This window comes from Abrus precatorius, unplaced genomic scaffold (genome assembly GCF_003935025.1).
Source record: "Abrus precatorius isolate BTA unplaced genomic scaffold, Abrus_2018 Scaffold8, whole genome shotgun sequence".
NCBI classification, from domain to species: Eukaryota; Viridiplantae; Streptophyta; class Magnoliopsida; order Fabales; family Fabaceae; genus Abrus; species Abrus precatorius.
In genome coordinates, this window is record NW_020874428.1 from 21,414,537 (window position 1) to 21,483,578 (window position 69,042).

The following is a 69,042-nucleotide window of genomic DNA, read 5'->3' on the forward strand; positions in this document are numbered from 1 at the left end:
CTGACACAAATCCATAACTGCCAAAATGACTGCTTAAAGACACAAATACTACAGAAACACTAGTAATTCAGATCCATAACTGCTTAAATAACTGCCAAAGGACACAAATACTGCACAAACACTAATAATTCAGGCCTACTGAGTCTTTGTCTGCTTATTCCTTCTCACATAAACTTTCCAAGTTTAAGGTCTATCAGATCATTCTTATCCTGACTTCACAAAACTGACACTATATATCAAAATACCCAATGGCAGTCTTGCTTGATTGTGGACTGGGACATATAGCATCTTTTCACACCTATCTATGAATTTATCAATTAACTGGGAAATTCCCAACGAGTTGACTCTTCTAAAACTATATCAAAAATTACAGAGAAAGCTTCTCCTTTATGGCTCTCTCTTCATTCCATAAGAACTATTATATATTAAAATGGATACTATTACTAGTAGATAGTAAACAATGACAAGCCATGTATCCCCTACACAGAATACTACAGTAAGCATCAATGACAGATAATTTTGTTCCTTACAGAACCAAGGTGAAACCAAATACATCAACCTATTATAAAGAGTATTACACACACTTTAAGGTAACCTTTTCCATTTTCAACAACAAAAAGAAACCATGTAAAACACAATTGTAATAACCAATGTAGCAAACCTGCAAAGACCTTTTTGCTGCCTGAGAAACTTCAGAAACTGGATCAAATTGAGCAAACCACCATGGTCCCATCAAAGCCTTCAGATGTGGAGCTAAATCTCTCCTGAAAAGGGTGTGGAAAGTCAAGTCAGCTATCTCGCACTGTGTAAATTAAGTTCGCTCCAAGCCTCCAACAGTTCTAGACTTCACAGAGGGATCATGGATTGGACCAATTACACAAGTAGATAACTCTAATCCTAATTCAAGATAATTCTGATGCTATTAACGAGTTGAAATGCAGTTTATAGCAGACCAGTACACAATACACCTATTAACAAAAATGTATAATGGATAAACTAAAACGTTCCCACCTAGTGGGAACCAGTGGGCTTTTCTCATTGTTATTAGGCAGCCTAAAATCTCAACTTTTTCAGAAAGATGCTTTGATTCTCAATAAGCTAATGATGCAAGTAACTAAGCCATAACCAATCAGAAAATAGAAATGGAAGAATTAAAACTAGTATGAATAGAGAGCATGCTACAACAGAGAACCAAATCCCCAAGCAGTTAAGGCATGATCTGCTGTTGTCAAATAGCCTGCATAAATGCTACTCAGAAAATTAAGCAACATATTTTCAAATTTCCATTTTCAAATACTCTTAAGTTATACAGTTGAAAAATCAAGAAAGAATCATGCATAAATGTCCCTCAGAAAAGTTCTAACCCAACAGAAGTAACAAGAGCAGTCATTGTATCATGAGTGGCCCGCCTAACCTCCCTATTGTAGTCCAGCAACAGCCTTTTATATTCAAATGCCTACACAAGAACAAAAGCATAATAAATAAGTATCTTCAAAGCTTGAACTAATGCATTAATAAAATTAAGGATCACATATCCACCAGATGACAAAGATGTATGATGATCACAAAATAAATGGAAGTCTAACATCCACTGCAATGTCTAACTTTATATACATACTTAAACTAGATGTCTATTTATGTTTCACATGGTAGAGTATTGAGATAATTAGTGTGTCAAGTCAGCTAGCTATAATCTCTAGAAGCTTCTGCCAGTTAATCTGTTACAGTTGATTAGCCCAACTGAAATCAATTTGTTACAATTGTAAAGCCTTCTCTGAAAGCTAGAACTCTGTCTGATGTATCTCAATTTTCAGATTTTTTAATGTGAACAATAGCATACAGAATCAGATTAACATCTCTCGAGTACATTGTCCTACTACACCCACTTCAATATGTTCAAAGAAAAGTGACACAAGCAAACATACACATCTTATCACTGAGTCCTGTATTCCTGTCTCTTTTCTCAGTTCCACTTCCATAACAGTTTTCAACAAATGGTAACCATGATTTATGCAATAAAAATCTGACAATTATTTACAAACTAATAAACCATTAGACAGGCATTGGGAATTCTTTTCTTCTGAAAGGAAAAAAGTCACTATTAAAAAGAACAATTTGTAACCATTTAACATAGATGTTCATCATCATATAAAAGGTAAGAGACCTGATACAAGGAATGCCGAGACAAACAATTAAATATCCATACCCATTGGGGAACAATTAGAACAATTTCTTTTGCCGACTTCTGTTGAACCAGCATAGACAAAGCTGCCAATGCCTTAAGCTGTTTAAGAAAATAATACAAAGGACAAATAAAAGGCCAATGAGATTATGATGTATAAAAATTAGATTTATCACCATCCAAAATTATTGGGTAAGACTAATTCATTACATCCCAATTAGACATATTTCAACTATGGATGACAAAACACAAGTAGATACAATAAATGAATGTAGTCGTCATGATGGTCACAGTCAACAACATACAATATAAGGAGAAAGAAACCAATCAAAGATTCACAAGCACCATGATGCCCTAGTTATCATTTTATACATATGAAATGAATGCGAAAAAATATTTCTTAAAAGTTCTTAAATCACAGAAAATAGATGAAACATTAATTTAACTATACAGTATACACATTGATACAGATAGAAAATGTTATCTAATCAACCTCTAAGTTAACTACAATAGTTATCATAATAAATGTCTAAAAACTTCAACCAATCTTTATCCCAAAAAATTGTCATCATGACCTCATCAACAAACAGGCCAACAATAACACATTGCAATTGCAGCAGAGAGAAATTATAAGTTGGAAAGAAAACACCACTTCACACTCACAAAAAAGAAGTTAGCCATTGCCAAGCACAATGATAGTCAACCTCGTGCATTCACATAAAAACTAAACAAGTAAACATAAAATAAAGGATCAAAAAGGGGGATTTGGCTCCTCAAAAGTAGGAGTTTTACTTTAGCAAGTAAAATAAGGAGTTATAACCATTGATTAAAAAATCAACAGTTGAGATAATGACTAAATACATGCACATGGATAGTGAATTTCATAGTTGTTTAAATCTCAATCATTAATTTTTCAATCAATGGTTATAACTCCTACTGCAGTGGAGTCAAATCCTCCTTCCTGACCCTCCTTTTATGTAAACTGAGAAAACAAATGGGGTGAATTAGAACTTAATGGGCACCCAAGCAAATAAAGTATGAAGAAAGGGATTTAGTTCCCCTAAAGTAAGGAGACGTGTAAAGTGCAAAAGTGAGGACTTATCCACCATTGATTTGAAGTTGGTTATGTTTATAAAATACTTGAATTCAAATAAATGGTTTATGGCCGGGCCCCTCAATTTCTCACTTTACACATCTCATCACTTTAGAAGAGCTAAATCCTCAAGAAAGACCCCTATTCAACACAATGGCACTACAGTTTGGGCAAAGGTGAAAAATTGAACAGCCATTAACTGACTTCCAACCTATTAGATTATGTCCAAATATTCACTTCAGCATCAACAGATAAGGAAATCAATGATAGAACAGGTGCATGAGCATAACTAAACAAACTGTGAAAAGGAGAACAGCAATGCCAATCCCACCCACTGGACAATTAGACAGACAGATGCTATGCACCATCCATTGTGCACCCATGTCAATGATGTTCAGCATTCCATATTAAATGCAAAGCACTAAGAGAAAACTACCATTATCATTAAATATAGCTTCACACAAACTCAGCAAACTTCATGTTCTAACAGCAAGTGGCACCATCATGTTTCCAAATATAACAAGTCAACAACCAAGCCTTATCCCACTACTTGAGGTTGGCAACATGGATCACACAGTGCCATTAAGCTCAGTCAATAACAAAATAATAAAAAATGATATGTTTCTCTATTTACACTTCGCGCATGCTTGCATTGAATATTCGTCATCTACAATTGGCTAATTGATAAAGGTGCAAATCCAAAAACATGGAGAGGAATCGGTCAACACACATCAAAATAGGCATACAGAATACTATAACGAGTTGCATTTGATCATGTCAGACATTCTAATGAACTAGTACAGAAGCTAATCCAAAAATTACCTTAGTGGTAGGATCCTTCCTGCCTAACCTCTTTAAGTGCACCGCAATCTCACTATCAACATCCTGCGTACCCAATAAATATGAGACGAAATAACGACATTATGTCAATGCATGAATACATTGATCAGAAAGTGACACTGACATTCTAGCCAGCTCCAATAACTCAATTGGAAGCAACAAATAAAGCCTCTTAGCATAAAACCCCAAAAGAAACAAAAAATATTGAAGGAACTCAAACTCAGTTTATTAACCAATCTTGTACGTTAATTAGGAACACAAAATATGAGTTAACTAAAATTATAATAAAAAAAATTGAGCAAAAGCTAGATAAAAAGAAAAAACAACATACGGCAAAGGAGAGAGAATCTTCGGACGAAGGAGGAGGATCGAGACGCGAACTGCCGACAAAGCCACCGAACCCGACGGCGGCGGCGGAGCCGGAGGGCAAGAGTGAGGCGGCCAGGCTGCAAGGAAGAAAAATGGATGAGATGATGATGATGATAGTGGTATGGATTGTGAAATTAGGGATTGATGTAAACCTGCTACTTGAAGGACGTGATTTGCTTCTCGCACCTTCTCCTTTCTGCCTTCCCATTCTCTCACTCGTATTGCTTTTCAATTCAATTCAATGCATAGAGGAACAGAGAATCCTTTCTATGGTATGAAGCGGTGCTTGTGCTAGGGAAACAAGCAAAGGCCAAATAAATGTATGAATACAGTCCCCAGTCTTATTTCTTTGTCAATTCAACTCCCCTTGCCTTCTACCCAATTCAGAAAAAGAAACAATGCCCAGTAATGTCAAGACGAGTTTACAATTCGCTGTTGGGCGGCTAATTACTGTTGCACATAGCATAAGTGTTACTGTGTTAGCCTCTTTTTTTTACATCTTCTTTTCAACTAAACCTTAATTATTGTGTATAATGATTTTTTATTTCTCACTTAAAAAAACATAACTAAAAATTGTCCCTAATAATTGTACACAAAATATTTTGTTAAGACTTTAATGATTTATTTAAATGATACAAAAATAGAAAAAGATATAAATAATAATTTTTTATGTACTTAATAAGAAAATAAAAAAAAAGATGAAATTTAAAAGTATGAATTCAATTGTTTTCTTCTCTTATCTTCTTTCTAATTTAAGTTTTAAAAAAATTACCACCATTTTCTTTGCCCTCAACCAAAATACAAGGTAAGAGGAAAAAATGGTGTTAAATTACAAGATAAGAAGAAAACTTTTTTATCTTCAGAAAGAAATATCTGTAAGACTTATATTTACTTTACTTAAAATGAATGAATGGAGACTCAAAATTACAATCCATCCTACATAAGACTATGTCTTATTCACTTAAGTAATTTTTTTTAGATAAATATTAGACATGACAAAATTTATTGTTTTTAATTAATTTAAAAGTATTATTAAATTTAAATTAAAATAGTCATCGTTAAAAGTAATTAACGATGTTTGCTTAGCATACAATGAAAAAAAATATCTATACTAAAAATATTCATCACATGAAAGATTAATGAACTCATTTTGTATTAAACATTTTCATATTTAATATAAAAATCATATTTTTTTTTGTGTTAAACCATTTATATCAGCAATGTCTAACAATTATCCTTTTTTTTGGGCTGCAGAACAATAAAGGACAACAATTGGCAAAGATAAATACACCCCATAACGTAAGCTAAACAGTGAAACTAAAGTTAGGGGAACAAGATTCCCATAGCTTCTCAATTTGGTATCATTTCCTGCTCCTTCCTATGCTAACCAATCTGCGCATTGATTGGATTCACGAAAGAAATGTTCTTCTATAGTAACATTCCAATCTCTCCTCGGCAGCAATTAGATGTGGTTGACAATAGCAGCATAATGATGGTGTCTTTCCACGCCTCAAGCAGTTTGAAGACCACTAAGGATGACCCAAGAGCTCTTTGCCTTGAGAACAGGGGAATTATCTTTTCATATACAGTGAATTATTAAAATGATTTTTTTATGCATATATATATATATATATATATATATATATATATCTTTTTCTTAAATCAAGATTGAACTTTTCTTTTATTAAATTTTAATGACCATAGACGCCTTACATTTTATATTCTCCCACGTTTGTTAATGTTGGGAGTTGAGCTTTAGAAGAAAATATATATGAAGAGAAATATGTTGTTTTAAAATTTACAAAGAGTTGGATCGTCCAACACTAGCCAGCAATGCAAATTATTAGAGCTACGTTGGGCAACAAATCCTCAATTACGTTTGCTACTTTGCTTCGAATTAAGTGTGTTGACTTCAATTTTGACTTGCAATTCATTGATCAGCAGTTCCTTGATTCTGCGAACCAAACTCTTGCTAGAATTCAAACGCCGAAAATCACCCTTAATTGCTTGAAGTGTGAAAAACCACACAAAGACAAGAGTTAAAGTATAGCTCAGCCGTGCAATGTCCAAAGTTCTAGGCTATATTAAGGCTGTCTAAAGCACAACAAAACTCGGTTGTTTTTTCCTAGTTTTTTGCTGGTCAAAGGCCACACGGCAGTCTCTTAAAGTGTAAATAGTAGTTTCCACACGTTGGTACAGAAATAGTGGTGACAAAAAGGATCTACAAGCCCCAATTGATACTAGTGTCTCAGCTTGTTTGTTAATGCTGGTTGATGCTCTGGTTATCAAATGCTGGTAGAGCATTACGAGCACCTTAAACAAACATACCCAGAAAACTACTTTGCCATAAAGGGATACATCTTCAATTGTAAGTTAATATTAAATAACTAAGAGGATATTTACTTGACCTTTGAGAATGAAGATCCGAAGATGAATCCAATATCAGTAATAAATTAAATAAATTGGCATAGATTTCACTTTCAGCCGCAATGCTTCTTCTAGGGAACAATGTCTCATTTCCTTCCTATTGGTCATCCATTACAACGAGTCAATCAGTGTTAAAGCATAAATTTGTGTGTGAGACAGAGAAAGATCACACATCAAGACTTTTTCTCTTCCAGCTTAAGTTACATATTCATATAACTCATTAAAAAAGAATTGCAATTGCATGCCGTCTGTTAATGACATTATTTTCTCCCATTCAAAAATATTACAAACAAAGCCACAATAAGAGCATGGTCAATAGTCCCAGGGAAAATTGTTAGGCGAAATTTACCCCTACTGACATATATTTGGTGAAGCTTGTACATCAGGCTAGTCTGCACAAAAATATGTTAGTCAGAAACAGTGTTTTTGATCCGCCAGACTGTAATGCACTTTCTAAATTGTAAATTGCAATGCTTCATGTATTCTTATAATGTTCGAGATGTAATCATAATATTAAACACTCAATCGTCACAATGTATAAATCTCGGCTTTAGCTTACATGTACTAGTAAAACAAGATATAGTAAAATTCCAAGAATAAATTATAATAACTATGAATGAAAAATGTGTAAGTCATTTAAATAAAGCTAAGAATTGGATACCTGTGCCACCAAGTCAGCGTCTTTATAGATTGAACATGATTTCTGGAAAGGGGAACCCTTCACTTTCAAGTCACAACCTTCATGGGTGGAATTCTCGCCATCGAAATATACCTCTAATTCAACTTTAGTAAGCGTTTTGAGGGTCCTTTGCACTCTAAACACCAACTCCTTGTTCCCATCGTTGACCCCCTTATAACATTTCCAACACCCATTCTAAACCAAAATTATAAAAAAATTAAAATTATTTTATTTTTTAATTTAGAGAAATAAGGAAAAGGAGAGAGACTAACTTGGTGACGGTAGATTGAGAAGATGGTATTGCCTGCGGCATCGAGCAAGAGTTTCTTGTCCTTTGGAGGGGGCGATGAGTTGGGATTGGGTGGGTGGCGGTTCACCCTGAAGACTATGTTACCGGATGCATCGGCGAACGCCAGAACGCCACCAAGAACTCCGGCATGTTTTTTGGAACCGAACAGATCAATTGGGATGTGCCAATTCCCAGACCCTGGATACGACGACTCCGAGTTTTCCAATTCCATGTATGTTTTCTTTACTACTTCTCTCTCTGCCACCCACCCAACGCTACCACCACATCATTATTAAAAATATAAAACAAGGTTTTAAGGGATTAATAATTATTATTTTTGTATTTATTTCCCTCCACTGTAAAGATTAAAGAATAATTCCACATCTGTCATGAAAAACATTCCAATTCCCTTATTCTTTATTTTTATAAATCTCCTTAATTATTAAATTAAAAATATTATATATTTTTAACAAAGAAGGTAAAGGTTGTGGACAATGAGATACCCTATACGCTGGCAAGACTTGGTCATACATATTACAACATATAAATTTATTGTACTTCGAAATTTCTCATACGATTCATTGAACCGGCCAAGTCATTCATATGGATGTGGGGGTAAACGTATTTTACTTATTTGTAATTTTATATTATGTGAGTTCTTGAATATAAAAGTCAAACCAGTTGAAATCAGCAATCGTTACTGATATAGACCAGCTTGAGAAATTCGAAAAGTTAAAGCAACTTAATTTAATATTTATGTTTAAATTAAATCAAACTAATGAAATTTATTTACCCTTTTTTCGAGATATCAAAAACTTTTGATAGAGATTTTTCATTATTTTTCAGAATATTAAATTTTTATGTTTATTATGAATATGTTAAAAGTATTATTAAGATACTAGTATTCTCAATTATTTTTTAATTAAGTTTTCTAATAAAATAATTCATATAAAAGGGGTAAGAATTTAATATTCTCATGAAAATAAAAAAATTATAATAAAAATATAATCATACTTCTTAATATTTGTAAATATAAACATAATTTATATTATCTTTTGTTTAACTCAAAGTTTTCTTGTTATTTCATCATATGGTAATTTTTCATATGAAAGAAAATGAAATGAAGAAGAGAAAAAATGAATCGAGGAGAAAGAAGAAAGAATAGGTTCGGACAAATCAATTAATCCAATTACATTTACAAACCTCCAATCTTTGGCAACGGAGAATGAAACTTTTTACAAAAAGAATAATAATAATAAATTAAAAAATCGATGTCAAAATGGAATTGATAGGATGGAAATAAGTAAAAAAAAACTGTCCACCTTCACTGCTACAAAGCACAAACCATTACTTTGTAGTTTCTTGAGCATATACAATCGAGAGATGGCAAACGATGAATGAAAAATTCAACAAAAAATATATTAAAACTGGATAAAATAAAGCAAAATAATAGAAATCACATAAATTTTAACGTTATATCATAAGATTGAAAGAATGAAATCTAAAGGAAAAAAAAAAGGTAATTGATATACGATGATACACGATAAACCTATAATAGGGAGAATTTGAACTGACTTTTTGTAGTTGTTAAAGGTTTTTAATATTCATTTTTGCTGGAGAGAAGTGAAAGTCCTTTCTTTAGTTTTGAACTTTTATTACAAGGATTAATTTAAAAGCTTTATTTTGGGAATCAAAATATAATATATATTATTTATAAAGTCAGCAATAAAAAATATAATGTATAAAGACTTTAAAAAATAGGATTGTAATAATTTATGATAGATTATAAATAATAATTTATTTAAATTTAAACAATATTATAGTAACCAAATATAATAATGAGAAGATTATATTCGTGAGTTAAGTGTAAAATATTTTATTTTTTTAATATGATAAGGATTAGTTTAATTTTTTTATATAAGTACTAGAACGAAAAAAGATTAAAAATGTAACATCTTAAATTTTCAATCTTAAACTACTCAATTTATTTGTACAAAATCAGGATAAAATGAGAATTTTTGTAAATGACAGGCGATATAAATACAAGTAAATTAAAATCTTTTTATAAATAAAATTATTTACCAAGTTTGTCAGCACGATGATATTAAATAAGGCAAATTGTAAATTTAAATATTATGGAATATCAAAAATATTTACAAAATATGATACTAAACTTGCATTTATATGTAATGTGTATAATAATTTACAAACTGTTCATCAAAATATATAAGACTTAAAATAATAATTACATAATTAAAGTAAGCTAAGTCCCTGAGTAGTAATGACTCAAAGCCAAAATACTAAGGACGAGGCACTAATCATCCCCATGCTATCTCTCAATCTCCACTAGATCCTCATCATTTTCAAGATAGAGATTGCTAGAGTCAGTCGTGACCTCAACACTTGGGATCTACTCAAAAGCAACTCGAGTCGGTCCTCCAAGATGATCGTGGTCATGGTAAGTACATAAGTAAATCAGAGCTGCTGAAGTCCTAACCGCACTTCTATAAATGTATATACACAAGGTATGGTGGATTCTATTATTTACAGGAAAGCCTTAGGGAATACTATAATACAATTCTATTCCAAAATATAAATATAGGTTTGTACATTATCATAGTCTATAACTAACTTAAATTAGCAAGTTCTCTAATACTCATTAAATATATAGTTAAGTCTACACTGTATAAAGCTATCTATCAATCTAATATTTTTCCTAGGGTGTCTTCATTCTGATTTCCTAAAAATTTTAGTAAGGATGAGCGTTTATTCTACCATTTACAAGTTATGTTACAGAAAATCATATTCATATCATAAAAGAAAACATAATTATTCCACAACCAATTTACAGAACAACAATAATTATATTGTTACGACACACAAATTTGTCATATATCATCTAATTTCTCCCTTCAAACGCACACTCCCAGTGCACTATGATCATAAAAATATGATGCCTCCAACATTTCTCGAGGTCTTACTCAACTAGGTAAATAGTCACCGGTTAACCCATACATATGGATACAATGTATACAATAATGGTCCCTTAGCAAATGTATGGTCAAGAGTCTAGTCATAAAACGAGTGTGAGGTCATGTGATGCATTTGCTCTAAAAAAGAGTGTGTACACATAAGCGAATGTCGCTCACCACCTTAAGTTTCCCCGAGGTTTTCCATCGTCTCCAAACTTTATACTCCCAATGTATCTCTGTAACTATTCACACTAGATTCATTCCATATTTAGCACTTATACTCATATTAAGAATCTTTTCATTCTTCAATCATAAGATCGTGCTTAGTAAAGCACTTTCAGACTAAGTCCACATCATTCATATCATTTCAATATAGTTCCAATCATTAAGTCATTCAAATTAATATCATTAACCCATTATCATAATCACAAATTTCTCATATACATATTTCGACATATAGTCCATACATTCCAAATCAACAAGTACAACATCATGCTTTCTTAAAACTTCTCATTTTGTATTTCATGTAAACATTCAAGCCAAATAATCAAACACACATATCATCAATTTTTCTCGCAAGTGCTATTACTCTAACATACATTCTCATACACTAATTACATAATAATGATCCCATGAGCATAAAATATATACTTTAATAAATGATAAAATAAAGCTCTCTTTACCTCTAGATGAGTATTCAGAGAGAGATTGATAAAGGTTCTTGCTCGACAACGAAAATTTTCCTGGTTATTAAGCGATATCCTTGAGAAATGAAAAACAAGAGAAACGAACGAAGAAAACCAAATTAAATCTAGGGAAATTTACTTGGAGTCATTTAGATTTGAAGTCTAAGTTGTGATTTGAGAAGTGATTGAAGTTTAAAAAAGTTTTATCTAAGGGAAAAAAATGAGAGTTTAGAGAAAATGAAAAGGGAACATAAGGTTTGGAGTAAAAATAAATTTTTTATGTTAAAAATCTCTTAAATATCCTTTAGTCTCATGAGCTCTCACTTGAGATGTGATTCTTGCCTCTTGCTTGGGCGATAATACTAGACAGTAGCTACCCCAAGCATTTTCTGATATTCTTTCTTGAGCAAGGTCATGCTCGCCTGAGTAAGACAACATAAAGAAAGTTGGACATTTTTCTTGTGAGTCCTCACCTGAGCGACTCAACTCACTTGAGTGAGATCTCTACTCGTTTGAGCGAGATCACTCTTACCTGGATAAGGTGACGGTTGGGCTGAGTTTATCTCATTCTTGCTTAAGCAAGATTGCCTTAAAAACATGTGGTTCTAGGCGTTTTGTCTCACTTGAACGAGATTTGTCTCGCTTAAGCGAGATCTATCTTGCCTGAACAAGACTCCCTGCACCATAACTCTAATAAAATACTCATTCATTCAATTCAAAACATAATCCAATATCACCCAATATTAAGACAATTATCAAATAATAAATAATTAAAAAGAGGGTGTTAAAAAAATTATATAAATATGAAAAAAATTATATATATATCATTATAATTTTATATACTAATAGATATTATTTAAAAATTATTATTTATTTTAAAAATTTATTTACAATTTTTATATGAATTAAATTAAAAAATAAAAAATAAAAAGAAATTATTTTTTGTATATAGTATTTGAAAACAATATATATATATATATGGTATTTTGAATATTATGTATGAATATATATTAAATAACAATTAAATAAGTATTAAGAATTTATATATAATTTGAACTATTGACTTTTTTTTATTAAGTATCAATATTTTATTAAAGATAAAATTAAAGTAAAAAGGGTACTATAACCAATTACATCTTTAAATAAAATTAACAATACATATCAAGGGATCATTGATCTAATTTATATACACAATTGAGCCTACTAAAGGTCCTGCTGTAAGCCACTTTCAAGAATGAATGATATTTAATATAATCAAATATTTTACTAACATTTAGTACACTATTATTGAAAAAAATATTAATCTTCTGAAGTCAAATTATCTATACTACTACAAACCACACTATTAATTTTATAAAAGTATTGTAATGCGAAAAAAAAGTACAATACTTCCTAATATTTGATATCACAAAATTCATAACTTTATAATATAAAAGATTTTAATAATAAAATATTAATTTTATTCAAATAATATGTTATGTATTAAATATATTTCAAATATAAAAGATGTTGTACATAAGACATTAAAATGAAAATTATTAATAAAAAATAACATTTTAATGATACTAAATTCATTTTATTCAAATAATATATTCTGTATTAAATATATTTCAAATATAAAAACAGAAAAATTAGAAGTTATTATATACCTTTTTAACAAATTTTCGTATAAGATAAAAAATCTTTATATATACTTTTTTTATTCTACTTATCTAAATAAATAGAAAACAATAGACTTTGGAGATGGACACAATACACATGGTGGTGGGGCGCACGTACGTCCTCAGAATTTGAATATAATTTGGCTTTTTCTCTCGTTTACCTGGAACAACTATGTAAAGTCTTGCTTTGTTTTTTATTTTTTATTTATTTTTTTTGGGTAAAGAGGATATTTGCTTTGTTTGCACACGTATGTTTTGATTTACAAATATTTTTTTTTAAAAAATGCTTTAAGATTTGTATTACTAATTTTAAAAATTAATTCATTTAATAGTAATTTTTGTTAAATTTTTAACCTAGCTTAACTTTAATTTTTTCGTAATAAATTAAAAGGTTATTCAAAAATTAGTTTCTCTTAATAGATAACATCATATTGAGTAAAAAATGTTTTTACCGTAACTCAAATTCAAAATTACAAATTAAATTAAAATAATCTTTTGCCAGTTAATCTACTTACGATCTTAAAATGTTATATATAAAAGTAGGTATGGCTCTACGTGTTATCTTTCCACATGGGATACAACTACCCTCAAACGCAAAGACAGGCTAGCAAGCACTGTAAAATAATTATAATTATATAAAGAAGATAAGTAATATTTTCTTACAACCTCATTTGTGACTAGGAAATTCTATTCATGCAGCACTTTTTTTCACAGCAATGTTTATAATTAGGTGAGAAATAAAAAATAAAATAAAGAAATACATGGAATAGTATGAAGAATGTAATCGAGAAAAGGAAGTCATAAAATAATATTTTTAAAAAAAAATTATATAAGAATATGTGGTTTTATATATCCACATGCAGCCCGACTATTTAGGGTAATCTAGCTGGAAAGGTAGTAACAAAAGACTTAATCTAAAACTCAAGGAAAGAGGTTTTTTTAATATGGAAAAAAATGCTAAATAATAAAGTATGTAATTTTAGAAAAAAAAAACATGAGAATATATAAAAATACAAAAAAAATGATTGGTAATTTTGATTAAAAAATTATAATTTTTTAAAAATCTTTTTCAATATTTAATATTTTTTATAATTTTCTGTTGATCTATATTTCAACGCTGCATCTTGACAATTTTTGAAACCTAGTGTATGCAAAACTAACTACAAAGTTCTATATTCTTGTATATTGTTTTATTAAACTCATTTAAAATAACTTATTTATAAATTTTCTTATTTTAAAGAATTATGAAAATGGTTTATAAATTTTTAATTTATCATAAAAATTATAAGTAAATTTATAACATGAAATATTATTTTAAAATGATTAAATTAATATTGAATCAAACAATATTTCTGAATGCATTTACCTGACAAAAATGTGAACATGTTTATGAAATAGTACATGATCCGCTGCAACAAACAATAATTTACGCTCGTGGTTCCACACAGTCTGGAAATCAGAGAAACAATGTACTTGTCATATAAACTCAATATGGTTCACAAAACCTATGCAAACTATCAAAAGTAAAATATATTAGCTTAGCTTAATTATAATTTTTTAATTTGATATAAGAATTATATTAGTTTTTTAAGTTAACTAAGTTTTTTAATTTTATAAATTTATTTTCATTGTCAAATTTATTCTATCTAAAATACTTAAATTTTTAATTTTTACTCAAAATTTTAATAAATTAAATTAATTAAGTTATCTCAAACCTTTTTTTCCCCTCAAAACACACTCATTTAAATATTAAATTTCAGTTAACATCCGAGAATTTTAAAATTTTCTTCTTCGACTTATTGTCTAACGTTTTAAAAACTCATCAAATCGTGTCAAAATTTTACACAATTTTATACTTTTGAATATTTAAAACTGTTTTATATCACAAATATCTTAAACATTTAGATAAAAAAAATTAAATTTTGAGTAAAACAAATTCAATGAAAGAATAATAAATATTTTAAATAGGTAGGCGTGTTAGGTGTGATGTCTTCTGCGAATCGCCAAAAGAGTAGACTGCCATTAATTGTCTCTCTGGCTCTGAGCTTGCTAATTACTTTTAGAGGGCACATACTTAACATGGTGGGGTTTTTGCCTTTTTACATCACTCTTCTTTTTCATCTTAATTATACTACTTCTTTTACATAAAAAAAAATTCAAAATATATTTGTTCCTTCAAAAAAACAAAATATGTAAAAACTACTTTTAAATTTTAATTTTTAATAATATAGTACGAAAAACAAATATTGATTATGAAATGTATTTTACAAAGTTGCACGTGATTTGTTTGTTAAGTTCATTGTTATGTGTTATGGTGGGCTTAAGAATTACGATATGATTTGGTAGTTAAGATTCTTAATTTTCAAATTAGGAAGAAAAATAATTTAAGTATATTTGATTTTTATTTTTAAAAATAATTTTAAAAAATAAAATATAATACAAATATTTCTTTTTTTAAAAAAAAAATTGAATCAAATGAGATATATATGTTAAGAATTTTGGTGATAATAATAATAATAATAATAATAATAATAATAATAATATTATTATTATTATTATTATTATTATTATATAATTGATGAAGTTGTTTTTTTTAATATTATTTTATCTTTCACATCCACAACGTTAGATAGCATTATTACTTTGTAGTTTCATTGAACATGTACAATTGAGAGATGACAAAGGATGAATGAAATTCAACAAAAAAATATATTAAAAATGGATAAAATAAAGCAAAATAATAGAAATCACATAAATTTAAACGTTAAATCATAAGATTGAAAGAATGAAATCTAAAGAAAAGAAGAAGAAAAAAAAAGGCAATCGATATACGATGATACACAAGAAATTTTACTTTTTTAGGTGTTAAAAGTTTTTAATTTTCATATTTTTTTGCTAGAGAGAAGTAAAAGTCTTTTCTTTAGTTTTAAACTTTTATTACAACGATTAATTTAAAAGCTTTATTTATGTAGGAAGTAAAATAATATGTATTATTTATAAAGTAACAATAAAAAATAATATATAAAGACTAAAAAATAGGATTATGATAATTTATGATAAATTATAAATAATAATTTATTTGAATTTGAACAATAAGTCAATAATAACCAAATGTGATAACGAGATGATGACATTCGCAATTTAAGTAAAAATTATTTTAATTTTATTTATTATAAATTGTTAAATAAAAATATGAATGAATTAAATTTATGTCTTGTAATATGTAAGGATTAATTTAATTTTTAATATAAGTACTAAAACAAAAAGATAATAAAGAATCAAATTATATTTGATAAAATGATATGAAAGTTATGAGTTTGTAGTTATAAAATTAGTTTAAATTTATTGATTTGTAGTTAAAAACTTGTAGTTGTATTAAAAATGATATTATCAAGAAAAAAAGTCTAGGCTTTTATAGTTTCTTGCAAAGCTATAAGAAGTCATTTTTAACATTTCAAGATTTTGGCTCGGCTTGTGTAGCTGAGCGCATTGGTGGAGAGTCAGAGCATAGAAGGAGAGTTTGTGGAGGTGCTCTCTGGGTCTAAGCCATTGTTCCAAGCGATGTACAAAGGATGAAACGGGTTGAATCTGACAAGAGATCAAAGGAAGGGACATACTTGATTGATCGAAGTACAAAGAAGGTAAAGATAGACCTGACTATCTCTTCAATAATGGCTCAGGATACTTTGCAAGAGGACATTTTTTCTGTAGATCTGAATCCTAATCAGGTATTTTCTAACCTTTCTTCTAATTTTTCTGAGACTTCGTCCTATAGAGATAAAGTGATAGGGTCAAAAGAGATAGATCTGGTGCTAAATAATAAGGATATCCTAAAATCGATCTTGGAAGAATTTAATATAAACCCTAAACCTGAAGAAGCGGTAGATTCGAAGAAAACTATCCAAAATCTTTGCCCTGACCTCAAGATCCCCTTAGAGGATTATGAGGGATGGTGCACCCCACGGAGCTTTACTCTTATCATTAAACTTCTAGGAAAATCAGTTAGCTTCAACTACCTTAATCAGAGATTAACCAGTATCTGGAGTAAAAATGGGGCATTAAAAATCCTTGACTTAAATAATGAATTCTTTATAGTTAAATTTGAAAGTAGTGAGGATTATAAGAAAGCTTCATTTGAAGGTCCTTGGATGATTCTTGATTATTACCTTCTTGTTTAGAGGTGGAGACCTCTATTTAGGACAAAAGATTACAATCTCAGGAAAATTGTCGTCTGGGTTTGTATCCCTGATCTCCCTATAGAACTTTATAATAATAAATTATTGTAGTAGGTAGGTACTTGCCTGGGATCTATGCTGAAAGTAGATTCCTACACTTCTGTTCTTTCTCCGGGAAAATTGATAGAATTTGTGTTGAAATTGATCTTAGTCATAAACTGGTCCCTGCCTTTAAGGTTTTAGGTCAGAAATTTAAGGTTAAGTATGAAGGATTGCATTTAATTTGTTTTAATTGTGGTACGTATGGTCATAGACAAGAGCACTGTGCAGAAAATATTAGTCATGATTGTCCTGAGATAAAGAATGGTGAGAATGTTAATAATTGTCCTATAAATAATGAAGGGATGGCAGGAAATACCCTCTGTGATAGAAAAACTATGGTTAGAGACTGTCTTGAGAGTGAGTCTGGGTTAAAGATTGACCATTTTGGTCCTTGGATGCTAGCTAAAAAGCAGTTTAGGAAAAAATCAAGTTATTCCCAAGTTGCTGGATCACAATCTTTAAGTGAAAAACCTAGAGACCTTCCTTCTGGATCAAGATTCAATGTTCTTAGTAAACCCTTAGAGAATCTTAAGCCAAAATCTAATTTTAGTACCAAGAAACAACCTAAAACACCTAAACGTAAGAACCTTCCATCTAAGGAACCTGCATACACTAAGCAATTAATAAGGTCAAAATTAGGTTAAAGGTAATACCATAATGAAGAAAGGAAATAAGTCCAGAGCTACTCCTTCTTGGATAAAAATAGGAATGGATGAATAAGTGAATTTCCAAAATGGGAAGGTTATTGATGATAAAAATGCTCAAGTTTGTCCTAATAGTACCCCCAATCAAGAAATAAAGGAATACCTTATGTTAATGAATCTATTTCAAAAGAACCTTCAATAGGATAGGAATTTGGGTTATAGGAATTTGAGTTATAGTATACAGGATCTTATTGGCCTCAATTAAAGTCCCTCTTGATAAACCATCAAACTCCTCCTTTAATAATGGATCTTGATAAAGCAGTTGACATGGTTAAATCTGACTCTGAAATTATTTCATTAGATAATAGTAGTGCGAGATTATCCCAACAGCCTGAGAATACTGCTACTTTTCTCTCTTAAAAGTTTTTATGAATTGTATGTTTTGAAACTGTAGGGGTGCAAGAGAGAAAATTTTTCCTAGACTTATAAATGACTTAATTAAGATTCATAAATTTGACTTTGTTGCTTTGTTTAAACCTATAATTCATTCTATTAATGTGGATATGGTAATTAAAAAATTTAACCTTGATGGTCATGTTAAAATAGATGTTATAGGTTTTTCTAGAGGTATCTGATATTGTTGGGATACTAGCAAAATTAAAGTTGATTTATTAAAAAAAAATAGCTATTTTATCCACCTACAGATCAGAGATGGTCATAAGGACTAAGTACTCTTTGCTGTCTATACTAGTCCTCAAGAGGGATTAAGAGCTAAGTGTTAGAAAATTCTGTCTAGTTTTAGTTTCACTATTGACTGTCCCTAGTGTCTTGCAGGAATTTTAATTTCATTCTTTTTGAAAATGAAAAATCAGGAGGTAGGCCCCTTAATTTAAATCTTATGAATCAGTTTGCAGACTACCTTGATGTTTGTGGCCTTCATGACTTAGGGTTCAAAGGTAACTCATTTACTTGGTATAAAGGACCTATTAAGGAAAGAATTGATAGAGTTGTTGAGAATGACTCTTGGAGATTATTATTTCAGAATAGTTCCCTCATTCACCTCCCTGTCCCTAAGTCTGACCATGTGGCATTATGGTTGAAAATTAGGAGTAAAGACAGTAGGCATGCTTGTCATAAGCCCTTTAGATTCTTATCCCCTTAGTTGTTTCATGAAGATTTTCATACTCAAGTTAAGAACTCTTGGATCTCCTCTAGGTCTTGGTCTAAAAATGTGATTAATTTTTCAAAAAATATCTCTGATTGGAATGTAAATATTTTTGGTAACATATTTAACAGGAAGAAGAAACTACTAAATAGAATCAGGAGTATCTATATTAAGTTAGTTATTTAGGATAATCCTTTTCTATATAATCTTATGAGTTCTCTGTGGAAAGAATATCAAGAAATTTTAGGTTAGGAGAAGTTGTTATGGTTTCATCATTACAAATCCAATTGGTTGAAGCTAGGAGATAGAAATAATATTTTTTTTCATAAAGTTGTAATCATTCATAGACAAAATAGTCAGATAGTTGCCCTTAGGAACAAGAATACCTGGGAATTTGACCCTAGGATACTTCAAAGCATTGTTGTCAATTACTTTAGGACCATTTATTCTGATTCTGGCCCTGTGTATAATGGTTTCTCAACTGTGTCTGGGTTTCCTTCTCTCAGAGAAGCAGATAATATGATTATTAATTCTGACCTGTCCTTAGCTGAAATTAGAGCTGCTCTTTTTAGTATAGGAAATTTGAAATCCCTTGGCCCTTATAGCCTTCATGCGTTATTCTTCAAAAATCAGTGGTGATTTTGAAGTCCTTTAATTTTTAAATTTGTATCTTATGTGTTTGTTAATCCTAAAAATATTGCTGAGGTCAATGACACTGTGATTACCCTTATTTCTAAGGTTGATAATCCTGAACATATTAAGCAATTTAGGCCTATTTTCCTTTGTAATGTTAGCTATAAAATCATAACTAAATTACTAGCTAACAAAATTGGGGGCTCTACTCCATATTAAATCCGCTAATTAGACCAGCTTCATTCTGGGAAGGCAGGGAATTGATAATACCATTGTTCTTCAAGAAGTACTTTATTTTTTTCATAATTTGAAAAATAAGCAGGGTTTCATGTTAATTAAGATTAATCTTGAAAAGACTTATGATAGACTTAGGTGAAACTTTATCAATGACACTATTCAAGCTATAGGTTTCAGTCCTAAAATTACTGAATTTATTAACTAGTGTATTTCATCATCCTCTATGTCTATAAACTAGAATGATAGTAAAACTGAATCTTTCAAACCAAATAGGGTATTAGGCAAGGGGATATCATTTCCCCTTATATATTTGTGATGTGCATAGAAAGATTGGCCCATTTGATCTAAGATAGGGTCAATGATGGTAGTTGAATTCCTTATTCTTTCAGTACTTTGAGCCTTAAAATCTCTTATCTTTTCTTTGTGGATGATATAATTCTAGTTTTTAGGGTTGACAACCATAATATTAAGACTATAAATAATATATTAAATGAATTTTGTTCTACCTCAGGTTTATCTGTAAATAAGGATAAGTCATCTATTTATTTTTCTAATAACTGTGGTTCTAGCCTCTCTCATGATATTAGTATTAGTCTAGGCTTTAATAACCCTACTAAATTTGGTAAATATTTGGGTATTCCTATTAGTCCCGTTAAACCCTCTTGGCATGATTTTGCTTTTATAATAGATAAAATCAGGAAGAAACTGTCAGTTTGGAAAATGAATTCTCTGTCTATGGCTAGTTGAATTACTTTGGCTCAATCTTGTATTATGAATATTTCAAACTATTTTATGCAATCTGTCCTAATGCCTAAAACTGTTTGTAAAGAAATTGATACTATTTGTAAAAAATTTATCTGGGGTTCTCTGAATGGTAAGAAGTGTAATTTAATTGTTTGGGAGAAAATTTGTAAACCTAGGAGTGAGGGTGGTTTAGGGTTTAGAAATTTGAACACTGTTAATGAAGCTTTCATAATGAAACTTTGCTGGAGACTTATTTCTTCCCCTAATGAGCTTTGGTCCTAGGTTCTCTATAGTAAATACAAGTTTTCTGTTCGTAAAGATCCTGTTATTATTGCTTGCCAAAAAGAGTCTCCCCTATGGAAGGGGATGGTGGCTGTGTAGGAGGTGTTTTATAAAGGTTTGAGTTGGATTTTAAGAAATGGCATGTCTGTGAGGTTTTGGAAGGATGACTGGGTTTTATTGCAATTTAATTTATCCAATATTGCTCACCATCCCATCCTTAATGTTGATTTAGACAGTCCAGATGCACTTTTTTTGTCATAGGGTAGGTCGGATTGGGATAAGATTCATCTTTTTCTCCTTGATCATTTTTGTAACCTGATTGCTCAATTTAATCCCATTGTTATTACCAATGAACAAGATCAAGTGTTCTGCAAATGTACTAATAATGACAACTTTTTTTATTAAAATCTGCTTGCAACCTTATTTCTGACATTTAGCAGTGCAGCCAGCAAAATAATCATATTTTTAAACTTGTTTGGGATTAGAAGGACCCTCCTAAAATCAATGTTTTTCTATGGAAACTAGCTAATGGCAAACTTTTAACAAACTATGAGCGTTTTCATTGTAAGATGTCTAATTCCCATATTTTCACTAGATGCAATGAGGCACCTGAAACTATTGTTCATGTCCTTAGGGATTGTTGGAGTGCTAGCCAAATCTAAGATCATTTTGTTCTGCATGATAAATGTTCTTCATTTTTTAGCCTAGGTCTTTCTAATTGGATTATTTTTAATCTATCCAAGCATAATTTTCCTTTGTATCCATTTTGGAGTAAATTGTTTGGCATAATTATTTGGAATCTCTGGTGTAATAAAAATTGTGTTATTTTTAATAACTTTCCTTTGAATACTGATGTTTTATTGCATAAAATTCTTTTTGAATTTGGCTTTCTTTAGGCTTATGGCAGAGACACCTAGAATTCTATGGATGGTCATAAGGAGCCACAAAGCTTAGTTCGATAGCAGCCTCCTCTGGATAGACAATTCAAATTAAATTCTAACAGATCAGCTCTCCAAAGCACTGGAATGACGAGCTATAGGAGACTTATTCATGATCATAATGGCACCTTTGTAGTTGGTTGCTACCACCCCCTTCCCTTTTGTACTCCTATTTGTGCTAAGCTGAGAAATTCTCAAGGGACTTAAACTTGTCATTTATAAAAACATTAATATTATTTGGATAGAATATAACTCCAAAGAAGCTATCTCTTTGATTGTTAACCTTCAAAGTTATCAACATCCTTTGTATTCTATAATCAGTGAGATTAGATTATTACTTAGGAAGATTAAATTTGTTAGATTTAATCATGTTTTACGGGAAGTTAATCAATGTGCAGATTGGCTGGCCAGATGTGGACATGAGGTAAAGGGGCTGTCTTATAGATTTGCTTATCTTTAGCTCCTCTGTTAAGGCTTGACTCTCTGGGATTTTTCTGCTATAGATTCTTAGTCTGGGTGTTGCTTTGTTTTTTAGGCCTTTGAGTCTCGTATTTTAGAAGAAAAAAAAAAGAACTTGTAGTTGTATAAATAGTTTATAAAATTAAAATTATTTGACAAATTAATTATGTAATTAGTTTATTTGTGTTAAATGACTTAAAATAATTATATTAATGTATTATTAAAATTAATTATTATTAATTTATGATCAATTAATTAAATAATTATAAAAAATAATTTTTTTCTTTGTATATTCTTAAACATGAAATATTTTAAGCTATATTTTTTAAAATATAAAATACATTTGGATAGAAGAGAGAATGAAGTAGATAAAAAATGAAAAAAAAACAAAGAATGACACTTTTGCAAAGATGAAAAAAAAATACAAAAGATAATAAAGTTTAATGTATGCAAGTTTTTAATTGTGTGGTAAATAAGTTATTTTTTTAAGATAAAAGATAAAATATATTAGAAATTTGTTGGTTAATTTTTAAAAGTTAAATGTTACTTTAAGGTTATGTTTAGTAAATCAAGCTGGAAGTTATGAATTTGTAGTTAACATAATACAGTTATATATATAGTTTATCAAATTAAATTGTTTGACAATTTTTTTTTTCTTTTAAGCAAGTTCAGATTATAAAGATATTTCAATCCATTACAACTCTAAAGGAAATTAACAATAAATGTCAAGGGATAATTAATTCAATTCATATACACACTCAATCTTCCCAAAAGTCCTATACTGTTGTTGAAAATAATATTATTTTATTGAAGTCAAATTGTCTATAATACTGCAAATCATATAATTACAACTCCCCCTATTTCTTTTTTCCACCTTGGATTTCACTTATGCTCAATAATGACTAATACAAATTTTTAAATAAGCATAAACTGACATCAAACCATTCAAACACTATATACCATAGTTTTATGGAGATACTGCAATGCAAAAAACGATGCAGTATGTCCTCATTTTTGCGATTACATAACCCACAAGCTTTCAAGGGAATTGTCAATCCATGTTTGGTCAAATCGCCGTCAATAAAGAGACGCAGGTGATAGATAACAGATGATTTACGATGGGTCAATGGGTGTGAAAACTTTCTTGAAGAAGGCAATTGTTTTCATACAAGGAAGATTTATTACGTCAATTATGGAAAACTATGGAGGGTAATGTTGGCGTGAGTTGTGGTGGAAATTGATTTCTACGAGATCTTAGTAGAAAGTTTTATGATAAGTTTAATTGTAGTAATTATCTAATGGAAATTGATTTCTACAAGATTTTAGTAGAAAGTTTTTGGATATGTTTAATTATAGTAATTATCTAATTATGATAATTGCCTTAATTTGTGTATAGCCAGAAATAGTTATGTTTTCTGCATGTATATATCTCCTTGTATCTCACGTAAAAATTATTAAAAAAAAATTGATTCTTACCATTGTAGTTTGACATGGTATCAGAGTTTACGATCCATACTCCTATTTCCTGAATCAACTGTTCCCTTTCCATGGCTGATACAGAACTCCCTACTCCTACCCCTTACTGATACAAAATCTTCCACTCCTACCCTAACTGAGTTGGCTACAAAAATGTCAAAAGTTTTGAACCAAGTCTTGGCCCCGCCTCAGATCAATATTGATCATTCTTTTGCACCGATTGGCATTAAACTACATGGCAGTAACTATGCTTTTTGGTCCTAGGTGGTTGAGATGTATATCTCAAGCAAAGACAATTTAGGATATATTAATGGTGATTTATCACAACCCTCTCAAGCATATCGTTGGCATATTGACAACACAATTATTAAAGGATGACTCATTAACTCCATGGATTCTTCTCTTGTTGGCAATTTTATTCGATTTCCCACAGCCAAAATGGTGTGGGATGCAATCGCAATCACATATTTTGATAGTAGTGATACATCTCAAGTTTATGACCTTTGACATCGTGTGCATGTCTCAAATAGGTCGGTGACCCTCTTGAAAAATACTACAATGATCTTTAAGGACTTTGGCATGAAATTGATTTTCGCCATCCAAACCAGATGGAATACCCTATTAACATTCAACACTACAATGATCTTGTCCAAGAAGATTAGGTCAACATAATTTTGGATGGATGAGAAGATCGCTTAAATAATATCAGGAGTGATATCTTGCAGATGAAGTCATTCCCAATAGTGGAACAAGCTTATGCACACATTCAGAAGGAAGCCCTTCATCAAGTAGTGATGACAAACAACCCCAACAAAATATCTGGGCTGTTCTCACTTCTAAGGGTCTCAAGTTACAGATAAGGTTAGTGAATATCCAGCCCAAAGGTAAAGATTCATCTAGCGACACCAAATGTTCTCATTGTCGAGGTACCAAACATACTCGTGAAACTTGCTTCAAACTCCACGACTATCCAAATTGGTGGTTTGAGTTTCAAGCTTGAAAGTATCGAGATCTTTGTGGCACCAGTAACAACCAAGGAAAAGTTTTGTAGCTACTGCAGAACCGCAACTTTCCTTTATTCCAGCAATAAATACTGATCATACCCAATATAATACTCTAATTTGCTCTCACCATGATGGTGACCATGATGTGTGGATACTTGACTCTGGAACTACCGATCATATACAATTTGATGCAACTGATTTCTCTAAACATTTAACTCCTCGATGCACAAGTATTGTCATTGCTAATGGTAGTCTATCAACGATTCAACGGTAATTGGGGTTGGGACTGTGATGTTATCACTAGCTCTTTCACTATCTAATACACTAATTGTTTCATCTCTTTCTTATAAGTTACTATCTATGAGTAAAGTTACTAAAGACTTGAATTGTGTGGTACTAATTTGTCCATTTTTTTTGTCTTCTTCAGAATATTCTCACCAAGGAGATAATTGGGCATGGTACTAAGAGGGAGGACTATTATATGGAGGATTTAAGTGTCGGCAAAGCACATCACATGCATCACCCGAGTAATCTCAAAAGGGAACAAATTCTTCTTTGGCACTGTCAGCTTCGCCACCTCTCATTTAGGTACTTGAAACATGTGTTTCTTAGTTTTTTTTTCATATACATCATTGTTGGACTTTAAATGTGAGACTTGTATTTTAGTTAAGAGTCATCAAGTTCGTTTTTCATTACGTATAAAAAAAAGTGATGTTTCTTTTACCTTACTCCACTCTCATGTGTGGGGACCATCCCCAAATCCTCTCTCTTTAGTTACCATTGGTTTGTGACGTTTGTAGATGACTGTACTCAAATGACTTGGATTTACTTATTGAAACAAAAAAAATGAGGTATTTCATATGTTTTAAGTATTCCATCAAATGATTCAAACTCAATACTCAATATAGATTCGTTTTAATAATAGTGGTGAGTATGTAAATTACAAAGTTTGTAATTATTTTCAACAACACAGAATTATCCAAGAGACTTCATGTCCTCACACTCCTCAACAGAATGGCGTTGCAGAATGCAAGAATCGCCATATCCTCGAAACAGCTCAGGCTCTTTTACTTGGAGCACATGTGCCTAGCCAATATTGGGTTGATGTTGTCACTACTGCAGTATACCTCATCAACTGAATGCCATCAAAGTTTCTTAACTTTAAGACTCCGCTACAGATTTTTTTCTATATTTGTGCCTTTACTCACCGTACATATGCTCCCACCACGAGTTTTTGAGTGTGTTGTGTTTGTTCACCTACATAAGAACCAACGAACAAAGGTTGACTCTTGTGCTATTTGGTGTCTCTTTTTGGGATATGGTACACATCAAAAAGGATATCGCTGCTATGATCCCACTACTCGACACACATATGTAACCATGGATGTTACTTTCTTCGAGTTTGACACCTTCTACTCCCCCACACCATCCAATTATGCTCTTCCGGAGGAGATGCAACAAGAAGAGTCGAATTGGCTAACATTTAACTAGTTCAAGGATACTAATACACTATCTGATGAGGCTCTATAAACTCCAACAGAAACGGAAGTAGTTGCATCTAGAGAATGCTCTCCTCCAGAAACAGAAACAATTGCAGTTACAGAAGGGTCTCTTCCTTTAGAAGTTGAAGCAGTGGAATCCCCTCACTCTCAAATACCTCCCAATGATCCACCTTTTGAGAATATTATTGAGGTAAACACTCCACTCACCCCTAATGTCTCTAGCAATGTTGATACATCTATTGGCTATGAGTTACCTTACAGATATAATTGGGGAAAACCACCGAGATGATATTCTTATGAAGTGGAGAGCCATAGATCAAGGTATCTAATTGCTAATTATGTTTCAACAAAGGCACTATCTGACCCTCTTAAGAAGTTTGCTAATGAACTCTCTCCATAAAGTGTCCCTACTAACATTGGAGAGACTCTTGAAGACTCGAAATGGACTCAAGCTATGAATGAAGAAATGGAAGAATTAAACAAGAACACAACATGGACTCTTGTTCCTTTACCAAAAGGAAAAAAAAAAATAGCAGGTATAAGTGGGTCTTCTTCATCAAGTACAAAGCCGATGGGTTGATTGAAAGGTATAAGGCACAACTAGTAGCCAAGGGTTTTACACAAACATATGGCGTATACTATCAAAAAACCTTCTCACTAGTGACCAAGTTGAGCATTATCAGGGTACTATTATCTCTTGCAGTAAACCTTGATTGGCCATTGCATCAATTAGATGTCAAGAACACCTTCCTCCATGGACATCTTAATGAAAAAATTTACATAGACAACCTCTAGGATATGAGGCAAGTGTTGATATTAAGGTGGTTCGCAAGCTGCAACGAACTTTGTACTGTTTGAAGCAATCTCTGAGAGAATGGTTCAGGCATTTAAAGGTGACAATGAAAAATATGGGTTTTAGCAAAGCAATGCAAACCACACATTATTCTTGAAACATCGCCAAGGTAAGATAACGGATCATCACAGGAGATGATTTAGAAGAAATAATGAAACTTCAAAAGCAATTGGAAACTGAATTTGAAATGAAAAACCTAGGAGGACTTAAATATTTTTTTAGGGATTGAGGTTGCTAAATCAAAACAAGGCATCTTTTTTTCTCAAAGAAAATATATCCTAGATCTTTTATCAGAAGTTACGCTACTAGACTACAAGTCTGTAGATACTCCATTGTTCAAAATCACCAACTTGGAGACCATCTAGACCAAGTGCCAACAAAAAAGGGAAGATACCAGATGATAGTTGGCAAACTTATTTATCTATCACATACACGACCTGATATAGCCTATGTAGTAAGCGTAGTGAGCCAATTCATGCACAATCCAAGTATAAATAACATGAAGGTTGTAACCCAGATCCTTCAATACTTGAAGTCCTCACTTGAAAAAGGCTTAATATTCACAAATAAAAATCACCTATAGGTTGAAGGTTATACAGATGCTGACTGGGCTGGAGATACTACTAGCAAAAAATCAACCTCAGGTTATTTCACTTTTGTCAGAGGGAATCTGGTCACATGGAGAAGTAAGAAACAAAAGGTTGTGTCCCTATCAAGTGCTAAAGCTGAGTTTCATAGGCTGGCTAAAGGTCTTTGTGAGCTTTTGTGGATTTGAAGACTATTGACTAAAATTGGCTTTGCCCCAATTTGTCCAATAAAACTGTTTGTGACAACAAGGCTACTATTGCTTATAATCCAATTCAACATGATCAGACCAAACATGTGGAAGTGGACCGACAATTTATCAAACAAAATCTAGAGACCAAGATAATTTAATTCCTATTCGTTAAATCTGAAGAGCAGTTGGCAGATATACTCATGAAAGCTATATGTAGCATGAACTTTTACAACTCACTTGAGAAGTTGGGCATTCGAGATCTCTATGCACCAACGTGGAAGGGGGGTGTTGGCGTGAGTCGTGGTAGAAATTGATTTCTACAAGATCTTAGTAGAAAGTTTTGGGATATGTTTAATTATAGTAATTATCTAATTATGATAATTGCCTTAATTTGTGTATAGCTATAAATAGTTATGTTTTCTGCATGTATATATCTCTTTATATCTCACGTAAAGATTATTAAGGAAAATTGATTCTTACCATGTGAGTTTGACAAGTAAGGGGGTTGAGAGAAAATGTGAATGACATATTGTTGTGGAAGTGTAATAATGACAAGAAATAGAGTGTGCAATCCGCTTATCACTACATTCATCATTTCTTTACTGTAGGTAGTGGTTTGGAACTGAGTCTAGTGAAGAGCTTACACAAGATTTGGAAGGTCAGTACACTGAGGAAGGTAGTGATATTCGTTTGATGTTTATTGCTTAATGTTGTTCCGGTGCAGAAGAACTTGACCAAATATGTATTGATGATTCCCTCATAAGCTTGTGGGTTGTGTAATAGACATATTGCATCTTTTTTGTATTGCGGCGTTTCCATGAAATGGTGGTACATGATATTTAAATGGTTTAGTATCAATTTATGTTTACATAGAAATTTGCACAAGACGTTACTAAGCATGTGTGGAATCCAATATGGAAAAAAGAAATGAAAGAGAATTGTAGTGGTATGGTTTGCGGTAGTATGAACAATTTAACTTCAGCGGAATAATATTCTCTTCAATAATAATATGCTAAATGTTAGTGAAATCGTTCTTAAAAGTGGCTTGTAGTAGGGTCTTTGTGAAGATCAATTGTATATATGAATTAGATTAATAATCCTTTAATATATATTGTTAATTCTCTTTAAAGTTATAACGGATTAGAGTATACATGTACTCTAAATTTATCCTTAATAAAATATTAATATTTAACAAAAAAAATTATAAGATAAATTAATTGTATAATTTATATTAAATAACTTAAAAAGATATATAAACTATATTTATATAATATTAAAATTAGGTATAATTTATTTTAACATATTTTTTGATAAAAATAATATTATTGATTTAAATAATAATTTAAATTTTTTTAAAATAATTATTTTTAATATATTATATCAATCAAAATTATATAAATTAATTTAAATATTTTATTTTTTGTTTTTTAAAGTATTATTTATCAAATTAAAATTTTTTAATAGTTTATTAACTAAATAAGTTATAAACTATTTTTATAAAATAAATAAACTAGAAGTTATATTTACTAAACATAGTTAAAGATAAGTTGTATTTTCTTATAACCTCATATGTGATTGGAAAATTCTACTCATACAACACTTTTTTTTCACAACAATATTTACAATGAGATGAGAAATAAAAATAAAAAAATATTTTAATTTTACTTATTATAAATTATTAAAATAAAAAATATAAATTAATTATTAAGTGTCATAGTCTTCATTTTAAACAGTAGCATAATTATTTTTTACCTTCCGCTAAAATTTATGTCAAATTTACATACACTTTTTAATATAATTATAATGAATTAAATTTTTTATTTTATTATAATTTTTTTATTCTTTATGTTATGTTTTGTAATGTATTAGGATTAATTTAATTTTTTAATATAAGTACTAGAACAAAAAAAATAAAAAATATATAAATATGAAAAAGATTGTGATAACATGATATAATAATAGATATTATTTTAAAATTATTATTTATCTTAAAATTTATTTAAAATTTTATATAAATTAAATAAAATTTATCATACAAGAATTAAAAAATTATTTTTATATAGTATTTAACTTATGATGTAGGTGAAGAAATTAGAAATGGAAAAAATAAAAAGCTATAAAGTTTATTAAAAAATAATAAAAATAAAAAATTTCCGATAATATTCTTTTAAGACAATAATAAAAAAATCTTAAAACAAAAGTATTAATAGTGATTTTTAATATATATATAAAGTAAATATGGCTTTATATATCCATGTATTATCCCGGTAAAAGAGACATGGCTACGTCTCTCAATCGCAAAGATACCGTTAAGAACACCGTAAAATAATCATACTTATATAAAGTTATATTTTCGTATAACCTCATATATGATTGGGAAGTTCTACTCATACAACACGTTTTTTTACAGCAATATTTATAATTAGGTGAGAAATAGAAATAAAATAATAGTATGAAGAATATGTAATCGAGAAAAAAAGTTATCAAATGATATATATATATATATATATATATATATATATATATATATTTTAAATTGTAAGAATATATGGTTTTATATATCCACATGCAGCTTGACTTTTATGCATATCCTTATCTTTTTTCGCAAGTTCTTATTTTCACTTCCTCTAAATTTTAGGGTAATCTAGCTAAAAAATAGTAAAAAAAGAACCTAATCGAAAGCTCAAGGAAAGAGGTTATTTTTATACGAGAAAAAAAATGCTAAATACTAAAGTATAGGAAAAAAAACTATGAGAATATAGAAAAATACAAAAAATCGTGATTGATAATTTTTGAGAAAAATACTTGAAATTTTTTATCAATTTAAAAAAATCATTTTTAATACTTTAATTCATTTATAATTTTCAGTTGAATTTATATTTGAATATCTGCTCCTGCATCTTGAAAATTTTAGAAACCTAGTATATGCAAAACTAACTACAAAATCCTATATTCTTGTATATTTATTAAACTAATATTTCAAATAACTAACCCAGGAAAGAATCACACATGTATTAAAAAATATTTCAATGAATTATGAAAATGGTTTATAAATTTTTAATTTTAATTTATTTTAATAATTTTTTAATTTATTATAAAAAGTATATGTAAATTTATTACAGAAAATATTATTTTAAAATTATTAACCCTGACAAAAATGTGAACGTTTGCATGAATAGTACATGGTCCACTGCAACAAAAGTCAATAATTTACGCTTGTGGTTCCCACAAAGTACAGAAATCAGATAAACAATGGACTTGTCATATAAACTCAATATGGTTCACGGAACCTATGAAATTTATCAAAATTTAAAATACATTAGCTTAATTTAATTATAATTTTTTTTAATTTGATATATGAATTATATTAGTTTTTGTTTTGTTTTTTTTAAGTTAATTAAGTTTTAAAAAATTTTAAAGTATTTTTTCGTCAAATTTATTCTACCTAAAAACTTAAATTTTTATTTTGTACTATAAATTTTATTAAATTAAATTAATTAAGTTATTTCAGACCTTTTTTTTTTCTCAAAACACAATCATTTAACAATTAAATTTCGGTTAACATATGAAAAATTTAAAATTTTCTTCTACAACTTCTAATCTAACGTTTTAAAAAAGTCATCAAATCGTGTAAAAGTCTTACACAATTTCATATTTTTGAATATTTAAAATTATTTTATATCATAAATATCTTAAATATTTAGATAAAATATGATTAAATTTTTTTAAGTAAAACAAAATCAATGAAAGAACAAAATTTGTACATTTTAAAAAGTAGAGATAATTAATTAATTGAAAAAAATGTGACCAAAATTGTGCATATACTAATAATTAAACCTTTTAAACCGGCGAAAGATATTTTTGACATTTCAACCCACCAAATTACAAGAGAACCCACCAAAAGATACTTTTAACACAAAAAAATATAAGGTTGCCAACTACTTATCTGTAATCCAATAATACAGAGGGATAATGTTGCATTTTATAGCTGCTTTCAAGATATTGATTACACACATGCTTGCTTATAAATAGACCCAACTAATGTGAGTTTCCATGCCCCAAACCCAAATATACCTTTGGTTAGTGAGTAAAAATAATGGAATCCACAATGAAGAACATGCTGCTAAAGTGCTACAAGCTCAAAGTCACATATGGAATCACATTTTTAGCTTCATAAACTCCATGTCCCTTAAATGTGTAGTTGACTTAGGAATACCAGATGTCATACACAACTATGGCCAACCCATGCCACTCTCAAACCTTATTGCTTCACTACCAATCCACCCATCAAAAACCCATTGCATCTATCGTTTAATGCGAATCTTGAGCCATTCTGGCTTCTTTTCTCAAAAGAATGTGACTGAGAATGAGCTAGAAGTGGAGTATATGTTAACTGACACATCCACGCTATTGCTTAAGAACCCATCCAATGAGTGCGACCCCTTTTTTGCATGCCATGCTTGATCCAATTATGACAAAGCCATGGGATCAATTTTCTACTTGGTGCAAAAATGGTGATCCTACACTGTTTGAAACAACACACGGGATGTTGTTTTGGGATTATACTGGCCGTGAACCGAAATTTAATCACTTATTTAATAATGCCATGGCTAGTGACGCTAGATTGGTCACTAGTTTGATGATTGAGAAGTGCAAATGGGTGTTCAACGGATTGGAGTCATTCGTTGATGTTGGGGGTGGAACAGGAACTATGGCAAAGGCCATTGCCAAATCATTCCCTCATTTGGATTGCACTGTTTTTGATCTCCCACATGTTGTTGCTGGCTTGCAAGGAACTCAGAACCTAAGATATGTTGGAGGGGACATGTTCAAGGCAATTCCCTCAACTGACGCCATTTTGTTGAAGGTAAAAAATATTATCATCACAATCCGTAGTGTTTCCTCACCTTCAACATAAGGGTTTATCTAAGTTAATTTATGAGATACACAATTTAAGAGTTAATTTAAGGGTTTTTGTTAGAGCAAATAATAAGTAATTAATAATAATAAAATTTTTATTAACAAAATAAGTATTTATTATAGTTTGATAACTTTAATATAATTAATGTGTATTTTTTTAATGAAGTTTTATTTATAAAAATAAAATAAAAATATAAGTTTCAACACAATATTTTAACTTCTTTAATTAGTCCACTTAAAATAGAATTATTCACCAAATCCTCAACATTAATCTTACTTGGCAGACAGAGATAGAGAAAGAATGAAAAAGCAAATTAATGACATTAATATTTTCAATAATATTCTTTTATAAAAATAATATATTTTATTAAATTTTAAAATTGCATGACAAAGCAGTGGATATTGCACGACTGGAGTGATGATGAATGCATGAGCATACTGAAAAAGTGTAAGGAAGCAATCACGAGGAAAGGCAAATTTGGGAAGGTGATTATCTTAGAGATGGTGATGGATAATGAGAAGAGAGATGATGAATCAATGGAAACACAACTCTTCTTTGATATGTTGATGATGGTTCTGGTTACCGGAAAAGAGAGAAATAAGAAAGAATGGATCAACTTGATTACCTGTGCTGGTTTCAGTGACTACAAGATAACTCCAGTTTTGGGCTTAAGGTCTCTCATTGAGATCTATCCTTAGCAACTCTTTGCCTAATGCTGGCATCAATCGAAAAATGAACGAGAAAAGGCCAAACTAGCACTCCCTAAGTTTAATATGTAATTATAACTAATTGCAAACTGGACTCATTACCTTGTGTGTTGTTTCTTTTGTTTGAAAGTTTGTATGTTATGTTTTTTTTTCATGGATAAAATGAAATACCAGTAAAAGGAGCACAATTAAAGAGTGTCCCAGAGGCCATCTAGAAAATAAAGTGTCAGATGGGGTTCAAGCTAGAATCCAGACACATTAAGGGTGTATTTGGAAATGAGTTTAGAAGGAGAAGGAAGAAAAGAATAAATAATTTTTAAACTTAAAAGAGATATAATATTTATAAAAATAATAAAATATTAACACATTATTTTTATATTAACTTATCACTTTTTATTTCAACAAATAATGAAATTAAAGAATATTTGTTAGAAATGAAAATTTTTACATCTTTTTTTTAACAGAAAACTTAACTCTCAAATATATTTTTAAACAAATATTTTTTATTATTTCTTTTAATTTTTCAGTACTTCTAACTAGACACATTAAATCAGAAAACTTTGATAATTTGACATTTATGTACACCATTTTAAAAATATCTTTAAAAATGTGTCTTATTTAAATTTTAAATTTGATGAAAATAAGACGTGTCTAAAATTAGTCACTTTTGATATAATTATAGTTATTTAATTGATTGAAAATCTTATTGTAATTTTTAAAAAATTTACTATGTATTTATTGATATTCAAACTAAAAATTGATCATGTAAATAAAAGTAATAATTAATTTGAATAAATGAATATTAGCATTATATGTTTATTGAATGCAAATAAATATATAACAAATGATCATTGACAATTAAAAAAAAAAGAAGATAGTATTAACGATTGTAAAGATGAAATTAAATGTCTAAACTTTTTATTATTGAACTCTTATTTATAATCGATGACATGCATTTTTGGAATTCAGAATTCTCTAGGCTTGTCTGTTTTTGTTTTAATTTTTATTTTTAAAAAATATATTTCAAATAAATTTAAAAAATTATTCTTAAGAAGAAAATAAAATAAAACTTCTTTATTAGTTTAATTTTTAAAACTGTTTTTAAAATGAGAAAAAAAAAACTTAAGCTAAAAGGGACTATATTTGTTTTTTAGTTTTAAAAACTGATAAATAATTTTTAGGAAAATAGTTTTTAAAAACTTGATTGACAAATAATTTTTTTTGCTATTTTAAAAAAACACTATATTTAAAATGAGAAACAAACATGCTCTTTTTTTTTTGTTGTTGTAATTTTAGACATTATCTTTTGCAATATAAGACAATATGATTGATCACCAACGTTCTATTTTTAAAAGACTTGACGATCTAAATAATTTTACTCTTACAACATTTTTAATAATAATATTTATAATTAAGAGAAATAAAAAAGAAAAAAAATATGAAATGAATGATACAATGGAGAGAAATAAATAGAAAAAATTTCTGAATAAATTTGTAAAAGAAATTTTATATAAATAATATAATTTTTTTTGTAATTTCATCTGCAACTCAAATTTTTATTTATCCTTAAATATTTTTTTGTTTCTACATTTCTTTTAATATGCAGTGAGGATATAATTAATTAAAAAATTCCATATGTTCAATTTTTATACCAAATATTAATTTTGATCGTATCACATTAATAAAAGGATAAAAAATATCAAGAGTTATAACCAATAATAATTTTAAGAAGGAAAATCCAACTTTTACGAAAATATAAGACAAAAAATATATTTAAGCCTTTTTATTTGTGTTTGTATTTTTCTTTGTAAAATGCATATTTTCTCTTTCTCTAACTCTTTTAGGAAAATCTAGCCTAAAACAAAACTACTTACACTGAAACTCAAGAAAATTACTTTATCTTAAGAGGAATAACGAATGCACAAAAAAGTCTTGCCCAACCCTCATAAATTAAAATGCAATTACGTTTATGAAATAGGACACGATCCACCGTAACAAACGTCGATAATTTGTGTTTGTCCCACGAAGCACAGGCAGAGAAACACTGTACTTTACTCTGTGTCAGAAAAACTCAATCTGGTTCACAATAACTATACAATTTATCAAAATTAAAAATATATTCATTTCGGTAACTTCTACAAGATATTTTTGCCACATTAAAGAGTGCACAGTGTGGCTACTTATCCGCAATCCAATGAAGAGATAACAATACAATCTTGAACTAGTTTCAAGAAATTGATTATATCAGCTTATAAATAGACTCAAATAATGCGAGGTTCCATACCTCAAATCTAGCAAGTAGTTCAGTATGGAATCCCACGATGAAGATCATGCCACCAAAGTGATTCAAGCTCAAACCCACATATTGAATCACATTTTTAGCTTCATAAACTCCATGTCCCTTAAATGTGTAGTTGACTTAGGCATACCAGATATCATACACAACTATGGCCAACCCATGTCACTCTCAAACCTTATTGCTTCACTACCAATCCATCCATCCAAAACCCAATCCATCTATCGTTTGATGCGAATCTTGATCCATTCTGGCTTCTTCTCTCAAAAAAATGTCACTGAGAATGAGCTAGAAGTAGAGTATGTGTTAACTGATGCATCTATGCTATTGCTCAAGAACCATCCAATGAGTGTGACTCCTATGTTGCATGCCATGCTTGATCCCATTTTGACAAAGCCATGGAATCAATTTTCAACTTGGTTCAAAAATGGTGATCCTACACCGTTTGAAACAACACACGGGATTTTGTTTTGGGATTATGCTAACCGTGAACCCAAATTTAATCACTTGTTCAATAATGCCATGACATGTGATGCTCGATTGGTGACTAGTATGGTGATTGAGAAGTGCAAATGGGTGTTCGCGGGATTGGAGTCATTGGTTGATGTTGGGGGAGGCACAGGAACTATGGCAAAGGCCATTGCCAAATCATTCCCACAGTTAGAATGCATTGTATTTGATCTCCCACATGTTGTTGCTGGCTTGCAAGAAACTGAGAACTTAAGATATGTTGGAGGAGACATGTTCAAGGAAATTCCTCCAACTGACGCCATTTTGTTGAAGGTAAGATATTATCGCAATCCATTTATAATATTATTTTTCCTCACCTCCCTCGTAGATCTTGCTTAATTGGCATTGTCAAAAAGGACTGCATCATCATTATCAATTAACGTAGTAATATCTCGCTATATATATATACACACACAGTGAGAGTTACAGGCATGTAAATAGATAGCGAAATAGTTCTTACCTTAAAAATATAAGAATTATTAATCTGGATCTTACAAGTGCACGTAGATGACTAAGATTAAATGTTAGTTCTTAAAAATATAATTTTAGTCTTTTTAATCATATAAATAACATATAATAGTGCATATTTAGGGATGTCGGTGGGGCGGGTACTAGTTACCCATCACCCGTCTGCAGTTTGATTTATCATCTAATTTTTTAACTAGATCCAAAAACACCTATATGAAATTAATAAAAATATTATAATATTTTAACAAAATACAATTAATCAGTTGATTCAAGTGATTCATATTTAATTTTCCTTAAACTAAGTCTTTGGTTTCAACTATGTGTATATAAAAAGGTATTTATTAAGAAAAGGTATCCTTACCAGTTTAGATGTGTGAAATATGTATGCCTTTTCTAACTAATTTAATTTTAACTCATACGGGTTATGGGTTAGAACAAAAAGTCCATGAGTCAAAGGGTCCACTATATGGAAAAATTCATAGAGTTAAGTGGAACTAACAACTATATTTAAAAATATTATTATAATCTATTAAAAATATTTATTTTATATAACATATTTTTTATTATAAGCTTATAAATAAATAAATTATTTTAAAATATATGAAAAATAATTATTTGTATAGTATTAAATATTTATAATAAATTATTGTTATTAAATAAAATATAACAATTTATTATCTAATTAAGTTACATATTTATCTAATTTTTGTCTGTGTTATTAATAATTTTTAAATCATAGTAACATTTTTCATTCATATAATTTTATTTGAGTATTAACTATAAATTTTTTCACATTTTAATATTTTTATTTATTACTTTTATAAAATTATCTAAAGATCACATATTTAATAAATATTTTTAAAGTCACAATAGAAACATAAAAATTGACAATAAATTTTTTAACTTAAATTATTTATCATTAAAATACTCAAAATAATTTATTTAAATAAAATTTACTGTGTTAAAAAAATATAATACTGTTATTATAAAAATCATAGATATGTGATATTTAATATTAAAAAATTCATTAGAAAAATAACTTATAAACTTAGTAAAAATTAATAAATGTTTTCAAATTTAAATTTGACTCTTAATTTGATATAATTAATTTTTAAAGTGAAACAACTTGATTTAATAGAATTGATAGATTTTTTTATTTTATATCATATATTTTTATATTTAAAATATAATTTTTAAATAATTTTAAATAAAATTATTTAATAAAAATAATAAATAAACACATATCTTTTACTAAAAAAATAATATAATATTTATTAATTATTCTCTAAAAAGGTATTTATTTATTTATAATTATAAAATTATTTTAGAAATAATATATGTTCTATAAATATTTTTAAAGCCACACTAAAGACATAAAATTAACAACAAAAAATAATATTAGCTAAATTTATTAAGTCATTTGTTATCAAAATGCTTGAAATTATTTATTTAAAAAAAATTAATATGTTAAAAAAAAAAAACAACAACAAATGCAACACTAGTATCATGAAAAATTTAGATATATAATATTTAATACTAAAAAATTCATAAATATAGAAAAGTAACTTGTGAATTTATAAAAAAATTAATAAAATATTTATAAATTTAAATTTTGGCTCCTATAATTTGATAAAATAATTATTTTAAAAATATATTTTATATTTAAAATATAAATTTTAAATGAAATAATTTAATAAAAATAATAAATAAAATACATGTATCTTCTACTAAAAAAATAGTATAATATTTATTAATTATTTTATAAAAAAAATAGACTAACTTATCTCTAACCCTATCCTTTGTACACCATTTAGTATATATATATATATACGAGCTCAGGAACAAAGTTAGCTTATTAGTATAGAGCTTAAAAATTTTGGGTGTACAATGAATTATGTAGGGTGGGATGTAAATCTAGTGCTATATTAACAGCTCTACTTACCATGATGTGAATATTTCGCTTATAAAAAAAAATTGTGACTTTACAAAATTATATAACTAATCATTTAATAATCAACTAACAAAATCGTTAAATAGCTGACATGTGTGCGACACTAATTGGTCCTGTAACACGAAGTTACATAGGGGCTAATTAAGCTGCTTATTCGATTGGTAAATCTTGGCTCATTCTAGCTTGTACTTCAGACTTTTAAATCTCTTGGGCTTTATATTAGTATTAACAACATTTCACGATGTGCCGATTCTACCAACAGTTAAATCAATTCTTACTTTCTTTTTGACGATTCCGATCACCGTTATTTTGAATGGCAAAGCAGTGGATATTACATGATTGGAACGATGATGAATGCATGAACATACTAAAGAAGTGTAAGGAGGCAATCACTAGGAAAGGCAAAGGAGGGAAGGTGATTATCATAGACATAGTGATGGATACTGAGAAGAGTGATAATGAATCAGTGGAAACACAACTCATGTTGGATATGCTGATGATGGTTTTGGTCACTGGAAAAGAGAGAAATAAGAAAGAATGGGTCAAGTTGATTACTTCAGCTGGTTTCAGTGACTATAAGATAACTCCTGTTTTGGGCTTAAGGTCCCTCATTGAGATCTATCCTTAATTAGTATAATTAATTAACTCCTTGCCTAATGCTATCATCTACTGAAAATTTAATGCGAAATTAAGGGTTAATTAGGTAGCACTCTGTATCATTCATATGTACAATGTTTGGGCTGTAATTTATAATCCGTTTCAATATGTAATAATAACAAAGTCCAAAGAGGACTCGTGCGTTGTTGGAAAATCTATATATTTATCATCAATTAATTTGGAAACACATTTAATTCTTATTGTTAATATATATAAAGTTGCGTTAGTTGAGTAAAGTTTTTTACTTTTCCATATTTTTTTTTCATAAAAAATTAAAAGAAAACTTTTTATATTTGGATTTTTAACTAAACAAAATGGTTTATTAAATACGAAAATTATTACAATTTGGCATATATATAGACCGTTTAATTAATTTTTTACGTTCACCTAATGTCAACGGTTTCTCTTATTTGTGTTTAATGCTCATATTGTAACATATGTGGGGGTGAATTCCATTAGGATACGGAGTGGGAGGGATACATGATCATATTTATTATTTTAAAAAATATATAATCACATTAAACTTTAATCTTTCACAAATTAGTGTTATAAATTTGTTTTTTTTTTATTTAATCAATGTTTATTTTAAACATTTTAAAACTATTTTTTAAAACTCTTACAAATTTATGAAAATAAATTATTATTTTTTAAATAAATAAAATCAAGCATGAACATCTCTGAATCAATTTTAAAAATTAGTATTTTTTTTCTTTAATTAGTTGCCAATTAATTAAACCAGTAGTGAATTTATGGCGTGTGATAATCTTAATTTTTGTTGATAGTGGAAAGTGTTTACATAACTTTTTAATTAATTATTTTAAAAAATGTTTTTTATTAATGATAAGATTAGATAATAATATACAAAAATTATATTGTTAATGTACTTAAATTAAATTAGTTTGAATAATATACTGTTTAATATTAAGCCACCAAAATTCTTTCACAACTTGTTAGTAATTTGTGCATTACACAATTGTATTGAGTTATTATTAAAAATTAATTTATTTAGTTTTAAATGTTAAAAATATTTTTAAATAAATTATTTTAAATTTTTATATATAATCATTTTAAATTATTTTTTGAAAATATTTACTTTAAATGTCTAGAAATCATAAATAGATTTTATGATAAAAAAAATAATACTAAATTTAATATGTTTTTGAAATCACCACTCTTTTAACTAAATTAGAATGAATAATATATTCTAAAATCATATTAATCGCTAAAAATATTTTTTGAGAAAAGATATTATAGACACTTTTAAAATTAATGTTTCTCACCTTCAATTAAATTTAAAATTAAATTATAAAATATTTTTAAAAAAATTATAATCAAATTATACATAATTCAATATATTTAAGAAATAATATTGTTTAATGGAAAATAATAATTTCTAAAATGATTCTCATCCAGGAACGAAGATTCAAATTTATAATATAAGAGTGGATTATAAAATTTTTATTAAATGATTAATAAAATAATTTAATGCTTAAAAATGAATTCTGCATAATTTAGAAATAAGAAAAAGACAGCAAATATTTTGTTAAGATAAATGTTGTGTATAAATTAGTGGTAACGAGTGGAATAATGAAATAATAAAGATATTTTACTATTGAAAAAATTGTATTTTTCATCTTTTAATTTAAAAAAATTATTTAATTCTTTATTTTTTAAATATTATTTAATTAATTCATTTTCATATATAAAAAAATAACGACATTCTCATTATTTGATGGCAATGTTTAGTTTGGTGGAACAGATTAGGGTCCCACCACAAATTCTTTGAATCACATTTTGAGAACAGTTTATGAGAAAGTGATGAATAGTAATAAATTAAAAGAAAAAAAAAACAAAAAGTAAACAAGTTAATAGATTTGTTAAATTTTAGTCATTTGTTTTTTTATAAAAACTGTGGGTGGGAGTACATTTTAATATTTAGATTTAAAAGTGGAACTGCAGAGTGCACTGTGTCCAATGAATATTACAATTAAAAGGGTTCGAATCCAAGCAGAAGGGACTTACTGGCACTGAAGTGGGGATGCAAACTGCGATGGCTGTCTTTTGCTAAACGCCATAAGTAGGTGACATAGCCACACATGGTGGGGGCGTAGTTCATGGGTCTCATGTGAACCAATATTATGTTAGCAGGGTTTTTTATTTAAATATATATTTTTTTGTCAAGAGTGAGTCAGTGCACATGATAATAGTTTTGTAAAAAATAGTCAACTAAACATTGAATTTTTATATTTTTTAAAACATATTTTACTATCAAAAGTACAAAATAATATATCATAATACATGTTAACATCAGTGTAATCTTATAATATAATTGACAAAAATTAATTTCGCATACGAAACTATCATATGGTCAACAAATGTAACAATCTGAATAAGTTTGACTAAAAAAACTTCATAACTTATAAGAATATGACGTGTAACATAATTTTAGTTAATTGTGTAAATAATATAATAAAAATTTTATACTATATATCTCTTTTTCATCTGTTTATTTTATATATATCTCCTCACTTGCTCACACTATATATAAGATAAATAAACTAAAACTAACCTTATAACACTCTTAAGCAATAGATGAGGAGATATATATTTTAAAAGTTTTGTCATATTATTTATGCAATGAGTTAAAATTATGATAAAACTCATTCAAATAGTGACATGTAGCGACCATATTATAGTTTTGTGATATCTACTCTGAAAGTAACTCTTAATTTTTCCGATTATATTATAAAATTACACTTATATTAATATGTGTTACGATTTTATTATTTCGCATTTTTGATAATAAAATTTATTTTAAAAAAATAAAAATTCAACACTTTTGCCAGTCACTTTAGTAAAAATATTAACATGTGATCTGACTTAGTACAAATAGAAAAATAATTTCAAAAATTAATAAATTAAGAATTTAATTTTAAATTTACAATATTTAGATAAAAAGTCCTATTATCTAAATTTTTAAACATTTTATACCCTATTTAAATTGTTATTAATTTAAACGTGATTTAAATAAAACTTAATTTAATATAATTTTATAAACTTTTCAATCTAACTTAAATTGATTTTTAGCTGTTAGGAAATAAAATATTTATTATATTAAAAATGTTTCAATCTGACTTAAATTGAACTCGTGATCGTACATAATATATAGTTATATATTTATAAAATTTTAATTTTATAAATATATACTTTTGTATTATATATGATCATGAGTTTAATTTAAGTTAAATTAAATATTTTTAATATAATAATAAAATTATAATATTTATTTTTTATAATTATCAAAATTACATTTTATTATTATTTAAGAAACATGTATTGTTATTTTAGTGTATTTAAACATTCGACTGTTCAATTCAAACTAATTTTAATTAGATTAAGTTGAGTTGGACTGATAGTATTTCAAAATGAATAATATTATATTTTAATGATTAGATTGAATGATTTTCACTTAAAATTATTTTAAATTAAATCATGAAATATTGTGAAAAGATTAACTAAAAAAATAATGTATAAATTTATTTATATTGTAGCTCAATAATTTATATATATTTATAAATAAATTATTTTATGATAAATATATTTTTATATTAAATTTAAAATACATAATTTAACAAATTTTATATTTTTAATTTAATTTTACCGTCCAACGTCTACGCAAATGCTTGTAACCTTAAAATACTTTGATGTAAATGTAGAAACTTACATTTATAATATAAAACTAAATTTTGTGTTATATTTAATGATTAATAAACAAATTAATACTTTAAATTGAAATAAATATTCTCTATATAATTAAAAAAATAACAAAAATATTATATGAGGTTGATTATGTGAATTACATAACACCATTAAATTTGATAAAAATAAATAATTTTTAATATATTATTTATTATTAATTTATAAATAATTTTTTTATTTAATTAAAAGTAATGTCAGTCACTATTTTCATTGAAGTTTCTAGTCACCTTATTTGCATTTGCAAAATCCTTTACTAGCTTATATAAAGACTATAAATTAGTTAGAAATTGATTGAAATGAATTAAACTAATACGTTAATATGTTCGATTTTTTCCCCCGGTATTATGTTATATTGTTGAATTACCAAAATGTTAATAAAATGATACCAAATAAAAAACGTTCACCTTATTTTTATTATTCTCAAATTAAAATATATGCAATGACTTTAATAATTTAATATGCACTTTTGGTTTTTTTTTTTCAGAACGATTCTATGACTATGCATTTGTGCTATTTTGGTCTTCAAAATTGTTCACATGTAAAAATTGGGCCCTTTCGTTTATATTTCCATCCAAAAGTATAATAGAATATGATTATTTCAGTAACTTTAATATGATCTAGCATTATTGAAATTATATATTTAAATAATAAATTTATGAAGAAAATGGTGTATGTGCCACTAAACAGCTTAGATAAGTACTAGGTTAATCCTTGAATCAGTTACACCTATTAAACTTTTGTCACGATATAACATTTAGAGACTGTTGCGCCTTCTTTTAAGAATAATTTTAATGTCTTTGCCGTTTGTCTTGACACTGGTCCTTTAGTTGTTCTTATCCATTAGGTTGTTAATTACTTTGAGGGACACGTATGTACCTCTTCTTTTTCTTCTTAATCATACTACTTTTTTTAATAAAAATTCCAAAATATATTAGTTACTTTCAAAAATTAAATTTTAATTTTTAAAGTTACTTTTAAATTTTAATTTTTAATAATATTTTACGAAAACAACTATTAATTATGGAATGTGTTGCACGTGGCCTGTTTGTTAAGTTCATTATTATGTTATGGTGGGCTTAAGAATTGTGATTTGATTTGATAGTTAAGATTCTTAATTTTTAAATTAGGAGGAAAAATAATCATTCTTTTTTATTTTTTTTTATTTTTTAAAGAAATTGAATCAGATGAAATATATATTTTAAGATTTTTTTCTTTTATTTTTCTCCAATAAAAATTACTGTATGTTTTAAGATTGTTAATTCGAGTAATGGTCACCAGTTTAATTAAGTAGTTGGTTCAATCCCTTACAAGTTATTGTGAGGTAAGCAGGACAACCTGTCCACACCCCTTTTTAAAATATGAATTTTATTGATTAAAAAAATAAAGGTACAGCTATAGATTTAATTTTTTAACTTTATTTTTTTATCGTATATATAATTTAAACTAAGTATAACTATTATAAATAATAAAGTTTTTCTTTCAAGTACTTTAATATAATTATATTTATTAAATTTAAATTTAAAATTACATATCTAACTAGAATAATATTCATAAGCTGATTCACATCTTCACTGATATTTTTTAACTTTATTTTGAACTAATTGATGATTTCTTTATTTTTAGTTTAATATAGCTTTTTAATTTTTTTACATATTAAATTAATTTTTTTATTATAATAATATTAAATCTTGTTGCAAATTGAATTTGAATTAGATATTTTAATTTATCTAATTTTGTGTATAGATCATTACATACAACAAAAAGTTTAAAAAAAGTTAGAAATTAGTCTTCATGACAAAAACGCATATGTATATTATAAATTAGGCTTGACCTATTTTATCAGTCTTACCCAACAAATTAGTGTCACTTTAAGTAGTCTTCCACACATGAAAAGCTTAAAAAACAATTATAATTATCTAAAGACAAGTAAATTTTTCTCCGCTTGCCTTTTTATTTATTTATTTAATTATGTTTTTGTCTTCATGATTACTACGTATAATTTTGATCGTTAAACTTTTTAAAACTAAGTTTCTTGTTTTAAATATTAAATAAATTTTATTTTTATTAGTTTTCTTCAATTTTATTTTTTTAAAATTTTTGGAACTGTATGATTGATTATATATATATAGTCAAACTTAACAAGAAGCAATAATTTGTTTGTGGGTCCCATCGAGCTAAGAAGGTAGACGATCAAGTTACAACGGTACTGTGACAAATGTTGGCAAGAAAATATTTTTAACATGTTATAAGAGTCAACTTTTAAAGCTCAAACCACTTAAATATTTCTCTGCTTTCCTTTTCTACTCACCTTATTGGTGACTTCTTACAGAGCTCCAACTTGTCTCTTTCTTTGATTTTTGACAATATATAATTAGTGAAAAGTAAAGTAACGTGAAACACGACGCAACAAAATGATCAAAATGATCATACGTAGAACCCTCACTAACGTGAACATTTTCATAAAGCGAAACAACTGTCAATAATTTATGATTATCTTCGTTGAAGCTAAGGATGGGATCAAGTTGCATTAATATATGGTGCATGTCTACCTTTGTACCCTAGCTCCTTTTAGTGAGTATGAATTTTGTTTCTATTTTTTGGAATTTTATTTCTATGACACAAAATAACAATTTTAATTTTCATACCTTTTGCTTTATATATTATTGTAATATTGACACAATAATTTCTATATAAATTTAGTTCACAATACCATTATTGCTCTTTTAGGACTTGTTTAGAAGAGTTGAAAGACAACCTGTGACTCTCATAATTTTGTCGACTTATTTTAATTTAAGACATAAATTGTCGTTTAAGGTTGTTTTTTCTTTTTTTAAATAAGTACTTAAATAAGTTCTATACCCAAAGTCACTGTGAGTCTATGTCACAATTGAAACTCTAAAGGCTCTGAGATTACTAAATATATCGATGCTGAAATATGATATGGCTCTTCATATATGCGGCAAAAGTGCAAAGGAATTGCAGGTTTTGGATTTGTAAGCATCAAACCAATTACCAAGACGTATTTACACAAAAATCAAGGCAATAATAGAGAGGGCATGATAACATCAAAGTCGTGGAAATCTAAAATTCAATATGGTGCAAAATAATAACACAAATAGATGATTATATTAATTTCAATGACTTTGACAGGATACTTTTGCATAGTATTGAGTACAAAATGTTGTTTTCTGCAACCACTTACATGAAGGAATAGTATAAGTGGGGACAACGTTGCGTTCTTCAACTGCTTACAAGAAATTGATTATCCATGTCCTTGCCTTATAAATAGACTCACATAATGTGAGGTTCCATACACCAAATCTAGCAAGCAGTTCTTGCAGCAAATTATGGAATCCCTTGATGGAGACCATGCAGCAAAACTGCTTCAAGCTCAAAGCCACATATGGAATCATATTTTTAACTTCATAAACTCAATGTCCCTTAAATGTATTATTGATTTAGGCATTCCAGATATCATGCACAACTATGGCCAACCCATGCCACTCTCAAACCTAATTGCTTCACTCCCAATCCACGCATCAAAAACCCACTTCATCCATCGCTTGATGAGAATCTTGACCCATTCTGGCTTCTTCTCTCAACATAATGTCACTGAGAATGAGCTAGAAGTGGAGTATGTGTTAACTGCTGCATCTACACTATTGGTTAAGAACCATCCCATGAGTGTCACACCTTTCGTGCTTTCCATGCTTGATCCCATTTTGACACAGACATGGAATCAATTACCTTCTTGGTTCCAAAATGATGATCCTACACCATTTGAAACGGCATATGGTACATCATTTTGGGATCGTCTTGGCCGGGAGCCAAGACTTAATACCCAATTCAATGATGGCATGGCAAGTGATGCCAGATTGGTGAGTGGTTTGGTGATTGAGAAGTGCAAATGGGTGTTCGCGGGATTGGAGTCATTGGTTGATGTTGGGGGAGGCACAGGAACTATGGCAAAGGCCATTGCCAAATCATTCCCACAGATGGAATGCATTGTATTTGATCTCCCACATGTTGTTGCTGACTTGCAAGGAAGTGAGAACCTAAAATATGTTGGAGGGAACATGTTTGAGGCAATTACTCCAGCTGATGCCGTTTTGTTGAAGGTAAAATATTGTCACATTTCATAATACAATCTTTCATTCTTACCTTAATTTCAACACAATTCATCAGTGACTGATGTCAAGTTGCAAAGAATCAAAACAAGAATTGATCAATTTGGTAAAGAATTAACGATATCATCATCATTGATCAAATTAAATAATATAGTTAACTAAGCTAGCTCTAGCGGTCTAAGTCTAATTCTAACATAAAATACAGCTAATAAACTAATCAAGCTATCATCTAAATAGCTGAAATCTGTGCACATTCCACGTATGTGTTCTAAGTAAATCATATTTAGGGGGTACTAGTTTGCAAAGTTAAGGACTAAGTAAATAAGAAGAGTATTTGACAAGGAAGGGTGTGTTTGAACCACATCAAATAGCTAAAACCCTGAAAGTTAAGTGAAAGCTATGTTGTGTAGCTTCGGCATGATCGTGAAAGTTAAACACGGAAGCAAACATGCATGAAATGTCTGTTCATTCCAGGAATAGTTATGGATCTGATCAAAATTGAATTTTTGTTAAGGATATATTGAAATTAAAAACATTATATGATGGACCAATTTTAAAAAACAATACTTAATTTTCTTTGATGATTTTGATCACTTTCTTTGATGACAAAGCAGTGGATTTTGCATGACTGGAACGATGAGGAGTGTGTAGACATATTGAAGAAATGCAAGGAGGCAATCGCGAGGAAAGGAAAAAAAGGGAAGGTGATTATCATAGACATGGTGATTGAGAATGAAAAGAGAGACTATGAATCAGTTGAAACGCAACTCTTCTTTGATATGCTGATGATGGTACTGGTCCGTGGAAAAGAGAGAAGCAAGAAAGACTGGGTCAAGTTGATTACTTCAGCTGGTTTTAGTGACTGCAAGATAACTCCAATGTTTGGATTAAGGTCTCTCATAGAGATCTATCCATAGTAATTTCTAGCCAAATCAATTGAAAAGTGAATAATACGTGCCAAGCCTCTTCATGTTGTATGTCTAGTTTGAAAACTATGTGAAATCAAATAATTTCGAACACCTTTAATTCCTATTGTTATTATAAATGGCATGTTGCTGATAAGAAAAATTACAAATGGAATGTTGATTAAGTATGGATTTCAGGGTGGAGCTTGATTGAAGGGCAGAGTGGAGCTTATCTTAGGTTGAAGAGGACACAGGTCATGATAGTTATTCACACATTTTATACAATATTTGGAATAAAAAAATTGGGTTGAGTGTGCCTTAAAAAATTAAAAGAAAATAGAATCACTACTAATAATTTTCTTTTAATAAAAAGTTAAATTCACACAATTAGACCTATTAAAGAAATGCTTTGCACTTTGAAGTTAAACTAAGAGTTAATCAGTAAGCTCGATCCACGTAAAAATGCCTATTGACTGGGAAAAAAATTCCACTTAGATGTACTAAAAGAAAAGATGTTGATCACGGTAGAAAAAGGTAAAGATTTTTAGCGTTTTTAAGAAAGATTCTCTCTGTTAATTTAGTGTTATTTTCAGAATTTAGTAAATTGATTCTTTTTTATTTAAATTTTCTTTACTTTATACACGGTAATTTTGTCTTATATAAAAAAATTGATAAATGATTATGGCTGAATAGAAAATAAATGACTGAGTATTTCTTGTTAAACAGAATACTATTAAAGTTCATAATATTGTGGGAATTTTTTTTATTGAAATGTTTTGTGAAATATATGGCAAAAAGAAAATTTATTTAATTAAATAAAATAATTTTTTTTTAAATTATTTCAAAATATTTTCTAAACAAACAAAACTTTGTTTTTGTTTGAAGGATGCAAATAAGATAAAATTTAGTTATGGTGATCTTAACATATTAATAGAGTTGAGTTGATTGATACACTAATTCTGTTTTTTTTTTTTTTTTTGGTATTTGTTGATCTTTTGACTCATTAATTACTATAATTAGCTGAAAAATATGAAGTAGGTTTAAAAATTTTCAGTCTTTTGGTCTAATTTAACCTAACTCAACTTTTAGTCGGCTAAATTTCATTTGGGTCGGAATGTGGTGTAATTTTATTGTATTTAATAAAGTCTATTTTTTTTTTATTTAGGCTAACCTTTGGTTTGAGAGTAAAAATTAAAAAAAATGTAAGATCATTTTTTCTTTCATGATGATTCAAAGCAATTACAAAGAATAAAAATGAAATTTAAGGAGAGTAATTCAGATAATCTAACTTAATCTAATCTAAAAATATAAATTATATTCATTTGTACGCAAATTCAAATTTATAATTTAAAATTAAACTGAAATAACCCTTTACTTGTTGATCTATGTACTTAGTGATAAAATTTTATCATCAACCAATAAAAATAAATTATAAATATAATATATTAATTCTTAAAAAGTAAATATTCTCTGTAAAATAATAATTTATAATTCAATAAAATTTAAAATATAATCTAATAAAATCCTAAAGTTATCCTCAATAATTATACGCAACATTTTCCAGTATCAAATGACACTAATCGAGGCCCACTAACCGAAACCCTTTTCCTATAAGACCATGCGTGCAATGGGGGAGGGTCAAAGATGGATAAGGTGATAAAAAAAAAAAATGTAAAAGCAACTGAAGGTAAGAATATAATTATTGTAAAAATATTAAAAAATATATACTTTAAATGTTTCCAAGTAAAAAAAAAAAAAAGAGCAACAATAAACAATACTTTATTTTACTAAAATACAATAAATAGCGCGGCCATGGTTACCTCCAAAATTTTTAGTTTTGTTGATTTTATCTGAAAAAAAATTGCAGCAAGAAGAAGAAATTTATTTAAATTAAATTTATTAATAATTTTTTATATTTTATTGAAATTTAACATTATTTTTTAAAAATTTAATACTTTTACTTTTTAGTAATAATATGTCAGATTGAAAGGCAAGTACGTGTCACTCTTTTTGTATCAATTAAGAAGAAGTGTGAAAAGTATTAAAAAAAGAAGAAGCAAAGACTAATTAAAAATTTTGAGGGACAAATAAATCTGTTAGATAATTATGCACATAATAGCTATTTTTTGTTTATAAGTCATATTTTCTTATTTAAATAAAACTTCTCCCCCCTCCCCTGCGTTGAGCGGGGTGCCCATAACCACGTGGCACCCACAAGAACCACAACCCAAGCCATTCAGTACACTGCTGGACCATCCTGTGGCAGCAGAGGATATCAACTCTAAATAACAACGTGAAAGTGAACAAAAAGTGTTCTTCAATAATACACCCACTAACCTAAACCCTCAACTAATCTTAACAGGATTAGGGGTCTTTCTATTTCCATGTAAGATGTGAGTTTCCCAATCTAGCAACTACTTCATGCAGCAAATTATGGAATCCAATGATGGAGATGGTGCTGCCAAACTGCTTCGAGCTCAAACCCACATATGGAATCACATTTTTGACTTCATAAATTCCATGTCCCTTAAATGTGCTGTCGATTTAGGAATACCAGATATCATACACAACTATGGTCAACCCATGCCACTTTCAAATCTCCTTGCTTCACTACCCATCCACCCTTCAAAAACCCACTTCATCCCTCGCTTGATGCGAATCTTGACCCATTCTGGCTTCTTCTCTCAACACAGTGACACTGAGAATGAGCTTCAGGTAAAGTATGTGCTAACTGATGAATCTATGCTATTGCTTAAGAACCATCCCATGAGTGTCACTCCTTTCTTGCATGCCATGCTTAATCCCATTTTCACAACTCCATGGAATCAATTTTCTACTTGGTTCCAAAATGATGATCCTACACCATTTGAAACAACACACGGGATGTTGTTTTGGAATTGTGTTGCCCGTGACCCAAAACTTAATACCCAATTCAATGATGCCATGGCTACTGATAATCAATTGCTGAGTAGTTTGGTGATTGAGAAGTGCAAAGGGGTGTTCGACGGATTGCAGTCATTGGTTGATGTTGGGGGAGGTGCAGGGACTTTGGCAATGGGCATTGCCAAATCATTCCCACAGATGGAATGCATTGTATTAGATCTACCACATGTTGTTGCTGACTTGCAAGGAAGTGAGAACCTTAGATATGTTGGAGGGAACATGTTTGAGGCAATTCCTCCAGCTGATGCCGTTTTGTTGAAGGTAAAATATTGTCAAATTTCATGGTACAATCTTACATTTTTAAAAGCCTTAATTTCAGCACAATTTATACTTGACTTATGTCAAGGTACAAAGAATCAAAGCAATGATTGATCAATTTGGTAAAGAATTCATGATATCATCATCATTGATAAAATTAAATAGTGTATAGCAAACTAAGGTAGCACTAGGGGCCTAAGTCTAACTGGCAACGGTAACATCAAATACGACCAAATAATGCTAACATAAAATACAGCTAATTAACTAATCAAGATATCATCTAAATAGCTGACAAGTGTGAACATTCCTCCAATGTGGTCTAACTGCAGAAGCATAGTTAGGGGTATTAGTAAACATAGTTAAGGGCTAAGTATAGAAGCATGATTATTTGATTGGTAAGGGTGTGTTTGTTACCACATTAAATAGCTAAAAATACGTGCATTAAATGAATGCTATCTTGGGTAGCTTCTGTCTGAACCAACGAGAAAGCAAACATGCACTGAATCTCTGCTCATTCTAGTAAACAGTTATAGATCTCTTCACATTTTAATTTTTGTGGAATATTGAGTATATATTGAAATGAAAAACGTTACATGGGCCTATTTTACTGAGCTTAACATGAATCAATAGCAAGTCAATGTTTAATTTCCTTTGACAATTTTGATCACTGTTATACTTTGAATGACAAAGCAGTGGATATTGCATGCCTATAATGATAAGGAGTGTGTGGACATTTTGAAGAAAAGCAAGGAGGCAATCGAGAGGAGAGGCAACAAAGGGAAGGTGATTATCATAGACATGGTGATGGATAATGAAAAGAGAGATGATGAATCAGTTGAAACACAACTCTTCTTTGATATGCTGATGATGGTGTTGGCCCCTGGAAAAGAGAGAAACAAGAAAGAATGGGTCAAGTTGATTACTTCAGCTGGTTTCAGTGACTACAAGATAACTCCAGTTTTTGGTCTAAGGTCTCTCATAGAGATCTATCCATAGTAATTTCTAGCCTAATCAATTGAAAAGTGAATAAAATGGGGCCAGCACTCTGCATCGATTCATGTATACAATGTCAGGCCCTTGATTTATGATTTGTCAGAGAACCTTTAATATGTAACAATAACAATGTCTTGAGTGTAATATGAAAACTATGTGCAATCAAATTATTTGGAAACACCTTTAACTCTTATTCTTATTGCAAACGGAATGTTGATATTTTCCAGGCTGGAGCTTGATTGAAGGGCAGAGTAAGAGGGCACAAAGCAATTTCGTTATTCGTAATCAAGACATTTTACACAATTCTTAATTGCAAACTTCGTAGCTTTCTAGTTTATGGTATAACCTATGGATGTCTAGATATTCCTACGCAGGTGAAAAATAGGATGATCGATCTTGAGTCGGTGCATGTGGAATATCTTACTGATTCGTTATGCATGTAAGTTTAAATTTATTTGTTGATTACTGTTTAGTTTGGTCTCTTCTACGTTAAGTTTCTATCAAGTTAATATTATCTTCGTAAGTCGGTGATGAATACAACATACATTGCCTAATCATTAGTGGATCATGATGTGTGGCCAAATGGTTGGTCATTATAGACCTATACATCTGGTAATACATTAAAATAGATGGATAATAAATTTATATATTTTTATATACAACGAAATTACTTTTTTACAAATCTTTTTTGCTAAACTTTCTCTTATTATCAGATGAATAAAGCTTTGAGTGTTATCTGATTAAGGGTAGTCATTAGTTCAGATACAGTTTTGTTGCACGTGGCTTGGAGTTGTATGATTAAATGGCAAGTATTGAAGGTAATGAATGTAATATTATACACTTGTTACACTTTTTGCAGACATTGACTGGGATTTCTTGCTTCAATTCTAAGCATGTATGCTTCTTCATGAATTAGAACATGCTCTTTAATCTCTTTAAACACTAATTTCTTTAATGCTCTCTTTTAAGTTTTTTTTTTTAGTAGATTTTTTAATTTATTTTTTAAATGTTGGCCTATTTTTAAGATGAGCTATGGATAATTCATCTTCTTTTTGAGTTTTACTTCATACCTGTTCTCTTTTTTTTTCCATATAATTTTCTATTTGATATAGGTTCACTTTAGATAAATTTTGAAACAACTTCTTACAAGAAAAAAAATTAGTATAAAAAATAAATAATTTTTTTCCTATAAATTAAAAACAAATTATACTTATCTATTTTTTAGAACTTCTGAGAAATTTTTTCATTTAATTTTTTAAAAATTTAAAGAGATAAATTATTTTTAGCTTATGAAAATTATTTATTTATTTTTATACTAATTCTTTTAATCTACAAAGACTCTAGAGAAACTGGGTTATACTTAAACTTTTTGTTTTTAATTTTTGAGTTCTCTCTTGTGTTTTAATTTAACTTATATATATATATATATATATATATATATATATATATATATATATTCATAAAAGCACTGCATAACTATATTTTTATTAGTCATATCATTATTTTAAAATATTATGTGTTTTTATTTTAATATTTACCATTGAAATAAAATCTAACAATTTTGTTTGTTCTTATTCTTACAATAATTAAATATTTTTATTGGATTCGTTCCCTTTGTAAACGAAGAAATAATTTGAATCGATGAAAGTTACCTTCACTCTTTAATTGCTTTTAATAAATTTTTTGGTGAATAATTTTTAACTTAAAAATTCTTATCTTATAACTTTGTAAAATTTTAAAACTAATCTAAAATAATTTGATGCCCCATATATATCATAATTAATATATTATATATTAATAATAAAAAATTTAATATTTTTTAGTTTATAAAATTCATTAAATTTAAAAATAATAATTTAATATATGTTTAATTTAATATATGGCATTTGAATAATTTGATATTAATTTATATTTATTTAAAAATTTATATGAAAAGTTACTAAACATGTGTAGAATATAAGCATGTATAAAATATAATGTAAAAAAAAATAGAAAAGAGTTATAATAATATAAAAAATTTGACTTTAACATAATAATATTCTCTGTAATAGTGAAATATTTGATTTTATTAAGTATTATTTTTAAAAGTGACTTACAGTATATCTTTTGAAAAGATTAATTATATATGTGAATTGAATTAATAATTTTTTAATATGAATTATTAATTTTCTTGTACTTTAAATTTGTTCTTAATAAAATATTAATGTTTAATAAATATAAAAATTAATAAATAAAAAAATATTTTAATTTGATAATATTTACTAAGTATTTACACATTATCAATAACATTATAAATGAAACCATATGCATTGCTAATTTAGTCATTGACAAATAATTGTCGTCTACTAACAAATAATTTTGTTATTTGAATAATTAATGAGTGTGTCTATATATATATATATATATATATATATATATATATATATATATATATATAAAATCAAAAGTACAATAAAAAATTATCAATTAAAAATGATTAATTTTTAATGTACTGTTAATATATATTTTTTACATTAGCAACTAACAAGAATATATCATAGATATAGTTTAAAAAATATTTTTTTTTTTGTCTTTAAGACTGAGTGTAATAACTCAAAAGTAATTTTTTTTATTAAAAATAATATATTTATTATATTAAAGTTATAAAAGTGTGATAATTTTTTAATAAAATTTTATTATTATTAGTGATTTAAATCAATTATAAAAACTGATGATATTAATATTTTTAGTATTAATTATTATAAAATTAATATTTTTACTAATATAATAATTTATAATTAAACAATAATATAAAATATAGTCTGATCAAATTCTAAAAGTTGACTCAATAGTTATACAAACATTTTCTAATAATAGATACATTAGTTTAGTACCACAAATCAATACCCTTTTCTAAATCATCATGTGTATAGTGACAAAAGGACTAAGTTAAATAAGGTGACACAAAAGAAAGAAAAAAATAAAAAATAATTAAATATAAGTTAAATTGTATATTTAATTTTTATATTTGATATTTACTTATAAATTATTCGTTATACTTAGAAAAGTTACATTTTACAAAATGTTTTGTTTAATTTATATTTTAGTTTTTACCTTTATAACATTGTTAATCGTAGAAATAATCAAAATATTATTAAATATTTATAAAGTATTATTTAATTATTTTAATAATTAATTTATTAAAATATAATTAATTATTTACAATAATTAAATTATAAATATTAAAATAAATAACAATTTAATTGTAATAGAAGTAATATATTATATATACTATTTCTAATATTTAAATAAATAAAATACTAAAATGATATATATGATATATGACTCATATACGAATATGTCTTGAAATTATATATTTTATTTTATTTTATTTAAAAATAAAAAAACCCTAAATTAATAACTTTGTAAAATGCGATAATGTACCTTGAAATTATTTATTGGGAATGGAATGGTACCGTTGTCACATCATATTGCTTATTAACAACTGTTGTGTTTGGTACTGTGTTGTTTTACTTTTTCGCAACGAATCATATTTTGTTTTTTTTGTTTTTTTTTTATAAATGAAGGCTCAAGACAGCCTAAGTTGAAGGCATTCCAAACATTTGAGTGTAACACGCCCAATTAAAGTATAAAGGAAGCGTAGGTACTACGGATTCGGATTATCTCCGGTTTGCGTGAGAATGTACCTTAAACGTTTAAGCGATTTTAATTTAATTTAAAAAAATACAAAAAGTGATAAATTTTCTTTATACAAAATTAGTTTAAAAGAATGTTTTTAACATAAACAAATTATTTTAATTTAAACGAATGTTATATATTTAAAGAAATAAAAGTTGAATGTAAAAAAAAGAGAAGACGAAAAATGAATATAGATAAAAGGAGCATAGGGAGAGAAAGAGAAAAGTGAAGAGTTGAATATAGAAAAAAAAAAAAGATAAAGAAATTGGTATTGAGTGAAGTGAGAATGAGAAAAGGAAGAGAAAGAGGAAGAGATGAGTTAAATATGAGGTTGAAAGAAAACAGAGTTAAAGAAAAAATGAATAGTTATATATAAAAGAAAAAAAAATTAAATATGAAAGTTAAAGGGGTTAAATATAGAAGTTGAAAAGAAAATATTAAGTTTAAAAAGAAAAAAAAAATTGAGTGAAAATTAAAACTCTGTTAATTTTTTGCTTAAATCTATTATTTTTACTTAAACTATTTTTTGTTTATTTTTTTTTTCTTAAGTTATTTGTTTAATAAAAATTAGTTTAAACTATTTTGTCATAAACTTAATCGAATGAACTGAAAGTCTAATTTTTGCACAAACTGATGATAATCTGGATCCGGGTCTACACCAAGTAAATTCAATGAATTATATCTAAATATGTAGCATAAAGATTTCTTATGAAGACAAGTGTAAACACAATCAATCATTAAATCTTGTACTTAGAAATTTAAATTATTTTTTATAAGTATTTGTTAAAAAGTTTACTTAAGTTAACTTCATATATGTTTTTAATTTAAATTTTTTATTGTTACATTTTTACAAAATTTTAACTTTACTTCCTAATTTTTATTTTATTTTAGTCTTATTTTTTAAACTTTAACACTTCCGATCTCCAGTAATAAGGTGCTTAAAACTTTCGTGCCAGATCAATAAAAATACTGAATTTAAAATAATTGAAGACTAGAATTTTAAAAATGGGAGAGGCTGAAATAAAAATCTTACAAAAATATACAAAAATATATTTAAAACTAGATTTTATTAACTAAATATTAAATTTGTAGCATAAGTCTTATATTCTTTAATTTTGATTCTCCTTAAATAAAAAATCTCCCTGCCCCAACCCCACGTCGCGCGTACCAGAACCACATGCATCCCCATCGATACACAATCGTTATCTTATCCAAATCTACATTCACACAAAATACCCGATGCAAGGCAACGAAGAGAGTTTATCAATAATGCACCCACTAAGCTATGCTACAACTTTTCACGAACACAGTACCAACGTATGTGTCTATCATTAATTGGACAATATCAAATCAAGAAAATTTTAATAAGATGTTTGATAGAAATTAACAAAGTCATTTCATTTACAATTTTTGTATAGTCATGAATTCGTACTATTCGGCATTCTGGTAAACAATATATAACAACTTTATTTCACTCCCCAATCCTAGTTGTTAACTACGAGTTTACATTAATAAACTAACGGGAGAACGTAAACACATTAACACAAATACTACTGAGAGTAATAAGTAATTAAAAATTATTTTTTCAAGTTTGTAAGAATCAATAAGGAATATCAATAAAAAATAGAATAAAAATAGAACTATAATATAATATAATATAAGAGACAATCAATTGTTAAAATAATTTTTTTTTTCAAAATAAGAATAAAAAATTACAAATTATTTAAACTAAAAAAATAATTGAACTATGATCACTAAAAGGTATAAGAAGATATCTAATAAATATACAAATTATGCTTATAAACAAATAAAGCATCAATACTCATAAAAATGTAATAGAATTTTAACGATAGAGCACGAAATTATGATACTTATTTCTTGTTCTTTAGATGTTTTCTTAACGATTTAACAAAATAAAATTAAATAAAGATTTATGTATGATACACTTGCTATAAAAAAATTAGTTGATTGAACAGTGAACAAATCTGCAATTATAATATAAAAAATGATAGTACAGTAGTATGCAAAAATAACAATGCGTTATCTTTCTCTCTTCTTTTTTAGTGTTTTTATTGTAAGGAGTCTCTATTTTCTCATATTCTATTTGACCTTTTTTCACTAATTTTAGTGAGGCATAATGGACTAACATATTTAGATTTTTTCTATATAAAATATGAGTCCAAAATATCTAATAATTCTTTCTCCTGAGAGGGATGTGGAGGTGACCACCAAATCAACGATCTCACAACTATGTCTTTAATGGTTTGGTCTTCCATAAACTTCACATCATAACTTCTAACAAGCTTTTTCTTAATACGATCACAGAACTTGTAACCAAATTCATCATCACCATAATCAATAAAGATATATTGTCTTAACTTTGCATCCAACTTTAATATTTCATTCCTTAGAACATGCACAAATGCTTTGTAACCAAAGACTCTCAAGTGATTATACTTAACATTTTTATCAAACCAAATTTTTTTTGACAAATCAATGTTCAAAGCAATAGTAGGACTAAGATTAATAATATGTACCATTGTGTCCAGTGCCTCACCCTAAAAATGTTTGGATAACTTAAGTTCAGAAAGCATACACTTCACCCTCTCAATTAATGCCTTGTTCATCCTCTCTCCTAAACAGTTTAGCTAAGAAGTTTAGAAGGAATGTTCTTATATGCAATACTATGCTGCTTGCAATAGATATCAAAGAGTTCAACATACTCATTGCCATTGTCATTACGTATGCATTTGAGCTTCTTACTAGATTGTCTCTTAACCAAAGCATGAAACTCCTTGAACTTTGCCAGTACTTGGTATTTTGTCTTCAAAACATAGACCAATAACTTTCTAAAATAATCATCAATAAAGATAACAAAATAAAGTGCACTACTATAGGATTTTACCTTTAAAGGACCACAAACATCCGAATGCACCAATTCAAGTATCTCATATTTCCTGAAGGGAGGATGTTTCTTGAAGGATATTAATTTTCATTTGCTTATCAACTATGCAATGAGAATATTTCTCCAATCCTATATTTTTCAATCCTTGAAGCACATCCTTTTTTTAAATAGTTTATCCCCTTTTCATTGATATGACTAAGCTTTTAGTGTCACAAAGATGCCTTCATATTTATGGCATTGACACTATCTCCAGCAACTAAAACTTTTGTCTAGTTCAACTTTGAAATGTTTTCCCCTCTAACCACAACCAAGTTACCTTTGGTGAGCTTCCATTTTGTAGAACCAAAATTGTTATCATAATCACCACCATTAAGTACTTGCACAAAAATCAAATTAAAACAAATATTTAGAGCATGTTTAACTTCTTTAAGCAACTATTGCATTCCTATGTTAGTCTACAAGCAAGCATCACCAACACCAATCACCTTGGACACATCATCATTACCCATCTTCAAAATTCCAAAATTTCCTAGAGTATAAGGTGAAGAATTCCATTTGGGCAGTAACATGCAACGAGCACCAATATCAATTATTCACATGCTCTCATTAAATACAAGATCCGTTGAATAAATGTCACCAAGAATAATAAGATCATTACTAGTAGTAGCATTTACATTATTACAATCATCATGATCCTTCTCTTTTTTATTGTTCTTCTTGCCTTTATTCTCCTTCTTCCACTTAAAACAATGTTTATATATGTGCCCTTTTTATGACAATAATGGCATTGAACTTCCTTGTATTGAGACTTAGACTTGCTTCTACTATTGTCTCTACCACCCTTTAGATCATTTTTCTAGCTTCTCCCCTATTTTTAGTAACAAACACCTCTAATTAAGAAGAAATACCTTGTACCTTTCTTCTTATTTCCTCATTGAAAGCACTAATCCTTGCTATTTGGAAAGAATAACACCATTAGGGACAATACTAAGCATGGAACTCGAAATATATCTCAAGAATCAAGTAGAGTTAGGAATAGTCCTAACACATCATTATCAAATGTGATATCTGTAGCTAACAACTTATCATAACATGTTTGAAATTCACTTAAGTGCTCTGTAAAGGATAACCTGTCCTTATACTTTAATTCAATAATAAGTATAGTTTGTTGTTCCCTTATTAAGAAGCAGATAGGCTCAAGCGTTTGTCATAAGATTCTTACATGTGTCTCTTAATGAATGAGCTTATAGTCATATTTATCAACAAAGAGCCTAATAAAACTACACACACATTCATGTTCAAAGCTCCACTCTTCATCAGATATCAAATCTGGCTTCCTAACTCCAAAGACTAGAAGATGTATATTCTTCACAAATAACAAGTCTTTCATTTTGCTCTTTCAAAAATTATAATTTGCTTCATTCAAGGAAATTATCTTTGCTTGTATCTCCTTTATCCAATGAGAGCACAAATTGTGCCTACAAACAGCCAAAGCAAACAAGGCATCAATGCTTATAAACAAGAAACAAGAAGATGAAAAAAATTCAATTGCAAAGTACAAAATTGCGATATTTGTTTCTCCCTCTTCAAACGTTTTCTTGATGATCTAACCAAACAAAAAATTAAAGATTTACTTGTGACAAATTTATTATCCAAAAATTAGTCTAATCCAACAATGAACAAATCTTTAGTTACAATATAAAAAATAAATGAGTTATCTTTCTCTCTTCTCTTTCAATATTTTTGTTGTAAAGAACTTTTGTTTTCTTGTAGCTTGTCTTGACTCTTTTAAACTAATTTTACTGAAACACGGTAAACCAATATATTTGAGCTTTTTTCTACATAGAAAAGGAACCCAAAAAATCCAACATAAATTACTACACGTCATAGAATTTCAGAAACACTATATGATTCACAATAATACAGACACCTGAATTAAAATCAATATATTAATTTAGATAATTTGGCATACAATAGAGTATAAGACTACTGCTTTTATGAATTTATCTGCCTTCCAATGATATGAAGGTAAGCTTACTCGCCTTACCCTTATAAATGGACCCCGATAATGTAGCAAGTTCATGCAGCAAATTATGGAATGCGTTGATGGAGAACGTTCTGCCAAACTGCTTCGAGCTCAAACCCACATATGGAATCACATTCTTAACTTCATAAACTCCATGTCCCTTAAATGTGCAGTTGACTTAGGAATACCCGATATCATATACAATTATGGTAAACCCATGCCACTCTCAAACCTCATAGCTTCACTACCAATCAACCCGTCAAAAACCCCTTTCGTTCATCGCTTGATGCGAATTTTGACCCGTTCTGGCTTCTTCTCTAAAAAAAAATGTGATTGAGAAGGAGCTAGAAGTGGAGTATGTGTTAACTAATGAATCTATACTTTTGCTTAAGAACCATCCCATGAGTTCCTTTCTTTCATGCCATGCTTGATCCCCTTTTGACAAAGCCATGGAATCAATTTTCTACTTGGTTCCAAAATGATGATCCTACACCATTTGAAACAACACACAGGATGTTGTTTTGGAACTGTGTTGGCCTTGACCCAAAATTTAATGACCAATTCAATGAAGCCATGGCAAGCGATGCACGCTTGGCAATCAGTTTGGTGATTGAAAATTGCAAAGGGGTGTTCACCGGATTGGAGTCATTGGTTGATGTTGGGGGAGGTACAGGAACTATGGCAAAGGCCATTGCCAAATCATTCCCACAGATGAAATGCATTGTATTAGATCTTCCACATGTTGTTGCTGGCTTGCAAGGAACTGAGAAGCTAAATTATGTTGGAGGGAACATGTTTGAGGCTATACCTCCAGCTGATGCCATTTTGTTGAAGGTAAAATATATATTATCTTCATTTCATTGTATTATAATTTAGCTTGCCTTCAACATATTTCATGCTTTACTGATGTCAAAGTTTCAGAGAATGAAAGGAAGCAATTGATCAACTGGAAATGAATGAATTATGATTTCATAATTGATCAAAGTCTTTTGTTTTTCATTCTTTCAATATTAGTGCATTATTTATGTACGTCGTTGAAATTCCTCTGTTCTCTTTTTGAATATTTTGTAGCAATGTTTCTTTAATTCGTTATACAAGTTAAATTAAATGAATTACATATATACGATATAACAAATCGTGCGACAGATCCCAGTCTCCACACTAGTAATGTATAATATTTGTATGGAGAGGTAAATAAAATAGAAGCCTATAAAACAAATTAATTCTAACAAAAAATTCTACCAATCATATAATTAAGTTATCTTCCAAATAGCTGACATATGTGCAAATGTCACTTGGTCATGTGGTCCGTAACAACTTTTACTAGTTTACAGAGTTAGGGCCTTAGGGGCTAGGTAGCATGATTATTTGACATGTAAATCTCTTCTCATTTTAATAAACTAGCATTATCTCTTCAGATTTGAATTTTTGGGGAGTTAATAGTTAAAAACATTGCATGATGGGCTAATTCTACCGAGTTAAGCACCGATAAATAGCAATTTTTCCGTTGACGATTCTAATCAGCGTTACTTGGAATGAAAAAGCAGTGCATATTGCACAACTGGAATGACGATGAATGCACTAACATATTGAAGAATTGCAAGGAGGCAATCACGAAGAAAAGCAACAAAGGTAAGGTAATTATCATTGACACGGTGATGGATAATGAGAAGAAAGATGATGAATCAGTGGAAACACAGCTCTTCTTTGATATGCTGATGATGGTGCCGTTCACTGGAAAAGAAAGAAACAAGAAAGAATGGATCAAGTTGATTACCTCTGCTGGTTTCAGTGACTGCAAGATAACCCCAATTTTAGGCTTAAGGTCTCTCATCTTAGTCACTTCTAGCCATGCTGGCATCATCAGTTGTTCAAAAGTCACTAAAACATACAGTGTTTTGTGTCGATCATTTTTTTGTTTTAGTGAGTGCATTATAATACTATGGGGCCAGCATTCTGTTTCATATATAATGTCAGGGTTGTAATTTATTTGTTTCATGAAAAATGTTGAATATGTAACAAAAACAGTGTCTAGACTAGACTTTTTATTATATAGGTGTGTCGTTGGAACCCTATGTGCCATCAAAACATCTGGAAACACATCTAGTTTTTTATATTATTAGAAATGGAATGTTGATATGTATAAAGTCACAGGGTTGGAGCTTGATTTATGGGCAGGGGAGAGTACATCGTTAGTTGGAGAGGTCAAAGTCATTATTAATATTCGAAGTTCAGACATTTGCTAAATGCTTAAAAAAATTAGGCCTGAGGGTAAGTATAAAGTATAGCTCGTCAAGTACCTCACTTACGTTGCATGATACCGAAGAAATGGAACATATATGTGATTAAGTGCACGTTCGCAATTTCTTTTTCTATTTAGGTTACCAAAATTGAATTGTATTTCGAGGTAACTGATAGAAGTAGGTTCTTGCTGACGTTATGTTTTGGATTTTATATTTAAGAAGAAAGGGTTTAACTATTGTTTAAATATTAATTAATTAAGAGGAGAAGAATTAAAAAAAAATTCTAAACTTTACAATAGATATTTTTAATTCTCATTCTAAAGAGTTTTTTCTCTTCTACAGATCAGAATTCTATATTTTTTAAACTATGTTAGTTTTTAAAATAAGAATTTTTTAAAAATCTTATTAAAAAAATAAAAATATTAATCATTAGAAAGAGAAAAATATTTAATTTTTTGTATTTTTATAAAAATATAAAATATAAATAAAAAATAAAAAAATAATAATATTATTATTTATATAACTAAATTTAATAATCATCGCTGTTAATATTAAATATTTTTTTAAAAAAAGTTTAACCTTCTTTCTCTTTTTTTTTTTCTCTTTCAAACTATTTTTTTTTCTTTTTCAAACATCTAAACAAAATATAAGTTTCAAAGAAGTTTAAAATTTTACATTTCCATACTCACACATTCATATACTAAACTCTAGTTTATCTACAATGAAAATCAAGAATATACAAATATAAATTTAATTTCTTTTACTTCTGTAACAATTAAAGTATGTGTGAGCTCACACTTGTCTATCCAAAGATCATTTAATTCTTTTTTAAAAATATTTTCATGGTAATTAACTATACACGTCACAAGTAAATTTGGGGTCATGCATGAATATACAAAGCTAGCTTGTTTTAGCTCTTTTTTTTTTAATAAAAAAATAATTTCATTAAAAATATTTTAAAGAACCTTTTAATTAGTTTGTTTAGATATTTCTTTTTTAAGTAAATATTATTATTTTGAGAATATATTTTAAATATATTTTCAGTAAAGACTGAAATATAACTACTTTTGAAAATAATTAATCATGGTTTCACATGATTTTATATTTTGAGTCTCTCATTTTACTTTAATATAATTAATCATGGTTTCACATGCCCTTTCGTCACCTTAACGTCTATTTTTTCTTTTGCAACTTTTTTGGTGAGTCTTAACCTTAATTAATTGAGTGACAGTGATTTATTTATTTTGCTAACCACAGTGATTTATTTTTAATGACAGGTAACAGGAGTTGCCATGACTCTCCGTGGAATCAAACGTGATCTTTAATATATTAAAAAATATTAACTGAACTTTTAGGATTAAGAATAAATAACTAATAATAATAAAATTTTATTAAAAATTATTTATTGTATATTGATGATTTTAATATAATAAATTTATTTATTTTTCCCATAAAAGTATTTCAGGCTGAGATTAATCAAATTCTTATATATATATATATATATATTAAAAGAATAAACAAAATAGTCTTTGACATAAATCTTTGATGTCCATTAACGTTACAACGAGTTGGAATAATCAAACATTTAGAATCAATCCAAAACTATTTTATGAACGCACATTTAAGATTCCAGAATGCAAAAACAAACAACACTAAACGTGTGGTTAGTAAAAATTTATAAACGTGACAGTGTTAAAGTAAATATAAATTTATCATTATTTAAATATAAATTTAAATACTCTGAATATAATTAATTTAAAATATTATTTATTTAGATTTATCATTTATGGTAGATAAGCTTGCTTGTGTGATGGGAAAATTTGATTTTAAAAATGTACAGCAACTTACTGTTACTGTTAAGTAGAATGGATTCTATGTGTTGGGTTAACAAATTATCTACTTTTTTTACATTTCAAAATAGTTATTTTATTAACTAAATAAAAATAATTTAAATTTAATATATTAAATTTAAAGCTTTGTTTAGAAATTAAGAGATAAAGCAAAGAAAAGAAGTTAAAAAATAAAGAAGAAAAAAAGAAAGAAAAGTTAATAGAAAGATAATTTCTATTGTGCCTTAAAAATTGAAGGCATTTTATATCTTCTTATATGTAAAATAATTATCTTAAAATTTTATATTAATAAATAGTGAGATAGTGATTTATTTAAAAATATATAATATTTTTTAATTTTTAAAATATTAAAAGAATCAAAAATTTCAATTTTAATAAAAGTATAAAGTATTTTTTTCAAGTTTAGTGAAACTGTAATAAACACTTAATACAAAATTTCCTAGAAAATTTAAAAAACGTGTAATCAAGAGTCTCGGAAAGTTTATAAACTCTTTTTTTTTTTTCATTTTAAAACTTCTGAATAAAGATAATTATTATATACATTTTTTCTTCTCTTTTTTTCATAAATTATTTTTAAATAAAATCTAAATATAAATATTTTTTAGAAATTAATTTTATTTAAATAAAATTAAAATTTAACAGCCGCTCAACATTTATTAGAACACATGGGACCATGCGAAAAAAAATTTGTTTTTGTACATCACATTTGGGGAAGCCATTTTATTTGGTAGCAAAGTACATAGGCAATAAAATGTAATATAAGTGTGTCTACATATATGCATATCATATGGTAAGGCTGCTAAATTTAGTAAAATGATATTTTAATATTTTTATTAAAATTAAATTAATTAATCTAACAAATAAATTATATATCTAAATAATTATGTGTATAAAATTTTATATGACATATATATATATATATATATATATATATATATATATATATATATATGATCAGCAGTAATAATTTATTTATATTTTAAATAATATATTATTATCTATTAAATTTTAATATTTTAGTTATATAAAGATTTATTTTTAATATACTTGTGACAATGCTAATAATAAAATATCTATGTGAAACAAAGACTTTTTTTAAGACGTATAATATATATATATATATATATATATATATATATATATATATATATATCAACCATCTTATTTTATACGCGTAAGTTTCGGTTAAATTAAGTTATTCAATTTAATAATATTTTATAAATAAATAATTCCATTAATTTAAATGTTAATTTAAGAATTATTAATATGTAGCTAAAACATAAAAATTATTTAATAATTCATCAAATAATAATGTATAATATACTTTCTAAAATATAAGTAAATATTGGTTATAAAATTGTATATTTATAAATATTTAATTTGTTTAAAATTTAATAGTATGATCATTAAAAATAATATTATATAATTTAATAGTTAAAATAAAAAATATTAAATATAGAAAATATTTAACACTTAATTTTAGGGTATATACATGTGTATGTAGATATATTATTAAACAATTCCAATTAATACCTAAATATAGAATAAATTATATTTGTATATTATTAAATAGGGTATATACATGTGTATATGGATATATTATTAAAATTGAATGAGTTTCAAAATTGAAATTTATATTAAAATAATGAATATATATAATAATAAATTTAAGCAATAAATTATTTATTAATTTTTATGTTAGTTAATATTTTAAATACATTATTAAAATTTTAATATTTAACGAAATTCTTTATTTTTAATTATTATGTTTAGAAAGTATTTTAAAGTAATAAATACAAATGAATATTGATATAATTTTGTAATTATTTAAAATTTGTCTATATTCTAAATAATAACTTGATACAAACATTATTTGTTGATTTGTTCATTACACTTTGAAATTATACCTTTAATTACATTAAATGAATATATATTTTTTAAAATTTAATATAAATATATTAATATTGTAAAAAAATTGTATATTGATATCCAATCATAAATTATCATATCAATAAAAATTAATGATTTATGTAATAACTAATATAAAAAATATTAACAATGAGTTTTAGTTAGTTTATAAGGTAACAAATTTTACACTAATAATATACAAATAATAAATAAAAGTATAATATTTTAAAAAAATTATTTTAAATCTTATACATACATTAACAAATGTTAAAAATATAAAATTAACATTGTAATATATCAAAATTAAAAGGTAGTTTATTATCTTTTCAATTATTTACTGAAAATAACATATACATCTTTTTGCTTTTGACATATTAAATAGGTTATAGTATATCCCAAACATGATTAGATATATTATTAAGATAGAAAATAAAAATAAGTTATTTTAGAAAGATAACTTTTGTTAAAACAAACATAACTAAATAACATAAGTTATTATAAATAGAGATTAGTTTGAATGACAAGCAGTTCAGTATTATTTAACTAAAGTTTTAAATTTAAGTCTTTTTATATGTAAAAAATCTTTAGTGAGAAACTTATCTACCACATCTAAGTGTGTGACTTAAGTCAAATTCAGATTAAATTGGATGAAAAAAAATAATAATAACATAAGTTATTTTGAAATAACTTTTGAATAAAGATAAGTGATTATTTTTTAAAAGCTTGTTAAAACAAACATGGACTAAACTTACTTGATTTAAATCATTCAAAGAATTATTGGTTTCAAACAAAATGAATAGATAGTACTGCCTTTTGCTATAAATATCTAAGCATGATCGTAAGTAATTAATCTCTTCAGATGAGGTAAATTGTTTGACGTATAAATTTAACATATGACTTACATGTCTATAGCATGAATATGGACACTAAATCAGTACCTACTTACGTGAATAAATGATTTGCCTAAACTAATTGATTATACTACATACGTCAATTGTCAACAACAAATGAAAGTTAAAATTAAAAGTATTTAAGTAAAATAATAATTTATAGCACTTCATTGTTTATGAGTTATGACATTGTTGATGAAATGAATAACTATATTATAAATAACTATATTATTAAGATAATTGACAAGTCAACTAAATTGTATGGAAATTCAAATTATATTGACTTAAATAATTCATAAGGTTACCTGTATTTTATCATACACAATTATTTGTATGTTGAAAATTCTTATTATAGACATGATGAGAAATATTCAAACTATATTAAAAATGTAATTTATGATGAAGTGATTAATAAACAATCTTAATATTTAATTTATTTTTAACCATAACTTTAAAAAATAGACAATTTATATTATCAATTTTAATAAAAAAAAAACACTTCGTATACTAAAAATGGAAATTTATATTTCAATTAAAACATATTTTTATATTTCAATTTTTTTTTTCCATATTTTCACAAACTGATGCAATACTCCAGTATTGAATCTAATTTTAATACATTCAAAGGATATAAATGAATAATTAAAGAATTTTGTGGAGATCAATCTTAAAAAATTTGACCAATCTTGATTAGTATATTCTAATTTTGTGACTAGTTGACCAATCATTATAAAATGTTAGATGTAATGTACAATTATGGTTTGGCTGAAAAGAGGCTAAGGAAAGAATTAGCTAGCGAGGATCAATCTGAGTTAATCCCTCATGGACTAGTATTATACAAAGACAGTATATACTTG

General features: G+C 27.8%; 5 protein-coding genes and 2 pseudogenes across 5 annotated transcripts in view; 5 read left to right on the forward strand and 2 right to left on the reverse strand.

Annotated features, from left to right (window-relative positions):
- The window catches only part of LOC113847001 (E3 ubiquitin-protein ligase listerin), a 16,252-nt gene extending 11,472 nt beyond the window's left edge, over nt 1-4,780 (reverse strand). Inside the window, exons 1-6 of the mRNA XM_027475817.1 lie at nt 4,637-4,780; nt 4,447-4,561; nt 4,098-4,160; nt 2,207-2,284; nt 1,365-1,456; nt 662-764 (exon numbers count right to left, since the gene is read on the reverse strand). Of these exons, the coding sequence (XP_027331618.1) occupies nt 662-764; nt 1,365-1,456; nt 2,207-2,284; nt 4,098-4,160; nt 4,447-4,561; nt 4,637-4,692 (507 nt within the window). The 5' untranslated portion in view covers nt 4,693-4,780. The remainder of the gene's footprint in view (nt 1-661; nt 765-1,364; nt 1,457-2,206; nt 2,285-4,097; nt 4,161-4,446; nt 4,562-4,636) is intronic.
- A 2,324-nt stretch (nt 4,781-7,104) lies between these two features.
- On the reverse strand, nt 7,105-8,136 carry LOC113848316 (protein LURP-one-related 7). The gene is made up of 3 exons (XM_027477778.1): nt 7,863-8,136; nt 7,573-7,785; nt 7,105-7,303 (listed from the first exon to the last, which is right to left on the reverse strand). Exons 1-3 carry the CDS (start codon nt 8,109-8,111, stop codon nt 7,172-7,174), a joined length of 594 nt encoding a protein of 197 aa, XP_027333579.1. The 5' UTR covers nt 8,112-8,136; the 3' UTR covers nt 7,105-7,171.
- Nucleotides 8,137-32,243: 24,107 nt separating this feature from the next.
- LOC113874440 lies at nt 32,244-33,809 on the forward strand (annotated as a pseudogene).
- A 2,317-nt stretch (nt 33,810-36,126) lies between these two features.
- LOC113846465 (probable O-methyltransferase 3) lies at nt 36,127-39,671 on the forward strand. The gene is made up of 2 exons (XM_027474777.1): nt 36,127-36,897; nt 39,369-39,671. Exons 1-2 carry the CDS (start codon nt 36,127-36,129, stop codon nt 39,669-39,671), a joined length of 1,074 nt encoding a protein of 357 aa, XP_027330578.1.
- Nucleotides 39,672-46,806: 7,135 nt separating this feature from the next.
- LOC113846466 (probable O-methyltransferase 3) lies at nt 46,807-48,503 on the forward strand. The gene is made up of 2 exons (XM_027474778.1): nt 46,807-47,577; nt 48,201-48,503. Exons 1-2 carry the CDS (start codon nt 46,807-46,809, stop codon nt 48,501-48,503), a joined length of 1,074 nt encoding a protein of 357 aa, XP_027330579.1.
- A 2,290-nt stretch (nt 48,504-50,793) lies between these two features.
- On the forward strand, nt 50,794-52,908 carry LOC113846189 (probable O-methyltransferase 3). Its single transcript, XM_027474177.1, has 2 exons — nt 50,794-51,695; nt 52,386-52,908. The coding sequence occupies exons 1-2, from the start codon at nt 50,913-50,915 to the stop codon at nt 52,686-52,688; spliced, it is 1,086 nt and encodes a 361-aa protein (XP_027329978.1). The 5' UTR covers nt 50,794-50,912; the 3' UTR covers nt 52,689-52,908.
- An 8,453-nt stretch (nt 52,909-61,361) lies between these two features.
- Nucleotides 61,362-64,862, forward strand: LOC113874441 (annotated as a pseudogene).
- Nucleotides 64,863-69,042: the final 4,180 nt, after the last annotated feature.

Coding starts and splice junctions, on each gene's coding strand:
- LOC113848316 (XM_027477778.1), bottom strand. CDS start 8,111: ATGGAATTGGAAAACTCGGAGTCGTCGTATCCAGGGTCTGGGAATTGG. Junction 7,786..7,862: donor TCTCAATCTACCGTCACCAA/GTTAGTCTCTCT, acceptor ATTTTGGTTTAG/AATGGGTGTTGGAAATGTTA. Junction 7,304..7,572: donor ACGCTGACTTGGTGGCACAG/GTATCCAATTCT, acceptor ATTTTTGTGCAG/ACTAGCCTGATGTACAAGCT.
- LOC113846465 (XM_027474777.1), top strand. CDS start 36,127: ATGGAATCCCACGATGAAGATCATGCCACCAAAGTGATTCAAGCTCAA. Junction 36,898..39,368: donor CTGACGCCATTTTGTTGAAG/GTAAGATATTAT, acceptor ATGGCAAAGCAG/TGGATATTACATGATTGGAA.
- LOC113846466 (XM_027474778.1), top strand. CDS start 46,807: ATGGAATCCCTTGATGGAGACCATGCAGCAAAACTGCTTCAAGCTCAA. Junction 47,578..48,200: donor CTGATGCCGTTTTGTTGAAG/GTAAAATATTGT, acceptor ATGACAAAGCAG/TGGATTTTGCATGACTGGAA.
- LOC113846189 (XM_027474177.1), top strand. CDS start 50,913: ATGCAGCAAATTATGGAATCCAATGATGGAGATGGTGCTGCCAAACTG. Junction 51,696..52,385: donor CTGATGCCGTTTTGTTGAAG/GTAAAATATTGT, acceptor ATGACAAAGCAG/TGGATATTGCATGCCTATAA.